Source organism: Zonotrichia leucophrys, chromosome 11, assembly GCF_028769735.1.
Source record: "Zonotrichia leucophrys gambelii isolate GWCS_2022_RI chromosome 11, RI_Zleu_2.0, whole genome shotgun sequence".
Lineage (NCBI taxonomy): Eukaryota > Metazoa > Chordata > Aves > Passeriformes > Passerellidae > Zonotrichia > Zonotrichia leucophrys.
The window spans coordinates 15,464,808-15,536,896 of NC_088181.1; the positions used below are offsets into that span (position 1 = coordinate 15,464,808).

The window sequence follows — 72,089 nt, forward strand, 5'->3', positions numbered from 1 at the left end:
ATACACGGCAACAAAAAATTAAGAATATCATCCTTTCTGTGATGTTGAGTTTTCTTTTTATTTGACACTCTGGCTGGCAGCAAATGCTGTAAGGATAGGGAAAAATGCACATTGACAAAACAACAAAACCTATATAACCATATATAGTTTACTATTTAATCAGCCTCAAAGAAAAAAAAAAAGAGCAAAGCCAGATACTTTTTTGAAGCAGCTGATTTCACTAAAATGGAGAAAAAATTATCATTAGGAGTACAATGATCATTAGAAGATAATGAATGTGTTCTTCTGCTGCATTCATAGAAAGACCCTAAGAACCTTTTCATTCCACATCCTATATTGCAGCTCCTCTTCAGACATAGCTGAGAATATCCCCAAGTCTAATGGGTTAAATGCTTATTATACCACTGTCTTATTTGTAACATAAGGCACCTACTACAAGCCTACTCTTCATGCAAAATTGCCAATTTATAGCAATATTCCTTGTTTAGAAAACAAGGCTATCCAAACACTATAATTACAATATGCACCAGCAGGCATAACCCTGCATTAATGCACAGACTCCAGATACATTCGTCAAATAGAGTTTTTTTTCTCTTTGCCTTCTTCTCAGGGTACTTTTAAGTTCAGGGACAGAGAACATGTCTTCATTAGAAACATTAACATTCACAGGCTGTAGTAAATTTTGACAGTGAAAAGGTCTCTGTAACCTTTAGTTGTGCAGAAATTTACTTCCCAAGAAAATTACAGCTGGCACTGTCTTAATTAATGCTAGCTTTCTTTTCTGAAAATTGTGGGCTTGTCAGTAAAAAAGGCAGAAAAACCTGAGTTTAAAAGACTGGACACAAAAGACGCCTAGAAATAAAGCCCTGCAAAATTTCATAATATTGCTCTGTTTTTGTTCTACAGTAAGGAGATGAAAAGATCTAATTTGATTTTGCCAAATGGAGCAACATATATGTAATATAGAAATGATTTGCATTTTCTCTTTTGTCTTTGAGTTTTATCATGTAAAGAGAGCTTTTTAAGCCGTTCTGTTTTAAAAGCAATAGGTCAAATAAAATCTATATCTGCAGGGGGAGGGGAATAAGGTATGACTTCATTATTTTTTTTTAGCATTGCTTTAAATGCTCCTACTAAATCATAGGCAATGGTAAGAATTGCAGCAGTGTTTTTCATATGATTTTAATCGTATGACATCTTTTTTTCTCATTTCTAGAATTATTTTAGTATTACTATACTAATTTTGTCCTTAACAGTCACCTTCTACATGTCTCAGAGTTCTGTTTTGATGGTGTAGATACTTTTTCTTTGATATATGTAAAGAACATTTATATGCTGACTGAATTTTGATCATCATGCAGGGTTTTTTAATTGCTTGACATGGAGTAAAATATATACCCTACCTCTGAACAGCATTTTCTACACACACAGGTTGTATTATTGCTAAAAGCAAATAGATTTTTTTTCCTTCCCTTTTTCCTTAAACATAGAACGAGCAATAACATGCTTCTCCATTATTTGTCACCAGAATCTCCTGGATATTGCTTATGCACTTCCTCGTACACTCTTTCAGAAGAGATTTACAACATTTTGTGTTTGGAATTACTGTGCAGTTCCCAGCTCCATCACTGGAAGTAATAAAGCTCCAGTTCCACATAAGATTCTTGCAAACTAGGACATGACACCACTTTGGCACTACGTGAAGCACCAATACTGCGTGTCAGCTGTTCAAAACATTTTATGCAAGTTCCTACAAGCACTTTAAATTAAGGTGCCCTGTATAAATGGTTTATTCATGTTTATGAAATGATTAGTTGGTGCCACTACATCCTTTAATAACTTATTGTAAGGCATGTTATAAAATGCATCATCAATAAATGCTTAAAATGCTGCCACAGCAAGGTGATAAGCTGTTACAACAATATTTTAAGATGTAAGTATTGTTCAAATAGTTTGTCTGCTGTTTCATTGCATACTCCCAAGTTTTTTTACAAGCACGTTATTGAATGCTGTATAAATAATAAAATATTTATACAGATCACCTTAATTTAAAGTGTTACTCTGTTTCCATAACTTCAAGGGAGACACCACATAGCCTGAACATGCTTGAAGGTACAGAAAGGCATCACAAGTGAAACTTCCCTATCTTAGATGCAAATCTCTGTATTATCACCCTGAGATGGAGAAAAATCACAGCATTCCCCAGACACAGGATTTGTATTTTCAAAGCTTGAACCATTAACCATTTAAAGAATTGTCATGAATAATGGGAAAGAAACCAAAAGCAGGCACCTAAAGTCTGATGTCCTGAAAAAAGGTCACACCCAAAATGTTTAGGCTGTTTATAACACTTGGCAATGTTATAATAAATAATAAATATTTATTATTTCAATTGCTGTAAACAGCCAAAACATTCTGGGTGTGGCATTGAAATAATAAAATCATGGTGTGGCTTATGCAGCCCATATGGGCAAACGTAGGATAAAGGCATCTCTCTGCCACTTTCCATAGTGGAAAACAAACAGAATAACATTATGGGTAAATGTAATAAAAGCATTATGGTCATAAAGTAGACAATGCTTGGGACATGAGTTTATGCATTTATCTGCTGCTCAGCTTAGCCACAATGAGCAGGAAGATTTAAATGAATCTCCAAAAGGTGGTGTAATCTCTGAAAGAGAAAGAAATTCCTTGCTTAAAAACAGTGCACTAACTTCAAGAACATAATGAGGGGGTCTAAGGACACACATAAGAGATTAGTCAAATTCTCAAATGCTCATTCTCAAATTCACTGAACTACTTACAGAAGGGAGGAGACTGAAGAAAAGCACTTCTCAATACTGGCTCAAACTCTGGGATTTCCATTCCTTTTTGTGAGATTCCCTGTGACCTTGGATCACTCCTTTATGGACAGACTGAGGCAGGCCTTTGTTCCAGCTTGAGCAAAGGCAGCCACACATACCCAGCAGGGCTAAGGAGACATGGCCAAAGGAAGGGTCTGCCCTTGAAGGAAGAGAGGCAGACAAGTCTGTCCTTGAAGGAAGAGCAACAAAGGAGAAGTTGGTCCTTGAAGGAAGAGCAACAAAGGAGAAGTTGGTCCTTGAAGGAAGAACAAAAAGGTGCAGTCTGTCCTTGAGGGAAGAGAGGCAAAGGAGCAGTCTGTCCTTGAAGGAAGAGAGGCAAAGGAGCAGCCTGTCCTTGAGGGAAGATAGGCAAAGGAGCAGTCTGTCCTTGAAGGCAGAGAGGCAAAGGAGAAGCCTGTCCTTGAAGGAAGAGAGGCAAAGGAGCAGTCTGTCCTTGAAGGAAGAGAAGCAAAGGAGAAGCCTGTCCTTGAAGGAAGAGAGACAAAGAAGTCTGTCCTTGAAGGAGGAGAGGGAAAGAAGTCTGTCCCTGAAGGAAGAATGGCCAAAGGGGAACCTTTGAGACACGGAGCTACTCCCAGTGTGAGGACACAGCCTGGGTTGTTGGGTCACACCTGCCCACCCTCAGCAGGTGCTAAAAGACCCTGAGGGGGCAGTGGTCTGAGCCTGGCACACACACACCCCATTCCATGAGAGCTGGTGGCCAGCACTGTTACAATGGGGCTTGCAAGTGGTTCTGAGCTCAGGAGCTCCTTTGAGAGAGGACATTCCAACACTGCTCTGCCCTTCCCACTGCACCAGCTGCCCCTGAGAATGCTCCAGCCCAAACCTGCCTCCTACAGCCATAAACATAGGGTGTGGAGCCCTGCCCCTCCCAGAACGTGCCTTGTTTTGGGCTCTGTGGATGGCTTCAAGGACAGGCTTAGCTCCTAAAGGAGGCAAGATAAAGGGCTCAGTGTTGATGTCCTCTCTTCCTTTCCACAATAGTTTCTCTTTGGACATGGCTGATCATAAACTTAATAAACCACAGAATATTCATCTTTTAACACATTGGAGTACATAAGGGAACTCTTAGTAATTAGCATTCCTGAACTTGTATTCTGCAAATTTATTTCCTCAAATATTTTTTTTTCACATGATTTATTAAAAAATAAAGCCAAACACTTGGTTCTTAGATCCTGACCCTCTAACCACTCACATATGTGGTGTGCATGCAAAAACCCATCTCTTGCATGGGTTCTTTGAGAATTTGTAGTCTCAAATTGTGGTTTATATTATATAAATGTTTCTAGATTTTTCATTGCTGTCAGTATGATTTTTCAGTTTCTTTCTTGTCAATTTCCAAGTACCACAAAGACATCTCTTCTATATTTTTTCATTTTATGAGTTATAACAAAAATTTTTTCAGATAGTTCCCAAAATTCTTCTGCAATTAGATCTTATTTAATTTGTAATAAATGCATAAAATTACTTACAGGACATTTATATGTGAAAATTTGTATATAGATTTATATATAAATTTACTCATTAGTTTAAGCTTTGTTACTTTGCAAATTTGTTGTCTTTTAAAATTTAGTGACCTACCAAGTTACTCCCAGACTATTTCTGCCTTACACAGGTTTGGTTTTCCTCCACACATTTCTACAACCTGGCAGTGTGGACCCCTCCGCTCCACTCCCTGTGGGCAGGGCATGTGCAGCAAGTTTGGGTTTGCTTGGCAGGCAGGATCCTGACACGGGGAACACCCTCTGATCTGCATCCTGTAAAATGAGAAAACCAATCCCCATCTTTAGGCTCACATTTAGGCCACTTTCTGAGGCATGCCAGTGGCTTACTTTCCTTAAATTAAAAAGAAATTACTTATTGGCTTGTACTGTTCTTCTGTTAGAAGCTCAAGACTGAGATACGACATAGTAAAGTGGTTTTGCTACCAGCACTTTCTGGCAGTTTGGAAGATGTTTCTAGCCATTTTCTAGCCATTCTGATGCAAACTTAGGAGGTTTTTAAATTTTTCCAGTGGCCTCCAGGTGAATACATTAATCTGAGTGCCTGTCAAGTGTCTTCCTCACCCTCTGACTTAATTTCAAAATAATACCAAAATAGATATAGGATATTTACTTATTCCTTTGTTTATAAAGCATGGAATCTTAGTGCATTACATATTCATCTGTTGTTATATATCTACTTGAAAAAAACTGTGAGTGGACTTTCCGGCACAGCCATCTACCAACATTCATCACTAATACTTCATTTTATTCTTTTGTGTGTGAGAGACTTGAAAATACTTATCTCTGCCTTTCAAGGAAATCATAAATTTCTGGAGTGCATGCACACTCCTTAACATCATCTTGTTAAGCAGAGAGGGCCCTCAGGGCACAACAGCATGGTGTGGTACTTTTGCCTTTTGTTAACATGTGACACTTGTATTTGCCCCAAGACAATGTACAGATATGGTTTAGAGGTTTTCCTAATGATAATCATGATGTTTCATCTTGCTCTTCTAATACTAAATTTAGTCTCCTGGCCTCCCCTCCATGCACAGCCCTCTCTCCCCCCTCACTCTTGGTGAGTCTGACATTCAATTTGGGGACTAATGTCAGCAAGAAATCCATATGTACTCCTCATAGTAGTAGGCATATCCCTTCAAATTTATTTTTAGGCTTCAATGGAATGAAGTGATATTTCCTTCCTTCAGTCATTACCTTCATAGCATTTTCTGCCTTTCAAATGTTTACAAAGGAGAAATGTATGCTTCATCTTACTGAAAATTTTTTCATTTTCAAATTGAATGTACACTGGTATATGCAATGACATTTGTAAGACTTGTTTTACAGCTTTACAAAGGGGAATTTTTTGCAACAGAAGAGTAAAAATAAGTTTACATTTGGAGCACGGCAAAGCTCAAACCACAGATACTCTGAGGGTATTTAGAAATTCCAGAGCAATCTGTTCTTGGCCTGTTTCTAAATAAATATTCAATTCCTTCAAAACCAGTTTACCATTTTGGTGTTTGAGCCTAAGATAACCCATAACCTAACTAAAAATAATTCCACTTTAGGACACTTGTTCAGCACATTTCTTTTAACATTTCTGAGCTAATACCAGTCCAAGATGGAAAGAAGTCATGCTCAGCCTATGTGGCCATCATTTTGGTACCTTCAATCCAACATTTAAACACCAGTTGCTCACCACAGCCCTGAAAAGATGAAGGATGACACAGGCCCACCCCTGTTCAGGAAATCTCAGCACAAAATTCCAACAATGACTGTTTCCCAACCTGGCTCATGTGTGCAGTCTGCAGCCTCCAAGCACAATCCACCTGCTCTGTCACCTGCTTAGGCAGAGTTTGACCCTGGTGTTCTGCTGTGGGGTGCCAGTCATGGTGAGCTGCTGGCCAACACTTCCAAAAGCACCTAAAGAATAAATAAACAGTGCAATACCATAAGTACTTGTTTGGGATACAAATTGATTGCCTCGCTGCACCCCAATTAAAGCAAACACAGAATTAATTAGGAACTTGTGTCTGAGCTCTATATTCCTTCCAGAACATGCTGGATAAAGATCAAAAAATCTCCATTCATCCAACTTACAGTGTCATGCAGCTCACAGAAAGGTTGCATAATGGACAAGAAAACCATGGAAAGCAGACATCCATGCTCTGGGGGTCTTTTCTAGGCTGCTGCCTGCAGCTTGTCCTACTGAGGTTCCCTTGAGCCTCAAGGCTCCTTTGAAACAACATTTCTGCTTGGTCTTTGTCATGTCCAAAATTACCTTCTGAAGGAGACACAGAGAATCAGAATGTGAATTCTATTAAATCTCACCTGTGCATTCACTGTGCAGAGCAGGAGAAAGCTGTGGGTGGTGACAATTCCTTCAGTCCCATCTCTGATCTGCTCCACTCATCTTCTGGGGAAGATCTCTGTGGGCTTCTGTCCCCTGAATCTGTTCCTACAGCTCCCAATCTCCTTCCCCATCTCCAGCAGAGAGGAGCTGGTAGGCCCTACCAAGAAGGAATAAACCAACAATTATTATTTTCTGTATTAGAAGCAAGAGCTTTAAAAAATATTATCTCACACACATATTATTTTTAAAGCACAATATGATTTTTAGACACTCTCATTATTTGTTTATTTTTAGCACATATCAAACCACAGCAGTTCTCCCTCCAGGCTATATTTGACAAAGTTACAGAGACTTTCCAGGCCACCTCAAAGCAGAGATTAATCCAAACAATTTAAACCTCTCACTGTTCCACAGGAGGATGGCATTCGATTGGATTATTTAGGGAGGACAAAATGTTTTTGTTGATGAGAGAGATAAAATCTTCAGAGAGGGAAATCAATCTTATGTAGAGACCCCAGAGCATTGATCTTGGTGTACATTGACAATTTCTGGTTGTTTAGCTATTTGGAATGACCGCACAAAATGAGCAAGTTGTTATAGTTTTAAGGTTTTGGTATTTATTGGCAACCCCAGTGCTCATATGATTAATCACACATTCAGAGTGTGAGCTCAGTAGAAATTGACTGCAACGCAGCAGAAACAAAGTTTTCAGTTATCATTGTGTAATAAATTGAAGCTCTATCCCTAAGCTGATTTGTCTTCACGTTTCCAATTTGCCTTGTTAAAAGGGTTGTTTATACAGTAGTTAGCAAAAATGCAAGTAATTACACACAGAATTCATTCTAAGCAATTCTGTATAATTTTTTTTACTCTTTATTGGTTTTCTATCTTCATTATCCAATATTTTGTTATACCTAAGCAGAAACCTCATTCAAGAAAAATCAAAAAAGAGCCAGGCCCATGGAATGAGCACTTCCTTATATTGAGAACAGCATTTCCTGGATATAATGCTACAAGACAAGGCTTTCAGAACAAACTAATCTAAATGCAAGCATCCTTTAATAAACCAGTTTTCTCTTTGTACTTGAACTCTCTGGTGCTTCCCAGTGAGAAGCAGAACAGAAAGACAAACAGTTTGGTTTATATGTTATATTTCATTTCCTGAGACATTATTTATTCAGAAGGAACATTCTTTCAAACACAGCTAGAGTTCTGGATACGCATTTCACATTGTAGGAAAATCTTTTTCTCTTACCAAAAAAAAAAAGAAAAAAAAAAAAAAAAAAAAAAGAAAATTTGCAAAAATAGTATCATAACTATAATTGGAAATTGGAGAGCAATTTGGGGAATAAAAAAAATACGTAAGAGAATATATTTAAAATGAGGAGTGCCAGGTAGAGAAAAGTAGAGAGTCTGTGAAGGAAGGAGGTGCTCTGGCCTTGGTGCAGTGCTAGAGACTCGTGCTGGCAAAGACTGATAATGCTTTATAGCCCTTCCCTGGGATCTCAGTGTAACCTCCAAGCAAGCAGTTGCTAGGATGTACTTGCTAAAGATAAGAGCAAAATTGTGGCACAGAAAGGGGAAACCCTGTAAGGCTGGCCTTGTGCTTCCCTGGAGAGGCTTACATACTCATAATGTACAGAAACTATAACCAGATCAGGAGAGACCTAATTACAGAGCTCAGAGATGTTAATGACACACAGAAATTTACATGCAGCTGAAAATATGAATATCTCTAAGCCAGCAGTCGCATCTCCACAGGGCTGGCTTCAGAACCTATGTTTTATAATCTGGGAGCTTTTTTTTTCTTTAAGGTGGAGCCTTTTAAGTGAACTATTTTTTAAGTGAACAACACTAATAATAAACCACCGTAAAATTGTATTGACTGAGATATTTTTTTTCTGTTTGTAATTCTTTCTCTTAATAACGCTTGCAACAATAATTCCTCACATTTACCTTTCCATCTTTCAGTCCCAAAATCCTATATCTGATTTGGACACAGCAATCTTCATAGCAACGATTACACTTTTAATTTACTAACACCTTTAAAGGACAAAATTACTGAATTATTTTTCTTAGATTTCTTGTTAGGTACAAAGAAGGATTTTTTAAAATGCTTATATTTATTTATTCTACCAATTTGTGTGACGCTGTGCTTCTGTAGTTGACTGACTTCCATGTTCCTTATTTCTCCTTAGCTTCAGGGAAACATCCCCTATATCTTTACCTGCAGTGGAGATAAGGAGTTGTCACAGCTGCTGTCCATGCAGTCCTCAAACCAGAGAGTACTGCAATAAATCCTATTTTATTTTATGGACAAATAAATGCTGAGGTAAAATATTCGAGGACCGTTGCTTGAATACTTGCCATAGCAGCGCTACTGTAATAACCAGTGTGACATTAATTTACTGCAATGTGCCGTAGGAAGAAGGAAGAAGGAGGGAGAAGGGCATTAAAAGAGAAAAATTACTATCCTTTGGATTTATTGGGATTGGCCTTCCTCATTTTCAGCCATCATTAGTTGATTAGGTGCTGATGACAGTATGGACAAGCGTGCTAGAATAGTTGGCTAAGAAAAGCCCTGAAGGTACTCTGTTAATTGAGATGATGTTCATATTGTACTTACTGAACATAACTGCAGACAGTGAAATAAGAGCTTAGTGTTGTGCAACAGACCACATGAACATTCACTCATTATCAGTCTGTAAAGGGGTGAAAACACTGCATATAGGCTACTGGTACTACAGGAAAAAGAGTTCATATTAAAACACAGAGAAGACTATGATGAGAAACTGCATTTTATCCACCCTTCTGGGAGGTGTTGGGAAATCTGTCTAATGTTGTTCCATGGTTCCATTAGGGAAACATTATGGTATCAAAGGAACTGACAATTTACTTACGCCTTCATCTCATAACAGCTATGCACCTGAACATTATGAAACAGCCAGATTTGCTTACCCACTAGAAACTTAAATGCTACTGATACTCTTTTGGTAATTATATTTCAAATACCTAAGATTTTAAGGCAATTTGGAGAAAATGGCAAAGAAATGCTCCTCTATTGATCTTTTAATCTTTTTTTGTGAAAAATTAGCATTATGCGTGAAGAGAGAAATGTGAAGCATCTGCACAGAGCCAGAGATGCAATAGATACATGGAATCAATGAACATTTTGGTAAAAATTGTAATGCTATTTACAATGACACCATAATGCCAAATATTTCAATATGGACATTAGCCTACCCATTGCTATGGCCAGGATGAATTTCAAATTTGGTGCATAGTCAGTCACACAAAAAAACCACTAAAAGCTTCAGAATGCAAACGATAACAATTTAAAGGATCCTTTGAACTTTTAGACAAATCCACAACTTTTTTCAAACCAATATTCCTCTGAACATATTATCCTCAGACTAGAATTATCTCTGTACTTGAAGCATTGTGCTCTTAATGTTCAAACTTTAAGAAGATCTTTCAGAAATATGAGAAAATTAAATACGGCCATTAGGGTGCCCATATTGAACACATCCAGTTCAAGGTAACAAGTCCTCAACAACATCAGAAACAGTTCACAGAGCTGTGAAAATTCAGAAAACCTTGCTTAATCATAATGACATATTGTTCCTACTCATGAAGCTTTAGTATCAGCTCTGTTAAAGATAAATATTAGTATTTACTAACCTACAATGGTAGATCACTAAGGCCCAGTTGGTAAACACTCAGCTCATGAGATGGTGGGTGGCAAAACAGTTCTTTCTGACCCAAAGAGAAACTTATTTCCTTTGGTCATTCATGAGTCAGAAATTTTATTTTGTAACATATGTTAACAATATCTACACAACAGAAATATTCAGGAGCATGGGTTGAAAAACAGCACAGAAGTTTAGACTGTACCTACTAGGAGAAGTGTACAATGGACCTGAGAGCTTAAAACCCCATATTTTTTGACTTAGCTAATGCTTCAAGTGCATTTCTACACAGTCAAATCAGAAATTCCACATACCATTGGTCATCCCTGGTCACAGATATTGTTGGCATATCCAGCCCAGTTTTGTTATGGGATGTTATTAGCACTCGAGGGCTTCTTCTGCCACCAGATTCTTCTTACAGAAAATATGGTTCTATCTGTAATGTCCAATGAGATAATAAATGCCTCCTTCTTTCAAACAACATCTGCTGTGACTTTGGCATTCAGCTCAGTGGGAGTAGCAATTCACCACATTATTGGATATCTAGATACAACATGGCAACATCTCCAGTAAAAAGGCTTTGAAAATATCTAGCAAATAGATTGAGGTAGCCACAAGAAAAATGAATATTTAAGGAGTCAAGATAAGGGATCAAGATATCAAAAAGAAACAAGAGATTCAGGATCAGAGACATGCAATACTCTCAAAAATGTTAGCACAAAAATATTGCCTTTAAAATACTCATCCAAGAAAGCTCTAACAGGATCAGGCTTTTATAGTTCATGTTGTCTGTCTGTTTCTAAAATCATTGTGATTGTGGATTCATGTATTACTGTCATGGCAGTGACAGAGAACAGATCTGTTTAAAGAGTGCTTTACCAAGGCCTGTCAACATTTGAACTAGAAGAGTGATAGATTTGACAGGTTTGGGAGATACTGTTTCCTGCACTACCCGGGAGGGCTGACACGAGCAGCAGAAATACGCCAGGCCCGAGCACTGAAGTTTTCACCACATCTTGCTGCTGGCCAGGCACAGAGATGTTGCATAACTAAGGAGAGGAAAATAATTAATGTTTAATATGTAAATCAATCCCAGTGGAGACCAGTTGTTATCTGCAGAGTGGGAAAGCACAGAATGAGGTGGAGTGACACACAGGATAGTAGTGCCTATGACAGCGCCATGAAATGGTGGAGACAAGACAAGGAGTATGAAGGCTGTGCAAGTTTTATCTTTGTTATCAAATGCACTACTGTTAAATAAGGATGAATAGGGTAGCAGCAGAAAATTCTGCACAAATTGTGATGTCTTAACTTTGTAGATTTTAAATTTAAATTTTAGTTTACAGCACTGCTTGCAAACAAAGTCTAAAATATTTTCTCTCACCTTAAATATAGAAAACCAGAAAAAAAATCTCCCAGTCCAAGTTAGATTAATTACACAAGAATTACAGCATGAAGACTTGCATCTTAAGAACATCCACAAAGGTAATGTTGTTACAAGGTTCTGGTTGCTTGCAGTTTTGGGTCCTTTGTAAGGACAAATTTGAGCTCTGAGTTGTGAGGCTCAGAGCTGAAACTCAGTCTTCCTCTCCTCTCTGGTACCTGGAAGACACATCTCAGCGCCATGCCTATTTGGGCAATGTGCAAAGCCTTTCACTCCCCAAAATGCGGAAAGGCCCAACTAAAGCCTATGCCACATGTTTGTATTGCTTCTCTCCCTTTCCTCAGCATTATAAAACCACTGCGCTCATTCTTTGCACCCAGAGGGTGGATGGCCAACCCCACGTGCCAGGGATGCTTTTCACCTGCTTGCTGGGGGGAAAAGGATTTCCTCCTCATCCCTCTATCCCAAAGCTGTCTTTGTTCTTCCAGACTCAGCACAGCTGACACACTCCATCTCCCTCCTTCACACCTTGCACTCTCCAAGGTTTTCCTCATTTTCCCATGGAACCTTGCTGTGTCTTCCCTGTCTCTGACAAGTTATTCTCTCTCCAGGTCCCATATCAGTCAGCTTTGATCCCTTTAATGTTGTCTCATCTTACTAAATTGTTTTACTCAAATTTCTCTAAAGTGATAGGCCTTGCATTGCTGTATTCCATATATGCACGTGTCTTGCCAAACTCTCTTTATACTCAGGTAATACCAGACCTTATCCCATATAACTCCCTCTTATCCCACCTCACCTCCACACAAACTTAGTCTGATTGCTGCCTGGTACAGTGAGAAGCAGCCCCTGCTTCCCTCCACACCTGCTCAGAGGGGCTGCTGCTACTCCAGTCTGCCAACCAGAACACCACAGAGAGGGCTCTGCCTCACATTCCTTTCATTGCCATGTCTCTTGCTCCTCCCACACACCATTGCAGAGCCTTCTCTCCACACCAGTAGACGCAGTGGAGTGTGGCTCAGGCTTGCAGCCTCTCGCTGATAAGCAGATGGAGCTTCAGTCTAAACAGTTCTTCCATTACAGCATCATGCTGAGTAACTGAAACAAGCATCAGCCAGTGCCACGGGAACAGAACAGGATCCATTTTTCAGAACAGTGGGTGAGAACTGATTTTTTTTCTCCACCTCTTTAAGGAGCTCTGCATTTAAAGCAAAGAAAATATAGGAAGTGTTTATAAGGGAAATGAAAATGAGCAATATCCTTGTAGTTAATTATATACACCCAAACTTACTTAGTCTTGTTTTGTTGTTGTTTTTTTAATCTATATAATAGATGTACACCAGCCTGGTTTTGCAAATGACCAGGTGCCTTGGGAGTGATGAAATTTAAGCTGAATTTCTTGTAAAGCAATTTAAGATGTGCTAGAGCCATTGGGAAGGGTATTAAGAACATTTCTCAGGACTCTAGCACCTATGAAGCGGTTCAGTTACACAGCAGAGTGCTTTATCTTCCTTCCCCAAGCCTGAGAGATAAGATTAAAACATGGGTACCATTATTGCAGAAACCACCTTTGCATCAAGAAATCTAATGAACAGTACGTGTCAGTGTGTGATGTTATTCAACTCATCTGCAGCCCACACTCAATTAATTCTCAGCACTTTCCTCACAGTTAATATTGGACAGTAAAATGGCACCTGAGTTTCTTGTCTTCAGGTAGGTAAGAGAAAGAGCCAGGGGCCAGAAATCCTATTCTTTTATTCTCTTCATTGAGGAGATGAAGAAAGATGAGTCTCTTGGGGGAAGGGGGGAAGTTAATTAAGAAAATAATCAAAGTGTTTAATTTTGCTACAGTCTGTCTGTACAGTTCTTAGACAAGGTTTGATCACTAGCAAAACAAACCATGATGGATTCTTATGCAACCTCATCAAAACAGGCAGAAGGATATTGGGAATTTTATCCCTCCTTCCCCATGCTATGCTTGGTGTCAAGAGGAAGATGAGCTTGCTTTCTCCTCAGAGAGAATGACCACAGTCTTCAATAGTTTCAAAATCTTGATACATGCTATTCTTATCCAGGTGACCACCATGTCACAATGCTCCTGAAAAATGGAAATGAAGCTGTCCTGTCCCATTAGTTCTTTTGGAGGAAATGAGGCCAAGTTAGTCACTGAACATGGGCTCAGTAAAGATTGTTTTAGGACAGCTGAAGAGACAGTCAAGTATAAAAGAGGAGATGAGATTATGTGGATTTATGGGCAGCATTGACAAAAACTGCAGCAGGAAGGGATTGGTGAAGAGATTTTTGATAGGGCCTAAGGAGACCTGCTGTAGTCAGGTATCAGACTACAGAGGAGAAACTGAAAAAACATCTAAACCCAAAGATGTAAGAAAAATATATCATTGTTTCTCTAAAACTGTATCTTGCTGAGTAACTTACCTCAGGTAGCATTCCCGAACAGTTTAGGGGGACAGGCTGAGTTTGACAGTTTTTGATTTCATAGCAGTGTTCATATTTTGTGAAAGAATGATTTTTTTTCTGTACATCTTTGCTACAGCTGCCTTTGCTGGTTTTTCTAAGAACTCAACAGACCACGTGTCAATCAGATCTTCTAGTATTAAGCACTATATAGCAGAACATATTTTGACTCTTTTTTCTTTTGTTTCAGCTTGGTTTATATTTTGGTTCTCTTCTAATTTTCCATGAAGTATTTCCAGACTCTAGACTGACACTCTAAATCTTTAGGAAATATCCTGAGCAGGAGCTGTGAAAGCAACTGATAGTGTACCACAATGGTCATTTCTGTAGTACTTGCCCAGCAAATACTTTAATACTACAACAGATTGGGATTTTTAGCTTTGTTTTTCAGCAAGCAGGATAGACAGTGAAATTGGAAAAGGAATATCAAATATTTTTTATTTCCTTTGTGATGGCTATGTATTATAGCCACACAGAGAATCAAATAGTTGCAAGTAACAACTGCTGATTCAGCTCATGTGTTTTTATTTTCATAGATAGGGTTTTATTTTCATAGGTATTTTATGAACATATTCTGAAGCCTATTATACATTCCCAGTTTTTAAGCATTTGCAGGGTTTTTTTGGGGAAAAGAGGAGACCGGGGCAAAATTGTAGCAGGAAGGAAATAGTGAAGGGAAGATTGGTATAGAGACAAGCTGGGGAGGGAAAAGGAGGGCAAGCATTTCAGCTGAGCAAATGCTGTGATCCAGTGACCACGTGGGTGCACAAGAGCCAGTGCTGGCAAATATCAGGAGAAATGAAGGGCTGGGGACACAATGGGATGAGATGGAGCTGCCTGGAACTGTCACTGCTCCCAAGGGAGCTGCCAAGGCTGGGAGGGTTTGTGTTCTGCTTTCTTCTTGAACCCCTGAAACACCTTACTGCTCCAGAGTAACATCTGCTTAATAGAAATTCCTCTGCCCAGCTTCTTGGACAGCACTACCCCATGCTAAAATGTGAAAAGCTTCCAAGCAGATTTTTTTTCCAGACAAGGATTAATCAACCACATAATTGCAATAATTATAATAGCAAATTGAACTTGGAGACTGTTTATAAAAGTTGCTGGAAAAATACACATTGGTTTTGGTTGATCTTTAGAATTTGGACAATAATACACAGATTCAACATTTTTTACAGAATAGGTTTCTGATATAGCTAAATGTAAGGGAGAAAGTTCTGCTGTGGCTAACACTTATACAAGAAAAAAAAGACAAAGTTAACTATTTCAGTAAAAAAATTTCAACAGATAAGTGTCTATTAGAGGACAGTGTACAAATAAAGTGAAGAAAGGTATGATACTTTCCTTTCAGAGAGTTCCATCATATTTTTGAGACAAAATTATGACTGTATAGAAAGGAATTGTCTTTGTAAAGATTAATTATCTTGAATATTCTTGGGAACTTATTTCCTCATACAGCTATGGACTAGAGGAAAAAGAACTCGGCACTGAACAAAAAAGCCCCAAAACCTGTATGAAGTGGATGCCTGATTAAATTCAGTAAAATTTAGATGTTTTACAATGAGTATTGACTTTAAGGAAATAGCAAAATGGGTGTGGCCCATGAAACTTTCCTATGTTCCTCTTCTGCAACACAGAAAAGTATCAGTTTTTGTATGTCCCTACTCATACTGCTAGAGGGAATCCTGTGAGCTGTAGGAGCAGAGAAAGGAAACAGAATGACCACAGGTTCCTGTTACAAATCACATCTCCCTCTGCTCTGGACACTGTAAGGAGCTCTTCTATTCCCTGTATAGCTTGTGAGATGCATGTCCTGCAGAACCTGATATGGAATAGGACAGAGCTCACTTCTAGATGTCTCTGGCACATCTCAGCAGTCTCCCTCCTTGTGTGAAATGTCCTGCCTAGCCTGTCACAAGGGCAGCCAGGGCATGGCACTGCTTACCTGGGACAAGCTGTCAGATACCCATTCCATTCAGGTGGGTCAGGACAGCTTTCTGAGGAGCAGCCCAGGCTGCAGCAGTGCAGCTGAGCCTCAGGGCATGCGCAGGTAGCCAGGTGCAGCCAGCTGCATGCCAGCTGTGCCTCCTGTGCAGCCACCTAGCTGGAACCCAGCCAGCAGCAGCTTGGAAGCTGCATCTCCACAGCAGCACAAGACTGAGCATGGCAGAGCTGCCCATGGGCATGTGGTTAGTCCAGCTGGCTGGATGTGCCTGCAAACAGCCAAATGGCTGCTTGCCCCACTGAATCAGGGCTAAAATTTGGGCTCTTTTATTCAAAAAAACACTTGGATTTTTTTTAGAGCAAGTGTACCAATGGCACCCAGACATAAAGTAATAAGCACCTATGACAGGAATAATTATAATGTTATGAACAAAACCCAGAAAAAAGGAGTAAAAAAAAATTTATTATAATCTTAGGGAAATACACATTTAGCAAGTAAATAATAGAGGTTTCTGAAAGTCTCAAATAATTAACACAAACTCAAACCCTCTGGTGCTCATTCTCAGGAGAGACATTTGAGACAGATGCACCCAAGAGAATGCAACTGATGAAAAAGAAAATATTCCAATCTCCTGGCTAAACAATGTGCTTTGTGTAGATTTCAAAAAAATTCAAGATTTATGTAAAGTATTTTAAACAGAAAATTAAAATGAATTGATAGTTGTTGCACGATGCTCATATACCAAGGTGATAAGAACATTTTAAACATCACACCAAACTCCAGAAAATTCAAAGTTAATGCTGGTGGACCTCATTTAACAGACCTATTATCCCCATTAGTATTAACAGCAACGTCTAAGAGCCATTCTGCAGTTCTGGAAATACTTTCAGAAGTAGCATCATGAACCTGAACTCAAAGGGAATGTTCATCTCAGCCAGATAATTTTATGACTTTAAAGATGAAGTGCTATACACTGCTGTGCTTTTGCTCTAAAGATCCCAAGGAATTAAAATCAAAGAAGGTTTTCTAGGTTTTTAACCTTTTCTACCCTTTTCCTTGTTCTGTTAATGTTTTCTACCAAGAACTGAACTCATCTTTCACAGCACCACATTAATGCATGATCTTGAGTCACAAACCTACAATGAACTCCAGCCACCTCCAAAGTGAAGGGTGACAAGAAGGGACTGCAGTTCAGACTAGGAAGTGAAGCATATCTCATTTCATGGAGGCTACATGGGAATGCTACAACATGACCACATTTTTATCCAGCAGCCTGAATGAATGTGGTGTCAGCAGTAACTACAACAAACCCTCTCCTGTAGGCTTTTCTCACATCTTGCTCCACTACACACAGGACAAACAAACTGAAGCTTGCATTATTGATTATGCAGAAAATAACTTAAAGGCAACCACACCTTAAGATCTTAAATGACTTTTCCAAACTAAAGGATTCACTTGGCTCCAACTGGTGCAGTTTTTCCTTCTGGAAAGGCTGTGACAGAAGACTCTTCCCTTACCAGCAGGCACAGGTGACTGGGCTGCTTGGTGCTTTTGAGGTCACCCTCAGCACACAGCTGCTTTCAGCAGCCCCTCTCTCAAGTTACAGCTGCCAGGTGCAGCCCAGAATCTGGATTACAGATCTTCAGTGCAATTTGAAATTATTTTTAAACCTAACCATTTGTTATACTCACTGCACTAGGTCACATCTCACTGGCTGCCTTGAAATTTGCTCCCCCAGTTTCCAGACAGCCTCGTGCCAGGCTGGTGAAGAGCTGGAGGAGCCCCAAGCCTTGGCTTCACCTCCTTCAGGGCTGCTACACAACAGACTGGAAAATGCATTTTGGAGCATGACACCCACATTTCATCAGACCTTCACTCCCTAAGAATATGTAGGTGATACACATAATTATATTAAAAAACAATTACAGATACTTATTTATTTCCTGGAAGCCAGAACACAACTGCACTTTGAAATAATAAAATCTTCCAGGAAACAACCATCCACCCAAATTTAACCTCAAATGCAGACTCTGCTCTAACAGAAGTCTGTGGGAAATTTTGGCACTTGTTTCTCCAACAATAAGACCAGACTGCCTGCTTGGATCTCCCAAGTCCCAGAGCTCTACATTATGTCATTACTTTATTTTTCAGAAGCCTGAGAAATATGCCAGGTACCTCCCCATATAGATAAAAGGCCATAATCTTGAAAAAACATGGAAGGCTTATTCTGCTTCCACTCTGCCTTTTAGATAGTTTAGGAACTAAGCAGGTGTCTCATATCAAACTCATGCAAGAAGTCAAAATACCCTCCCCTCCCTAGTTCTTATATTTGCATTTTCTTGCAGACATGTTGTCAGTTCCATTTTGAAGCATATTCCCTTGCAGTACAACAAGATTTGTTTATATATTTACACATGCAAGTAAGACCCTGCAGGCTGTGATAGGGTATCTCTAATTTTAGGGATTTTTCTTGAATTGTTTGCCAAGTTATAGGTAAAACAGGTGATGTGGCAGGTACTAATGGACTGGAACTATATTATTGCTGTGAATGGCAGAGTAAAAAGGTATATAAAACATGAATAAACGTTGGGGCCTTTGTCAGTACTTCCCTAACACTACAGAAAAATTCAATATTTTCTTCTACAATTTTCTAACATAATTTTCAGTCTGCTATGAATATGTGGGAATAAACTGTGTACATACACAATTTAATACATTACACCTACAGCAGCTAAACAGTCTGTGCAAAGTACTGCCACATCCTGAAACAAAAACCAGATTGGTTTGCATCTGAAAAATACTGAATGTAGGCTTTAAAATTGCAGACGTATTTTAAACAAAGGCAATAAATAACTACACAGACAGTAACCATGTATAAAAGTACTGCTGGCATGACAGCTTAACATGCCAGAACATTAAATATCCAATATCCCTGTTAGATAAATATCATCTTCCTACCAGAAATGAGTAGAGGAACATTTTGTTCCTCTCGAGGAACTGTGGAGCCTTATCATAGCCCAGCCTCAGCTCTGGAGTGAAAACCTCTGCCACTACTTTGGGTGTAAGGATTGGGTTTTGGAGCTCCTGGAAAAGCCAGGAGAACCCTCACCAGGAGCCAGCCTTACACCAGGACCACTTCACCTCTTCCACATACAAAAAATGGCATTCAAATGTCAGACTGCACAAACCCAACTAATTTTGAATGTTTAAAGCTGACTGATGTTCTTGGATTGCACTGATTCATCCTAACTATGAGATGTTCACCATGGGGTGATTTATTCTGATAACAACTGATCCCTGCTAAAAATGTCTGAAGTCTGGGAGATGTGAGGCTTTGTCATTCTGCTTACCTGCTTTATCAATAGCTGAAGTTCTTCCAAATAAATTTTTACTTTGGTTTTTTTTTCTCTATTTCACCCCATGCTGTGCTGGGAATTTGTTGAATTATATGCTTAAAAAATTAGATTGGTTATACAAAAATATCTAGAGGCAAAATGGAAACTTTTCAGTCTCATCATTAAAATACTCCTTTTTTTCTTTCTTTTAAATATTGGCAGTCTAACACATGGTCCCTGTCAAGCAATACAAGAGGAAGAAAATTCAGAAAATTCCTAGTTTTCAATCTTTGAAATACATTTGCATACAAAGTGTATCTTTAAGGGAAAATAACTTGGCAATGTCAGTGGCTGACACAATAGAAGCTTTATCACACTTTTTCTGCACATCTAAAAACATTGCCAAACTCTTTAGAATGTAACAGTATTTTACATTTGTGAAATAAAGGCAAAAGTTTAAAATGCTTGGGATACCTGGTTCCCTTGTCTTGTGATACTGCATATGTTTTCCCTTCATTTCATGATTTTTTTTACCTGAGAAAAATGCAAGTATGTCATGTGGACTGAGACTCCTGCAAGTACTGGAACATTAGGAACATATTTCCCTCAGAAGTTACTGTCATTGTTTGTTAAGCACTTCTTTCTGGAAGCACAAACACTCATTTAGTTTTCCTTTTCCAGTGAAAACAGTGATTTTGTGACCAGCAAGATTGCATTGAGAACTCCAAAACACTGATAGGCTTTTGAACTCATATTTAAAAAAAAAAAAAAGAAAAAAAAGAAAAAAAAACCCTAAATCAATGGCTAAACCTTTAATTTCTGTACAAAGAGGAGCTGTCCCAAGGAAGACACAGCATCTTTTACAGTCAACAATGATCATACGTATACAATCATATGTGTAAAACTAAAAAAAGCAGAATTTTTTTTAACTTTCAAATACCATACTTAATTATTAATGTTATACTTATTTTTCTATAAGGAAAACAATTAAATCCTCTCAGTTATTTTTCACTCTTTTACAGATAAATCAGAAATCAACATCTGGTACTTCATTTTTGCTTTGAGAACACTACTAAAGAATTAATTATTTCTTCATTCTTACTTATAATTTTGAAATAATGGCTTGGATGATACCTATACTAATAAACAGAATAAATAATTTAAAAAGAGATTTTTTTACAATTTACATTTGACCTGTCATGTCTGTTTAAAATTATCATACCAAACAATGTAGGAACTAGAATTCATGAGGAGTTTCAGCTTTTGTTAAAGGACAAAAATCCCAAAAAACTCAAACAAAGAAATACTATTTTAAGTTTCCCTAATGAATACATTTGCAAAACTATGAATTCTCCTCTAACTTAAACTGGATCTTTTTTTTTTTTATCTTGAGGTAAAAACAATTTTCCAAATCCTACTTGTTCATAGTGGTTTTCTGATTTTAGGTGAGTATTCTTACTGGAGTTTTATGTACTACACAGGCAGATCAATAAACTTTATGGGCCAAATTTGGATTAACAAAACCAGGTACAACTCTGCTAAAGTTAAATGGATTGTCCCTGCTTACATCAATGATCAAATTGGCTTTTTATGTTGCATTTAAGAAAAGAGAAAATGGAGAGGCTGACAAAGGTTTAAATTTTCCATGTTTCATACCTTCTTTATCTTAAAACATCTACTTTTGGTCTTTAATTGTAGTGGTGTTCTGTAAAGAAACACAACCTTACAGGGCATTTTCAGGAATGGAACAGTCTATATATTAAAAGGCAGCAAATGATTCATAACTGCTTAGCGGTCAGGCCTGTGGGGCCATGCTTCCCATGTGAAATTTTTTTCTGCATTGCAAACTCTTACATTAAATTGTGATAAATGAAGAGCGGAGGCTATTCATACAAATCAATGACTTTAGTGTATGTGTCATTAGCCTGAGAGATGCAGGCAGCGGTCACTACTATAAATCATGTGATGATCTGCTGTCTGCGACTCGATGCAAGCAAGCAGATGCATTAGGAAGGTTAAAGAATGAAATTAATCTGTGCATTTCCCTTTCTTTCTTTTTTTTTTTCTTTTTCCCTTTAGTCACCTGGTCAGAGAGAAAGAATTAAAATCACATGACCCAAAGTTAAACTAGCTACAGAACAGTAAGTTGGCTAAGTTAGATGTCACCTTTCAACTTAAAGTTAATTAAATATTAATGGGATTAATTTATTCATCATCACATGGAAAGTAAAATATATAGAATAGGTAAAATCCAGCAGTGCTTCTCACATAGGAGTTGATATTATTAATTGCTTTTAATGCAGACTGTGGCATGAGACCACGTGTAAGAGATCAAGCACACTGCAAAATGTGCTCTGATACTTTTAAGTGCAGCATATTTCTTTCTTCACATTTTATAAATCCGGTGTTTAGTAACCCATGGCCATGCTCTTCATACCAGTAACTTGGAGTGGGTTATGAATATGAGTCAGGTTGAATGTATTACTGATGATGGAATACATTCCCAGATATCTGTGGCTGGGAGTGTTAATGGTGAGAGTGTGCAAAAGGGGTCAGGGACAGTAAAAAGAGATATGGACAATATAATTTTAAAACTGAAATTAATGAATTTGGGAAGGCCATATTTGATATAAATGTTAGGCCAAAGCCTTCAGTCTTTACTCAATACTTATTCAGGCAAAACACCCACTGACTTCAGTGACAGATTTCCTGGGATGAGGACTAAATATGCCCCAGGAGTCAGATTGCCCCTCTCTTTTTTACAGAAGCAGAAATTGGGAAGATCATGCAGGAATCTTAGCCCCTCCTGCATCTGTGTGGGATTGTACAGGTCTCCTTCTCCTGGCTCCACCAGTGCCCCTGTGCAGTCTAACACCACCTGGCAAGGAACAAGTCAGAGCAGAGGCTCTGAGCCACACCAGGTCTAAACACTCAACATGCTTCTGTGCAGGGCTGCAGGGCTCCCCAGGTCCAGCAATGCTTGGGAAAGACTCCAGAATTTGGCCTCTTATAACCTGTGATGCCTTAAGATTTTAGCTTTTATATTTTTCAAATCCTGTACTGCTTTAGGGTATAACTCTAAACTCCATGTAGAGTGTTAGTTACTGTCTTCACATTTTGGTCAGACAAAATAATCCCTGTAGGCCTGAAGCTCAAAGACACCCTACAGCCTCAGACTCCAAAAATATGAACAAAAATGAATTGTGGGAAGAGCAAACTGGGGGAATATGACTTCATTACTGGAAGCTGTAATTGGAGGATTAACCCCTGATACGTAAATAGACCACATTTATAATTGTCTGAAAAACTTGTGACCATCATCCGTTTTGGATGTAGCCCCTTGGGGAGGCTTCATCTGCCTTTAATGTACCCAAAGCCTTTCATTAAGTATATCCTATTTTATTCTTTTTATTCTGTCTTGCCTCTGGTTTTAGGTAAGCCCAAAAATGCCATCACCTGTCCAGTCTGTAACAGGGAATCCTGAAAAGGGTTTGAAGACACTGCTTTGAGCCAGCAGTTGACTCTGGGCACAATTAGCCATGAAAGCCAATTAATGACAGAAGGGGCTGCATTTCAAAGATGCTTGGAGCAATCCATGGGCATAAAATAGAGCAGGACACCTTTGTGCTTATGAAGGGCACTATAAATCAATAAAGTATAAGTTAGCCTGGACAGTGATAAGATAAGTATTGCATGTGCTTAATTCACTTAGCTATCCTTCCAAAAAAGATAATACATTCAATGTAGACATATTTCAATTGAATTGATAGTAGATCTGGATTGAGCAAGCCTAGAGACTGAATTACCTTTATCCATCCCAGCAAGAATAAGGATGAACTTGCAAGCAGAATCAATGTCAGAAAGGTCTTACTGGCTCTTACAACAGCAAACCTACTATCACTTATATTGAAATATGCAAAAATTATTAATAACTATTACAAATGGACATCCATCCTACTAGCATGAAAACTTACAGCAGGTTAAGAACCAATGTCATCAATTTAGATCACTAAATCCTTCAAACATAAGGAATAAAAGCACAAAATCTGTTTTATATAATTGCTCAAAACCTTCAAAAATTATTATTTACCTAAAGTTGCCAAATAAAGGTGGAAAGAATTGCAGGCAGTGTATTTCAAATGCCTTTGAGCTGATTCCCCCAGTAAAGCCAGTCTCTTGTGCATTGTTCCACTGTCACTTATTTACCACATTGACTTCATATGTGTTTTTTTCTATTTGATAGCATTAAATTTAGGGCATGTTCACACACATATTTTCTTTTTTTTTTCCCACCAGCGCTTGATTCTCCAGTTGATCCCATCTAATCATCAGAACTGTTATTTTATATCTAGAGCAGTTTGATTGAAGTCTAATACAAATAACACTGGTCTGGGATCATTTAAATATGAAATTTTGGTCTGGGATAATTTAAATATCCTAAACTCTGTAATGTTGCTGCTCAGCTTCTACCAGGTGCCTAAGCTGGGGCCAATCATACTTTCTTTGGAGAGGCTGGCCTACAATGCAGGCTGCACAACTTCATTAGAAATATTTCTTTCTTTCTGTGATTTTAGGAATTCACATCATATTTGCTGCTGAATTTCTTCTGTAAAGTTCTGCTTCTGCCCATTCCTGAAGAAAGGAAGAGCTGTATTTTAAACCCAAATGAAGGGAGCCATAATGTAAATGTAAGACATGGCTGCCAATTTTAAAACACAAGCGAATTTTTCAATTTTTTTAACTATAATTGCTTTTTAGAAAGCAGAAGAGAGTCCTGAAAAAGTTTGGTAACAACTTGTAAAATTGCTCCTCATGACCATCTGAATATCAGATAAAAAAATTAAAATATTATGTGGATGAAAATGCTCCTTCCTTTTGGAGCAAATCCATGCTTCCTTTTCAGTGACTAATTCCTGATTTTTATATCACACGTCACTTTTGAGTAAATGCCAAAAAAAAAAGGTGAAGGCTCTTTATAGTCAGTTGGTAGTTCCATACCCTAGCTTTAAATTGCAAGTCAACAGGAAACCTGGGTTTAATTTTTTAAGTGTTACATTAAGAAAATAAAATATTTCTTAAAAAATCAGCTACTTTACTGGAATGCCTCATGCCATACCCAGTTTATTTGCCTGTTTTAGGGACAGCTGGGGACTGTACATCACATTACAGGACTGAGTCAGGCTCCTTTCACAAGCATAGCATGAATCACCTGGTGCCTCGGTATTTCCCCAACACGGCTCTTTCTTTGCAGCTCCTGCCTCTCACTGGACTCCATCAGGGTGGATGCTGATTGCTCTCCTTTCCAATTAGTGCCTTGCCAGTGAAGGCACTCACAGAATGAGCTCAGCTCCCTGCGTGGCCCAAGGCTCCTCAGCCCTCCATGAGTATCAGGGCTGCTTATGCAAGGGTAGGAGTCAGAGCCAAGCCCTTAACCAGCAATTATGGCTCCCTTAAGTTACAAGGACCCTTCTCAGGGCCAAAAGGGCAAGAACTTGTTGATGTCCCTTTGCCCTGGCTGGCTCTGAAGCTGATGTGCAGGTGCTGCCATTGCTAAACAAAGGTTTTAGTGGCAGGTCACCTCCAGGACCTGCACGGCTGCAGGAGGAGGGCAAGGCAGACCCCTGGGCTCCCTGAATCTCCCAATTACTACACAAAGGACTAAAACACAGGGTCGTGGATAAAAGTGAATAAATGTTTCTAAATTCTTATCTTAAACACACTTAAGCTTAAAGCTATTTAATTGAGGATTTAAGAGCATGTATGCTTTATGAAGCTGGGGCTACCTGCTTCATTCTCTTGCTCTTATTTTTGCTTTTATCCTTTTAGTCTTGAAGAAGCCTAATTAGAAGCTTGAACAGGGCTCTCTCTCCCTGCCCTTAAATCAGTAATTGGCTTCAGTGCAGAGACTGTCAGGAAATTAACACATCACAACATGACAGCTGTTAATTTTTTCTCCTTATTTGTCATATGAATCACTGCTGATTTGCCAGAGTGCATAACAAATTAGTGGTCTGTAATCAGCGGCCTCTCTCCTGTGTGCAGCACCTACTTGTTTTTCCCCTTTTCTCCTGAAGTCCATTACTTCACTGCTTCAGCAGGAATGACTGTTGCTAGGTGTGTCATTGTCAATAAATCAGAATAAGCAGATGCTAAAAGCGCAAGAAGCTCTTTAAACTTTGATGAAGGCTTTTAGTTACATTTTTAAACTTACACTTGGAACTGGATTTTTTTTTTTTTTAAATTGTCACTCCCTGGCATAATATACTGTCAAGTCTTCGGGTATCATCTAAAGCTTTGCATCCTTCACAATGTAGGGCTGAAAATGTGATTTGCAAAAATTAAAAGAAGATATTTTCCTGAAGACAATTTTTAAAATGGTAAAGGCCTGCTGTGGCCCCCACAGCAATAAATAACAATTAGACACAAAGCACAGTGAGCTTTTCCTGTTGCCTTGAGATATATTTACTGTATTTTTGTATAATAAACTCTATTTTATATGAGTCAGCAAGCTCCACGCACCAACAGAACTATATGCAGAAAAAAAGCCTCGAGTGCAAATATAAACCACAAAATTTGGGAAAAAAATTAGTTAAATTCTATCCTCTCAGTGGTGCAATTAAATCTGAGTAATTTTGGCCACCTTTTTTCTTTTCTACTTTTACAAACGATGACATATACAAAGAAGGTCATGGGAATAATATGCAATTCTTTGCAAAAGCTGGAACACTTCTTCCTGCATCTCTGAGCTGTGCTGAGAACTGTTGTTCAGTTTAAGAGGTCTGCAGCTGGCTGATGTTCTCCTAGGATTGAAAATGTTTTGGAAATATGAACTGGAAAGATTAAAACCTAAATTACCTGATGCATATAACTAAACTGAAAGGACTGATTATATATTCAGCATCTTGTGTCTCAGACAAATTAAAATAAAAAACAAGAATGTGATATATTTCTTTAGCAAAAGGACCAACTACAGACTCAGTTCTATGTTTCTTAATTTGAATTGAAACATGCTTAGAGCACAAGGCCCCTATAAATGTTTTTAGCATTCATAAAATATTTTTTTTAATTTCACGTAACCTGAATAAACCACCAAAACTCCAGAACAATGGAAAACAGTGAAACCTATACTCTGAAGCAAAATGCTGCACAATCCTTTGTATACATCACACCTTTTCCTCAAGACCCAAGCACTCTACCTTCTCCTCCAGAAAGACAGAGGGGAAAAAATAAAAGTATTCTAAGCTTGCCATGGTACCTGAAGGCTGGGCATTGCTGAGGAAGCGCTGCTTCATGGGACCCTGCTGGGTGCAAGGGCATCTTCACACCAGAGGCAGGAGGGGATCCCAGCCCTCTGAGGTCAGTCCTGGAGGAGCTGGCCCCGAGCCAGCAGAGCACTTACTCACCTGCCTTGCTTTTGAGGTGAGCAGGGATTTAAGTGTCTCAGACACAAAGTGCTCTGTGTCTTACAGGGCTCCATGCATGTGCTTATGGGTGAGATTTATTTTGTGATTCACAGACATCACACAATGCGCTCCTGCTCTGCCTCCGTGGCTGCTAGTGAAATTTTCAATGAGCCTACTTGACAATGATAATTTAAACATTTCAAAACCTGTTCAGGAGAATTCTCCCTGCAGTTAATTGGTGTTTTATATTTACACTTATGTACAAATATGAAATGGATGGTAAAATTTTTTTTTTGTATACAATGTATAAATCCATCCAAAATTTCATATAAAGTGTATTAAATTGTTATTTATATATAATATATACGTATTTATCAGTATTACATGTATTTTCTGCTATGATTTCTGTTATATAAAGAAATGAAGGTTTAACTATTTGTAAAGTTTAAAAAATCCCCTTGATATTTACATTCTTAAATACGACTTAAGGGTTTGGGTTTTTTTTAAATATAATTTTTCATTTTTTCAAGAAGAAAAATCAACCCATTTCAGAAATTCTGTTTTGTTGTTCAGTCTTAATAAATATCTTCTGTGAGTACAATGTAAATTTTCCATTTGCTCCGCTATGCCTCGGTTTAAAAACACAACCCTAATTTTTTATTTACATTACAGAATCAGTTACCCTGAAAAGACCTGAAATTAGCAATTACCAAGTGTGTGCAGTACAGGGCAACTCTCCCAGCCTTTTTGAAATGCCACTACAAAGTGAATCTCCATACTGACTAAAAGGAGTTCCTTGACCTGCTGTAGTACCAAGGCACACAGGGACTGTCTCAGGCATCCCGAAGTCTTTAATAGGGTGTCTGGAGCAGACAGCCTTTGAGCAGAAAGGTCACCACTGAACACTGTTTACTGAGACTATAAATTACTATTTTTTTTTAGCCTAAACAGATTCTACATGTCAAAAGCAGCACTAAGAAAATTGTGGTGAACCACTATGTGTTTCAGATTCCAGATTTCAAATAAACCCTTTTCAATAACCACTGAGAAAAAAGCCAGAAAAATCAACCAAGAACAGAAACATAAAACCAAAACAAATCCAAGTCACAGAGAAATGCTGAACAACACTGAATTACCTGCAGGTTTTCAGACTCCCTGTCATGAGGAAAATAATTGTATGACACCCACCAAATGTTAGGTCACTGTGTAGATGTGCAGCACTCATTTGCTCATCTCTCTGCTTTATCAGCACTTCTGGATGTATCATCTCCAAAATACACCATCACTAATTAAAATTCAGAGCAGAGCAAGTATCAGTGGAGTTTGGTCAGAAAAGGAAAGGGTTGGCAGGTTACAGACAATGTTGCATATATGTTTTGCTATGCCTTTCTGGTATGGGGTTCTCTGTATTTAGGGCAAGATCCTAACATTTCCATTATGTCACTTGTGTTAGCAACACTTGCTTTATTGGTGAAGAATTGAATGGCCAATGTTTATTTGTAATTCATACTGGCTGACCACTGTGTTGCTATTTAATAAATATTATTAAATTTATTGTATGTATTGTATTGTGTTTATTATTAAACTTCCTTCCTGTCCCCAAGATTTTGGGAGCCTGTTATTAGTGGTCTCAAGATTATAAAACAGTGGATTTGCCAGCAACTATAAATACACCAAAAACCAGCATGTACATTTAAATAAAGTGATGAGATGTTCTTAAGGGCAATTGACAACAATAGGAAATTTTACTGGGAAGTCTCCAGTCACCACTGTTTCCATTGTTATGAATCCTGAGAGAGATTCCTTCAAAAGTTCTGAAAATCTGCACAAGTAAAAAAAAACAAAACCCCACAAATTTAGCAAAATATGCCCATGCAAAAGGCTTAAAAGTAGGCATCTTTCCCTAAAGGATCTAGAAAGGGAATAGACAGGAATTATTTTCTATTAATACCCAAAAATTCTGAGAGTCACACCAAAACACTAAAAAGAATCATTATGCTGATTTACTAAGACAGAGAAACTTATATTCTAGCTCCCTGGGTATCCAGCATGAGGCCTTAAAGAAGCCTTAAGGAATACATGTAATTAGTTCTATGTTCCTTAGCCTTAATTTTTTCTCCTTTCTCACTCATAATTTCTAAAATTTCCACAATAAATATTTTCAATAACTTTTATGAAATAATATTTTAATGCTGTTTTCCAGGTAATGTTTTTTTTTAAAAGATGAGTGGAGAGGACTTGAGGTATGATTTTAGGAATCTTTATTACATAGAAAAAGGAAAAATCTTCCTAGACTGAGGAACTGGGTTTATATCAAGACTTCATGTGCTAATGCCTAAAATATCAGTGTTTCACCCTTCTGGAAAAAGTGAGGGTCAGCAGTAAAGGAGGGAAAAAAAAAGTATTTAGCCATTTGTTTGATGTTGCTCTTTAATAATATTCACCTTTTTTATTAAAGTATTTTGATGGCCATGAGAAATACACCTGCAAAGATAACTCTCTGTTGCCTAATACAATGAATTACCATCAGTCTAATCTTATCTAGTGACTACTGGCAATTAGCACCAGGAGAACAAATTAGAAGCTGTTTTGTATATCAGATCATCACAGCATTTCAAAACACCTTTTCTGTTTAACAAACATTTCTTCATATCTTGTGATATGCTGGGATATCTTTAATTACCATATAATTTGTAAAAGTCATATTGTCCATCTGGGGTCCCCCAGCTATGGAAGAGCATTTACAAAATGGTAGAACAGTATTAACACCTGTCAGAATGCAAAAGGCTGGCTCAGCCTTCAATTAAAGCAATGATGAACCAATTTCCTTCCCTTTCCCTTTCCCTCATTTTTTAAGACACAATGCAAAATCTCAGCCCTGAGGCCATCAGTGAGCAAAGCCCATTGAAGGAAGCCAAACAGTGGAGAGAAGACTGCAAGAAGGAGGTGTTAAAATGAAATCAGTCCAAGGTGGAAGCAGTTTCTAGGGGTGTGGTACCACTACAGCCGCTTGCTGACATCAGCCACTTCCTCATGGATATCCCTGATATCTGATATCCCTGGCATGGAGCAGGTGGGGAAAGGCCATCAGAGCTGAACAAGTCCTGAGAACTGACATTCTGCCTTGTGCTTAGCTTGTCTCACTGGGCAGAATTAAGAGTGAACTGACTGGGAAAAGGAAAATGGCAAGTAGCAAAAGGAGATGGTGCAAATTCTACTGCTCATTGGGGTTTAAAAATATCTTGGGAGATTTTTGTTTTAGGACAGAGCGGAGTTTGGAGATGTAACACCACTTACGTTCCTAAAAATCTTTTCTGTTGAATGTTCCTGGAAGGGATTTACATTATTAGATACTCAAAAGATCCCATGCAGCTCCAAAATTGATGTCTAGATTATTTTCTAGAAGAAAGAGAGCTGTGATGTTTACATCCAAACCCAAAATTTCCTGGAAATATATTAGCATGTATATCATAAGACATGAAGCTGAAATCAATATCCAGTAAGTACCTGCATCCCTTCTATCCCAGAAGGTAACTCTGAAACTGAGCAACAAGGGGGCAAAAAAGAAAACGAGGTACTGCTAAAGTTCTTAGGCAGCTTTAAGACCAAAATAATCCAATATACTTTGGGGAAAACAATGATTGCTACATTATTCAGAGAAAATTACAGAGCTTTTTGCTCCACTGCAAAAACTATATTTCTTGTTATGTACAGAAGGAAAAAAAAGGAAATTGTGCAAGCCCTAAAATCTGGAATCCAATGCTAAAGGATTTACTTTAAGCCACAGAATGCTTAGCTATTAGATGACCTATAAACATTTTTGTTTCATGAGTGAATGTTGAATCTAGCACAATACTGTTCCAAAGGAAACCATTAATAGCAACATTTTGTAGCAGTTGTGTGCATGTCCCCACTGGACCTCTAAATGAAGTCTGCATAAGGACTGTAAAGGTAGTAACCCTGCAGCTACAGCTATAATTATCAGGATTTAATGGTGTTTATGAATGACTTGCTATGAGTCAAAGGATAATAATACGTCTTATTAAAAATTTATTCCAAGTTATTTTTATAAAACTTTACTCATTTACATGTCACCAATGATTGTTCTTTTAAATGAAACAATAGAACAATAAGGAACATTTAGTCTTCAAGAGAAATCCTAGCACAGGGTCATTATATAATGACTCAGTATAAACAAACAAACAACATGGAATCTTTGTAACCTAGCAATTAAAAATATTAGCCTAAAAGTGAATTTAAAAATACAATAAGCAAACTTAAAAAATATATCTCTGAATAAAAGACTTTTTGTGTCATATGAAAATAATGCTAAACTCCAGTTCTGATTCACTAAGACAAATGACCAGAGATCTTTTTAGCAGCTAATGACTAAACATGATCCAAATGGAACTGCAGCCAGATGGCACATGGGATTCATGGAACATAGCTATCAGATCAACCACAAACCTGAATGAGCTAATGTAGCTCAAGATGCATTAACTAATGATTCCCAGGAAGTAAACATTGCAAATGAAAGAAACCCAAAGAAGTTTTCAATTTTTTGATAAACTTAATAACAATATACTAATGAGGAAAGGGAATTTCCTCATTCTAGGTCACAGAAAAAGGAGATGGAGAATCAAGATCCTTTTCCAATTTTTTTTGACTAGTTACTGGTTTAGATCCAACAGAGCCCATTAAGTCTGTACTTAATTTCTGTACTCTTTTCACTCCAAATTTTAGTCTCCAGCAGAATATTTAGACATTACCTAACTTTTAACAACCATGAGTAAGGATTTCTTTCTTCTAAAAAAGTCTACATATTACATTATTTTAGCCCATGGGTAAGAGAGACAGCCCCATTTGAAGACCAGAAAACAACTATCAGGACTTTTTCACTCTGTACATATCTACCATTCATATAACATCCAAGGAATTTGAAACTCACAGGAAAATGAAATATATTGATTATGCAAAAATATTCACAAATGTCTTTGAGTTGTCATCTCTTTCAGACCAACTTCCTAAAGAGCTGCTAATGACACTCTGAGCCTTCCTCAGTACAGTGAGTTGGGAGGTCTGGTGTGTTTTCCTCTAATTGTCTATCTTAGCCCACCAGCTCAATACAGCACATAAAGGATTCTGCCTGTCTTAATATTTTGGATTTCACACTGGAACAAAGAGGTTTAAGAATCAGCATTGCTTTAATAGGGACTGGTGAGGACACACCAGAAAATGATTAAGGGATATGGGGAAAGAGGCAGCAGGTGCAGTGAAAGGAGAGGCAGTAAAAGGCAGAAGCAGTGAACTGTTACCCAATAGATGCCAGTAGAAGTACGAACACTCGTTTTTTCTTGACGAATATTTAAGTGCTTATGATTAAAACATGCTTTTAAAAACAGTGTTATGAGAAAGAAAATCTGAAAAAAGACAAAAATATACTCCAATCAAAAATAGTCTCAGCATAAATGAATAACTGGAGACTTTTTAAACTTGTCACTCAGTTCTGATCCTTAGCTAACCCTCAAAGACATGTTGTTGTAAAGGTTAATTAATTAAAGTGCACAGAAATGATTATTTGAGAGCTGCTAGGTAAGTGCAAAGTACTGTTACTATAGGTTAATATTTGCTCTTAGGGCATAGCCATGCTTGACACCAATGTACATGACATCCTGAGACAAACAGTTTCAAAGCTCAGGGCCTTAGCCCTCTTCTGCTGAAATAAATGGGAATCATTCTGTGGGTGTTCAAGACCTTTGGATTAGCTCTGAGGATACAGCTGTGTGGTATAAAGCCATCTCCTAGCTCCATTAGCATGTGCCTCTGGCTCAAGACAGCTAATCTGTTTTGCTTCTCAGGCAAGCTAATTAGATCAGCAGATAGAGCATAAAGCCTTTGAATCTTCAGAGAAATGCCACTGCTCTGGATGGGAGTAAGCACGGGAAACACAGGGAATTTGTATAAATAACTGAGTTCAGAAGAGGCTCCCATGGGCATCATGGAAATACACAATGCTCAACACCCCTGGCCACAGGTCACCACTAGCAGGTATTTTGTCTGCACATAGGAGATTTGAGCCACTTCTCCCAGGTGACACCTTGATATCAGTAGGTCCATCATGTTGCAATCAGACATTTGTTCATAGAACTTCAACAGTTTGCTAAGAGCAATGAAAGAAGGTCTCATCTCCCTCTCACTGACCCCCTGCCCACTCACCTGGGGTGAGATATGATACATAACCAAGAAGATGTCTAAGAAGACTGAGACCAGCCATCATTTCTTTCTCTCTGCCACCCAATAACAGCTGCAATTAGCAGAAACAATTAGACCAATTTCCTCATTACATGGAACAGGACAGTCTATGGCTTTCTCTTTTAAGCTTATTCGACTCTAGAACTTCCCCCTTATAATTCAAAATATTCCACACTAAGGGCCTCATCTGTTTGATGAGGGACTCTGAGATGTGAAGGGATGAAAAGCAATGGAAAGTTCCTTTGGAACTGAGTTCAGTTCTGTTAAGGTTAAAGCTAATTTAATTGACCATATAATTAAAAAAGTTATGATTTAAGAGCCTTGGACAGGCACCTTTATCATTTTATACTTGAGCAAATAAATAAGTTCAGAGCTGAATTTGAAGTCAGATCTCAAAATTTAGGATTGCTTGGACTTAACTATTTCACACATCACAAAAATTTATTTCTAGAGCTTAACCGGTACAACAAAATTTTTCTCATAACTGCTGTGATAATAACGATGAACAAAGTAAAACCTCAAGTGGAATGTGTGAACAGTAAAAATGCTGGTCCCTTTCACTGTAACAGGGATTGTTTTACCTGGTGCAGCTCACAGCAAGTTCATGTACTGAATAAGATCCTGGGCCAGAATTTCCTAAAGATTGGGGACTTGATGTTCTCCATTCATTTCCTCTTTAAATCCTGCAGATGGGCAGCACTGACATTCTGTTAAAAAAGAACAGTAGGGAATTATCTATAAAAATGTTTATTTAAGGAATGTTTGAAAAGAATTATAAATATTTTATCTGTTCTTTTCCATCAACTAAGAAAAAAACATGAGGAGCTGCCTGATTCCTCAGGTTCTATTGTCTAAGAAAAGTCAATCTGGTCCAGATGACAATGTAGAAGAAAAGCCAACACTTTTCCCAGGTATTGTGTAAAACTACCTTATCAATTAATAAGAATTAAAAGGAATTGTAAGAATTAAAAGACTTGTTTGGAAATGCAGACATAAATCCATTATTTTCCAACAAACAAGGATACAGGTGATACACTGGTAAAAAAAGAAAATGCAAACAACTTCCTTCAACATGACATAACATAGTATTTTAAAATAAATTTGAATACAAAATATTCTTCCAGGCATTAAAAGAGAAATTTGCTGATATTAATGCAATTATTGAAAGACTTATATGCATTGAAATTATCTTTAATAAGGGTAGTTTTTTTAATTTCAATTTAGGCCAATAGTTGTTTAAAATAAAACAATTTCCCTGTAACAGTTATGGGCAAATATTTATTTTTATTCTTTGCATTTAAGTTCATCCTACCAATTATTCTTTTTTCCCACCTCCTCTCCTTCACTAAATGACATTAAAAGTAAAAGAAAGGATGTTTGCCTACATATTCTTCCTATCCAGAACAGAGCTCCCACCTGCCCTCCATCACATCTTTGTAGGAGGATGGAAATTCACCAGAAACAAAGACCAGGAGTGAAGGCATTCATCCAGACAGATTTACATGCTAACTGTGGAAACATTTTATGGTTTTAATTTAGACACCACAATATTTTTTTCTCTCTTCCTTTCTATGCTATCATCTCTGCTTCCCTTTACATCTATATGCTTATTGCTATTTGAAGCTTCCATGACTTGTAACAGCAAATAGAAAACATTTTTTTCTACAAGATTTTCATCTTCTAAAATAAGCAGCTTGGCACAACTGTATGGGCAATGTGTGCAAATTTGCATACACTCTATATGTTGTTTTTCCCCCAGTATTTTCTATCTTTGTTAATCACAGATGTACCACAGAAAAAAGAAAATACAAAATATTGCAATATATTATAAACTTATATTTAATTATTGATTCATTACTTAATAATACTTGAAGTATACATTAAATTTAAATTATATCTTATATCTGTCAGAAAAGAAAGACTACCTAGATGTTTTATGGGCAAAAGTCTCCAGGGAGTGTCACAAATTCACTTGATGTCTGTAAGTAATTAATTTTCCATTTGGATCTCTGATTTAGCTGAAGGATGTATAAAAGCACATGCAGACAAGCAGTCAGGAATGGAGACTTCTCTACTGACTGTGCATCTGAGCACCTTCTCATTCACTGTGTATTCTAAAAAATGTAGTGAACTGTGCTGTGCTGAAGGAATAGGTACATGGTGCTGGTGTTTCCTACAGTCATGTTCAGAAACTAGACACAGAAAGTCTTTCTTTTACACAAATCTTTCTTATTTTCTTCATCTAGGAGCACTGGCAGTTCAGCCACACAGATCTGATTTCTTTTTAAGAAAGAGAATCCCCAAGTATTTTTGTAAAGGTCTGTGTTCCTGGGAAACAGACAATTGGATTGTATTCCAACCATTTTTGTTTTTACAGTGTCAATACTTATAACCATGGTACCAGGGCCAGTTGGTTAATTTCTTCTATCAATTATTCTTGTGATCTTATTTTCAACATATTTTTGTGAATTTTCATAAAATTTCCCTTGCACTCCTCACCCTAGAATTTTTCCAAAACATCTTCACTGCAGTTTCAATGCACACAATTATTAGGCAATTTATCACTTTCAAATTATGAATAAAAATTATATTTGAAACCAAAATATTTTCTATCTTTAAAATAATGTTTCTTCTATTTTAGCATTTCACAAATAAGCATTTTACAACAAACTTTTAATCTTGTTTTAGATTGAGTCCCTTTTCAAATTTTTCATTTCAGCTGTTCATTTGTTCTGCACTTCCCTTTGTATTCAATTGCTATGTAATTCCATTTCTATCACACAATTCCCATGTATTCTTTCCTAGATGGGTACATATTGTTTCTGATGGTCCAATGGACTCACTTGAAGTCACACTTGAATCCAGCCTCTTCTCACACTGTGGGTTTGTCTGTTGAAAGCTCTGCCTAAAGCGACACCCAGAAGCCCAAATGTTTGGTGAAAGGCAGAAAACAGCAGTGGTTACTTGAGAAGATTTCCCCAGCCTTACAGAGTCAAGCACTCCTTTTTCTTTATCATTTGCACCTGTGTTAGCTGATGGCTTTACTGCTTTGCCAGCAATTATCTATTTTATTCTCAGGAAGCCTTCCCTCTCCTCCTCCACTCCTGATGGAAAGAAAAGACAGCACATGGAAGAGGTTGGTTCAGGCAGAGATGAAAATCTGTCCCTGATGTTGAGTGTTGCTCCCTGTGCTGGCAGACAGGTTGCAGGGCAAGCAGTGCTCTGGGAAGGGAGAGCTGAGTTTGCCTTCTCCAGAGCTTGTGAAGCAGAGAAGACCTCACACAAGTTTTTCAATACAGCCCCCAGCAGAGGTTACACAAGGACACACAGATCTGGGTTAGACCCTGGGTACAAAGCACAAGGCTTGGAGGGCTGGAGTTGATAAAACCATGAAAAGGAGAGGTTTATGCTGTTCATCCATCTCCTCTTGCTCATCTTGAGCCTTAACATAAGCAGGTGAAGACTAGAAACCTTGAGCCTTCTCAAGCTATCCTTGGCTATTTCAGCCCTGGAAAGTGTTCATTTGTTAAATGCTGCTTATCAGTGCTAGACAGCACTACAAAGCCCATATCCAAGCAAGATGAAGGCAGAGAAATTCTCCTGAGCTCCAGGTGCTCCAATGGTGTCAGTAACTTTTTTCTCCTAGGGGGAACAAAGCAATTTGCTGGGTTTAGATCCACTACACACCCATAGACAGACAGGTGCCATGAACCTCTTACCTATTTGCCTGAGCCATCCCTCTGTGGAAAGAGAGCAATCTCTGCCTCTCTCTTATCTATGTATTATTTCTATTCTGTGTAGTGCTGGATCATGAAAAAGTGTTCTGTCCTACACTGTAAGGTTTTGCTTTAAGGTCATCCCTCTCTCTCTGATTCAGAGCTTGCTTGAAGGAGGTTTGATTTGCAGATGTTCACCTTGTGTTTGATTCCACTTAATTTTCTCCTATTTTAGCAGCCCTGTGTTGAAAGAAAAAAAAAATTACCCATGCATTAATTTGAGACAAATCAAAACGGAAAAGGCAACAGAATTTTGATTTTGTCAGTCTTCCTTTTAAAAGAGCTCTGTTTGCTCTATGACTGTTCACTGTGGCATTAACTTGTCTCTAAAATAGGGATAATTACATTTTCTTCCTTGATAAGGTGATCTAGAATATATGGATTGCTAGGGTACATAAGTTATGCATTTTTAATAATGAGGGGATAGACCTGTACACATTTCAAGCTTCTTAAGAATTAATGTATCTGTAATAATATAAACTGTTAGGGCCTAAAGCTGAAAGCAGTTATGGATGTTTTTAATGTATTTTTTTTGAAGTTCAATACAAAGCGTCACAAAGCATTACATGTTTCCTGTTTGCAATCAAGGAAAATATTAGAAAATTTAAGAAAAAAATAAAAAACAAACTCACAACCCATTCTGAAGAAAAAATCTTATTATATGATTTTCCTCCAATGCAGATTATGGGTCAATTCATAGTTAATATTATTTATATGAAGGTAAATGTCCTCTGCTCTACAGAAAGAATAAAGGCTCTATTCATGAAAATGTTAGAGCGAGATTGTATCTGAACAACAAAGATATTTTTAAAGCAATAAAATATTAAACAGATGCCAGTGTTTTCTTAGATACATAAATGGCCTGATATGGAAGACGGTCAGGTAATAGCTTTGAGCTGTGAATGTTTGCAACAAAATGTGTAGTCATATAAATCTCACTTGGATTGCATTGCACTAGAAAATCAAAATGCAGAACAGGCCTGTTGAAAGAGCTGTTAAAGTTCACAAATCTTTTCAGAAACGCAAGGTTGAGTTGATGTAGACTGATTTATTAATTTGATTTCAAATTCTGGGAAATTCTGATTTTAAGATATTTATGATTTAAAGAAGCACATAAATTAATGTCATGAATTTTCAAAAATTGTTTTAAAAACCAATTTAGATCCCAAACTCATGTCAAACTGTTGCAGGTTCTTTTTAAGGAAACTTGATAATATAAAACTGACACATTTTGCCTATTTCTGGAGTAATTTCTGTGGCCAAATTGTTTCTAGTCATTAAATATATCAAACACATACAGAAAGAGAGAGCTGCAGAAACATATGGGCCAAAACTCAAGATGTCTATAACCTGAATTTGTGTAGGTATAAACACATCTCAGTTCCTTTGCCTCTGATGGTAGGAAGGAATTTTTCCCTGTGAGGGTGGTGGGACACTGGACAGGTTGCCCAGGAGCCTCTGGGTGCTCCAAACCTGGCAGTACCCAAGGCCAGGTTGGATAAGGCCTCCAGCAACCTGGTCTGGTGGGATGTGGCCCACGGCAGGAGGGTTGGGTTTAGATGATTTTTAAGGTCTGTTCCAAGCCCTTTCCCTTCTATGATTATGTGATTTTTTTACCTCGTGTTAAGTCAGATGTGGTCAGCAGGCACAAGTTCAGAACCAGGTGTAGGACATAACAATCACAGCTCCCCTGCCAGCTACCAAATGACTCCAGGATCCAGCAAATTCACTCAGGTTCTCACAGCAGGCTGGTCTTCTTACTTCTTGCCTCTGGGGGCTAGGACAGCCACCAGGAAAAACGAAGTGGGATCTGAGAAAAAAAAAAAGACAAAAGGCTGCTCAGTGCAGGCCACTCACCTGCAAAATGCCAAGTGTCCCCCAACACTCGGGTTCCATCAGCTGCAGCACTTCAGACTGCACACTTATGGATCTGCTTTGGGATAGCATAGAATCACAGAACATTCTGGGTGGGAAGAGCCCCACAAAGGTCGAGTCCAGCCCCTATCCTTGCAGATCTCCCAGCAATCCCCCTGTGCATCCCTGGCAGTGCTGCCCAAATGCTCCTGGAGCTCGGGGCCATGCCCATTTCCTTGGGCTGTGCCCATTCCCTGGGAGCCTGGGCAGTGCCCACCCTGTGGGGGAAGAACCTTTTTCTAATATCCAACCTAACCCTGCCCTGACAAAACTTCAGGCCATTCCCTCAGGTCCTATCACCGGTCACCAATTTTTTCTGTGTCATGACCTTTTTTCCCCTGAGTGGGCCCTAAAATAGGTTTCCCCAGAATGTTTCTTTTCTGTTTCAAAGTGGTTTGGTTCCTCTCTTCTTGAAAGCTTCACTAATAACCCCCTGAAGATTTCCTCATCTCTCTAATTTGTGAATGAAGTAATATGGGATCTCTGTGGATAGAGATTTCTGCAAAAGGGTCTGCTTAGGATGCTATGACTCCTTATCAAGTATGTAGCAGAAATTATTTTAGAGGACCATTTAATTTCGCACTTAGGTGTTTCTCATTATCAGGCTCTCTAGCACATGGATTAGTAGCAATTCCACTGTTCCAGAGCTTTTGTCATTAACAGCATCCCACCTCCAGCAACCTCTGCTAGTCAATAATAACAGCTTGTTTAAAAATAGCAGCATCAACTTGTTTGCACTGTTATTATCTGTGCATGGCTTATTTCCCCACAAGACTCTGGGATGGTGCATAACCTGCTCTCTGGGTCTTCTTTCACTCCCTTTTTCAAAGCATGCTTTAAGATCAGGAGAGAAGACAGACATATTTTTAGCAAATACTAGTAATGTAATTGCAACGTTGTTACAGTCCCCAAAAGTAAAATACTGCACTTAGAAGGAGCTGTATATTCATTAGTCAATACAGTTTTACCACACAATTTATTGAATTGTAACCCTATTTTTCCTTGATGAAGATGTTGTGCAGCTTTCATCTTCATATAAATCTCAGTGATTAATTTAGCATTCAGAGCTGGAATAAGAATAAGAAACCCAGGCCAAATTCCAATCCAGCCTTCCAGCATCATGTCCTCTCCTCTCACATCAGACTCACACTCCGACACTCAATTTTACTATAACACAGTTTAAAAATTAAATATTGATATGAATGGTGGATTTTGTAGGGCTGCATCTTCCCTACATACCACTAATTCATTGTCCTTATCCTACAATCTGACAACTACTCCATTCAGGTAGATGCTCTTGTTTGTGAGTACAGAAGGTGATTCAAAAGGCATTGCTACACAGCATAAAGACAATTTATTATGCCAATATACTGTATCTTCCTCTGTAGATTAACATAAATAATTATTGTAATACTGCACTGCACTAGAATATGCTTAAAGCTAATTGAATACAAATTGAATATACTTTTTACATTTCCTCATGAATTACAGTTAAGCCTTCTATTTTGTGACAGAAACCTAGAATTAAAGTAGAAGAAACAATTAATGTTATAATTATGTGTTTCTAAACTTATATTCAAAAGCATTGGCAAATTATTGTCAGAATATTTGCATACAAGCTGAACAATTAAGTTGTCAGCTGATTCTATTTCTTTTTATTTTTCTTGTTTAACTGGTTAATTTTTTAAATCTATTTTGTTATCAGAGCCAGTCAGAACTTTCAACAATACTTCACTGCTTATTTTAAAATAGCATAGGTGGAGATACATTAGCAAAAAGAAGAAGAGAAATACATTGATATTTTTAGTATATTTCTCTTACTTTCCGAGTACCTGACAGTTCTGGAAAGTGAATTAATAGCATACATGGCAAAAGAATGGTAGACCTTCTGTCAACTGAGAGCTGCAGTAAAACCTTGATTCAGTTGTGCTGGAGGTGGGATTTTCATCACAGTGTTATGCTGTATTTTTTCCCTAGCACAGCAAACTAATAACTCATAGTTTATTAGAAATATCATTAAAAGTTTTCCTTTTTTAAATATGAGGAAACACTTGACCCAAAAGGGTAAATAGTTTGATTCTCATAAATAGAGGGTGAATTGCTCTATGTTAGAAAAAAAATTAATAGTACAGCTCCTTTCACAAGAAGAATCCTCTGAAAACAATATCCCAATTTCCTGCAGACACTATCAAATTGAGATATGTCACACATGAAAATTCAAGCCCATTTCTTATATAGTTTTACTTCTGCTTTGGCCATGACAACAGCAAATTTGATGTCTGCAAGAGGAAAAAAATAATCATAATTTAAATTGTGAAGTCCATTGACAAACACATTTTTATTTATTTTTTTCTTTCTTTTTATTTTTTAACCTTGAGTTAAGCAATCAGATCTCTGAAAAAGCTATATTTAGATTTTTTTTTAATTGACCCATTATTTTGCTTGCTTTCACTGCCAGAACCCCCTACTGCAAACAAGGATAAGGATGCTACCTGGACTTCATTTGATGAATAGTTTTAATTAAAATATTCTGTACCATAAGTATTTTAATGTTACAGACAAACCAAAGGTATGCAGTAATAAATTAAATTATACATTTAAATTAATCTATAAATATGCTATAAAATTGACAGGATATTTTTAAGATAGAGAATGAGACATGGATTGCTAATTATGACAATTAAATATCATGAGTAAAAATAAATGACAATCAATATCCTAGAACCATTTTGTAAAAAGAAAAAAGGGAGGAAATATAATATCATTTAGATGTCTATAAAGGTGAAAAATTATTAACAAGTTAGAGTCCTGATTTTTCTATTGTAATAAAATGATAAGCAGTAGAACATTATACTTTTCATCACTGCTAGCCATAAATACTGTGCATATACTGTACTGGCACAATCCATTATGAGATTCTTCTATTTGGATCTATTATGTCCAGGATAATAACATGTTTAATTTTTACTAATAAAATTTCCAGGGTTTCTGCTCTCTCCGTGTCTGATCTAGAAGCCTGTGCACTTATTGGAAGCTTTTCCTTTGCATTTAATGAATTTTGGATCAGTCCCTACTTAAAGAAAAAAAAAGGTAAAAAAGAAAACAAAACAAAAAAAAACAACAACAACTGAACCAAAGAAAAATTAACGAAACAGCAACAAATAAATGCAAGTTGCAGCAGTGTAGTGGTTATGCACACACAATCAAGGCCTCAGCACCATTGATTCTTTTTCTGTATGAGGAGCCACCCAGGGTTCCTTCCTATTAGCAGATATCTGGACCAAGCATTAGCTCACATGCCTCAGGACACCCACCTGAAATTCCTTCCTTAATTACTTCCTCACACCAGAAGAACATTAAGGCCAGCCAAAAGACACAGCTCTGCTTTGTCTGCAGTGCTGTGTTAGGGGTAGTAAATGTGTAAATTGGGTGGAAACGCATTAAATTACTGTCTCAAAATTGTCTGTTTTAATAGTATTAATGTACCAGCCATGATATGAATTTACAGTCCATCTTCTTCACAACCATTTATCAAAATGGTAAAGGCAAAAAAAGTGAAGATTGGACTTTTTTTTTTTCGTCCTGGATATTTGGGCTAATAGTCATTATTGTATTCATATTAAAATCCTACTCCATGTCTTTCAATCATACATTTTTCCTCTAATTAAGGCATATTCACTTTTTTGCTAATTAGGTATTCTTTGTTGCACAATGTTTGCTCTAATCTTTTGGAATCTCTCTCAATATCCAGTCATTGCCTTCATTACTGGCTCCCCTAGAATCCAACCAAAGCATGTTATTTTTTCTGCTAATTATATCCTCATTTACAGATTGTTGCCTTCTCTGATTGGCTCTTTAAACCAGTTGCTATGACTTCATTAGCAATGTCTTCTGACCCTGTTATTTCTTGTGACAGGATTTGCTCCACTTGTCCTGTAGCACTGTATCCCAGGGTCACTCCTCTCCCGGGCTGGAATAGTGTCAAACACGAAAGGTTTAGGGCAGAGAAAATCACTGCTGAAGTTGCTAATTACCACATGCAGCAACGGTACAAATTAATGCTTCTAGCAGTTTAGGGAAAAAAAAAAAAAAGAGTGTTTTAAAGGTGTCATTAACAGGTTAGTTTCATTTATATATGTGCTTGACAAAAAAAAAAGTCATCGTAGTGTGTTTTTGCTTTTACAATTTCTCCATCAAATAAGTGTTTTTAAATCATGTGGGATTTCTTTCAATACAATATGGCAATAAAATTACTGAATAAAGCATTCTTGAGCTCGATGATTTTAGTAGGCAAGTGTTTCTAAACAGATTTCCCTATTGTAACTTGAATTTCAGAATCTTGTAGTGTATTAGGATTTGATTTCTAACCTGTCCTATTGAAATACTGGTCTCCCTTAAAACAAGGATTACATTTCCAAGCATTTGGAAAAAATAAGTAATTATACAAGGACAACATATTAAGAGAAAATTAAAATATATGGAACTGCAGTGAAGTACTAATACAATGCTTATATTAAGCTGCAGAATGGCATGAGATTACAATTTTCATGGGGTACAAACTGCATATTGTGCTAATTGTGTTCCCCACTTTTAGTCTCTTGCAAATCTGAATAATCCATTACCAGAACCAGAGATTCAAGCACATAGCAGAGTTTAATACAAGTTAGTTAATATGAAAAACGCTGTATCTAGTTGTTTGCAAAATTACTTTTGTTGATTAAAAGGCTCTTCAGAACTTCCGGCTTGTGAAAGGGTTTTAAATTGTCTAATGCTGATTGTGATTGCTATGCAGAAAAAAGGCAATGCGAAGCAAACCATTATATCACTGAATCTTTGTTAAGCAGGCCTTGAAAGTGCTTGACAGCATAATTAATCTTGTGATATGAACAAAGAAACCAACTCAATAGTATTGAAGATGCTTATTAAAAATACTAAATACCTTTTTCCACTTAAAAACCTTTTGAAATACTGTGGAAAGTGCCATTACCTTTTTTTTGTTTTTGCACTATTTTAGTCTAGAATTGATACAAGGGACACATAGCATGAGAAAAAGAATAAACTGGATGACAATAAAAATTAGTTTAAAAAACAATGCTCCCTGATTTGGGGTGTCAGCTAAGCAACCTTCAAGCATTACAAAAGACCCCTGCATACACACACACATAGTGTCCACTGCTGTTAGCTTCAAAAGTTATTGAAAATAATCACTGCCTGTCAATCATATTACACTTTCAAAGTAAATCTTATTAAAATAATTTATATTTAAATGGATAACATCAATTTTAATTGTTGCTTCTGCCTTATGTGGTGACTGTATTGTGTGATGCCATACCAGAACAGATCATACATGTAAAATTCCCTGATACAGTGGGATGTGTTTGTGGTGTAAGTTATTCCCAAATATACTGAGGGGAGCAATACAAAGATATGGAGAGCGTGCTGTGACACGGGCTGGAAGAAAATTTATCCACAGCTTGTAATGTGCATGTTTGCAGCATGCAGAGACGAGGGAACCAGCCTTTGCAGAGGGAAGCTGCTGACTTTCAGCTGAATGTACAGTCTGTTTTGAAAATTCATTAAAAAATTACAATTATGGAAATTAATGTTTAGAAAATCACCACTTTTGATGCCCCTCAATTTATTAAGAACCTGATGCTGCTCCCAATGTTAACATTATCTCTTTAAGGCCAATTTATCTGTTTAATTCTGGAAAGCGTAATTATGCAACTAGGACTCGATCCTGCAAGACAAACAGAACTAGGGAAAGAAAAAAAAGCAGGCACTCTGGCAGATATAGCCCAGCAATCCTGATCCTTTTTAAGGCAGAAGGTTGGTCAGAGTGAGCTAATGACTGGTCCCACAGGCTGGCTGGCTGGAGGCTGCTCCTTGCACACATCAGGAGCCATCCCGGGAGGATCACCGTTTTCTGGGAGATGGCATCTCTGGTTTTGGTCTCTGTGGCCTCTTGATGCCATAAAAAATGCTGTTCTTGTTTTCTAATAAGGTCAACTGTTCTGTATACCCAGATAAAGAACTGCAGCGTGGAGCAGGAAGAATACAATGAAATAAGCAAAGCAGCAGTTATGAATTTCCTCTCAAGTATCTTTTTAAGCACTGTATGTTGACTATGCCCGCTCGTTACCCTGCCAATCTAAATTTTCTTTCCTGAATCCTGAGCACTGAAGGTACTTTCTCAGAGCAGCAAAGTTCACTGTGTTATGAAAAGAACCATACTGCACAGTTCTGTCTCATGGAAAAGCCTCCACACACACACACACACACACACACACACAAACACTCAGGACTGACACTATTTTAGACTGTGTGTGTGATCTTTGGAGAGAACACTGCCTAATTTCCATTGAACTACATGTAGCAGAGTGCAGCCCTGCCTCTGATCCAGGGCTGAAGACATTAGTTTAAATACATTTACCTGCCTTGACAGCGAGAAATCAGCAAAGCTTGATGCATCAAGCCCAGATGATGAGGAGCAGGAGCCTTCTTTCAAACTTTCCTGATGCTGGCTGTTGCAGTCCTCCACGGAGATGCCAAATCTATTGATTAAAATACAGGTTGAATTTGGAGGTAAATACACCTTACTTTGTCCTACCTTCAAGTTTTTCAATACTCTCCATAGACATCAGAAGCTGTGTTTCATTTTAATAACAGTGAATCATCTCTGAGGTTGATTGTCCTTGCTCAGGCAAGGCTTCCTGTGACATATGGCAATCTTGCCTGAGCACAGACAGTGTGGGAGGCTCTGATGGCAATCGTTACTGCAATTAGCAAACCACACAACCATATTCATGTTTTACTTTATAGTTCTGATTCTAAACACTGGACCTTTTCTTGAATCCTCTATGTACAGAACTCCCATTAATTAAAATCAAACAGCAAGAAATATATAAAAAAATCAATGGCAGAATATGACTCATGTTATTTAATTAATGGGTAATTCCTCGCGTCAATATGCTGAGAAAGCTTGAACTTAACCTTTAGGATTAAAAAATTCACCATGTGAGAAAATTTGCTTTTTCCTAATCACATTTCTGCTTAACAGATTTTAAAAACACACGTAAAATCTGTTGGTCAAAGTGTTTAAGTACATACAATCCCTAAGATTGTAAGTAAACTCCTATTGCTATCCATATCAACTTAGATAATGGCAGGAACAAAAAACATCTACAGGTGCACACATACAAGAATACACAGAAAGCTGCAGTGCCTTCAAATGATCACAACTTCAACCCACCAGCTGTACCTTTCTCCGCTTTCTGTCTTTGCTCAGCCTTTCTCTTCAAAATTACCACACAGGTGTCATTTGTTGAGCTAAGTCAAGGAGCACATGGAGACAAAGTCAGTATTTCATAATAACTCAGCAATATGGATTTTGGCCTTAAGGGTACATTCATTCAAACAAGAGAATAGCAGTAAGAAAGCCCATGAGCAAAATCTTAGAACCTCGCAAAAGGAGGTGTTCATTCAGGGGTGAACGTTTTATTTCAAGTTTAATAAATTTCATTTTCAAAGAATTGCCAACTCACACAAATTTGTCACTAATCATCAAATCGGAGATCCTTTCTTTCCTGCTCACAATCCTAGGAGTAGGCACTCCATTCCTCACTATCTGTTAAAATGGATTCCTTTCAGGTACTGCAGTTTTTCCTCAGTTTAGATAGTTCCTTCCTCCCCATTCTTCCTGGAAGCTCTAACAGTCTTGCATCTACATTGTCTTAACTTACTAAAGGAAAAAAATCCCTCAACAGTTCATATTTCTTATTCACAGGGGTCTGAAGCATCACCAGTGGTGGAAGGATGATTAGGAAGACTCAAGACAGCCTAGGAATCCTTACATGCCCTCTGAAGTACTCTGAACATCCAAAATAACCCTGGGCTCACAAAACAACAGGGTGTGATCCATAATATTTCCTGGTGATACCCCCCCAGTGTCATTCTCTTTTACTTTTAGAAATATTTATAAGGCAGGATGTGGATCTGTTTTTTTGGACTTTTTGTAGTGACCTAAGACACCAAAACAGGCCTTTAGAAACTTACTCCGAGAAAACAAGGGGGATCTTTTGAAGCTCAGAGAGTTGTGTTTTCTTCCTGTGGTACCCAGACATGCAGATTCATTGGGAGGGAGTACTCAGATAGCTAAAACCACATACAGCAACCTGACACCACACTGGACTCCACTAGACCCTTTCTAACCTGTTTTAACCTCCTTTTTCACTATTGCCAGAACTGGAGGGTCATGGCAGAAAAACTGCCCTGTTGTGAATAGCAAGTGTCCTTGGCTAAGAAGAGGAGCTGCTGTATGCTGGAAAAGGGGCCACAGATAACTGATGAGGGCCAAAAGACTTTATATTTTCATTTTCAGTTCATTTTTCCTTGACTCTCATAGGGAAAGACACCGTCCATATTCTTTTGTAGCTTTTAGCACTCCATTTACCAGCCCAGAGGTAGGATTCTTTATCCAGGTATGAACAAGGGCCCCAAATTTTGTGTGCATATTTTTTCCACAGTTACAGGCTGATGCTATGGGAGCAGCCTCTATTTCTCAGGTACTTTGAAGCAGAACATGACCAGATCAGTCTGTGTTTACATTCCTTGTCTTGAAGTATTTTGCACCAAATGATAGTTGTAAGAGGGTCAATGGACGTATTAAATCTGGACAAACCTGAAGCATTCCAGATGCCCCACCCCAGTCAGGAGGGCTGTAGCACAAGCCTCGTGCCCAGCCTGAGCTGGCTGCTGTAACAAAGGGTGAAAACAGTACCCAGGAGTGAATTTTCACAGCGGTATGCTGACTCCAGTAAACTGGGATTTCTAATGTATTCTGAACACGTCTTGACTAATATGTGCTGGCTTGTATGTAAATGTTTCCTGTTGTTTGTTGTGCTTTTTTTTTAAATTCTCCTAATGGACCAGGCTGCCCTAAGAATGTCATTATATGCAGGACTACATGATCATCAGCACGCTCTCACTGCAAGGCAATGCAGCTTGTTTATACTTGACAGTAAGAAGTTTGTACATTTAGGCCAAGCATTTCTGTGGTTTAGAGCACCTTTCTCAAAGTCCTGAATTCCGACATTCCCTTCCTCTCTGAAGAGCAAGGCCACCCAACCATTCCCTGCTCCTGGCAAGAGGGACACCAGAACATGTCAGTGCAAGGCAAGAGTATTTCATAAAAAAACCAGTTTTCAGTTCCAGCCCTCTCACACAGCAGAAATGAGGACAGGCAGTGTGAGAGGACTCACAAGATGAGAGAAGGATGAAGAGCATCAGTAAATCTTACTCTGGTCAAGCCCTGACATTTGCAAAGTATGCAGAGAAATAGTGTACCTCATCTTCTTCTTCAGAGCCACCCTTCTTGGACCAAGAGCTGCAGCTGTAGCACAGTAAACACAGGAAATTTGGATCAGATCAGCCAGGGAGAAGATAAATTCCTGTTCTATGACTGCATCTCACAATGGGAGCCCTTTTTCACTAATGGCATATTCCAACCTCTATGACCAGAGCAGTGCCCATCAGAGCACTGCTGGCAGGAAACTTTTCTTGGTAAGAATGGCAGTAAAGATGGGGAGAAATTATTTTTAAAAAAATTAAGTGCAGAGGAATAAAAAGCTAAGAAAAAAGCAATTTAGTGTTTCATGGTTTGTTAAAACAACAAAGAGGTTTTAGTGTCATAGAGCTGGAGGATTAGGAGGATCAGAAATCCAGATCTGGGATGGGACCTTCCAAACACAAAAAGTGTTGAAAATGGTACATGGGAAAAAAAGACTATTAAGAACAGAAACATAAACATAGCTGGAAATTGATAGAGCATTGTAAGAGAAACAGAGGTAAAATGAGAAGCAAGAAAGTAGTAATTCTGAAGATGAAAACTGAATGAAATTATAGCCTATGTTAACTGCCCAACCTTTCCTTTCTCCCTAATCACTTTTGGATTCATTGCCCTATGTGACACAGCATAATTAGAGGTAATTATAGCAATACAGATTTCATGAAAATTAGCTGTATGAAGAAAGACCTCTATAGCATCTCTACTATGTGCAGAAAAGGCAGACACAATACTTTCCTCCACTTAGCAGAAGTCAGCTGGCCAGTCAGCTCCCATCTACTCCCAGCGCTGCCAGACCCTGCCCAGCCATGGTGGGGTGAACAGAGAAGGTAAAGAGTTTATGCCTGAGAGGTCAGGCTTCATTTGTTCTCTTGTTCAAGAAAACATCATGATATTCTGTTTAAATCTGAAGAATTTTAAGTGAATTATGAGTTGAGAGTTTTACTTCACATGCAACAGTAATGAGAGCTTGTTTGTTTGCCACTAGAATTCTAATTATTCTAATGATCTGCTATTTAGTTTACTATTGTAGACTAGAGATTATGAAAGGGAATTTACTCTTGATTAAGAGAATGAGAGAACAGAGTCTCAATGATTTATGTGCTTGCAAAGTTTGACAGAGTACCAATTTACTGGTTTCCACGAAATTTCAAATTAATAGTTCTAGAATTCAAGATGATAATGTGAATTCTGACTTAGAAATTAACTGATTCTTCAATTAATTACAAAACCTGAAAAAAGTAAAATTCTCCTACATTCTTAGTTTTCTCCCCATGCAATAAAAAAAAGTATCAGTAGTGTCTAAAAATTACTCATAAACGCAAATCAAACAAATCCTGAAGGAGCAGTCTTACATAAGAAAAAGCTGAGCTTTTAAAAAGGCCATGATTAACAGCACAAAAACATGTGCAAAGATAGGAGACAAATTTTTTTCTATTCAAAATATAGCATATGCCATTTCTAGTGACAATGTTTGCATGTTATCAGAAGTCAAAGCAATTAAGAAATTTTTCAAGATCACTGCTATGTACAGAATTAAATTTACATTGGAATGTATTTAAGACACCATTCTAACAATAGCTTGAATTTTTCACTGAAAGATCAGCTGGTACATTTTGTCCACACCCAGAAAATCATAGGTCAAGTAGGATCTGAACTCAAGTTGGGAAATTTTCAAGTTCTGTCTTTGGATATTTGATAACAAGTCAGTAAAGAAGACAGACAACCTTCCAGGGCAGTAAGAGACAAAGATTTAACCATTACATGATATCTCATGAATGGACATAATGTGTTCTGAGTTACCATAAGTAAAATTAACAGCATGGAATATGCATTGCAGTTAGATTGATTGCTGAGCAAGGATCTTGCCATTCACATGCATAGGTAGGAGCTGTTCATTGTGGTTCAGATATAAAAGAAGAAATTAGGGACAAAAATATTTGATACATCCACAATGCAAACTCAGACATCATATAGTTTTGCTGGACAGCTCAGGTTTTTAGTCATTTAAATTAGTGAGATGGATTATACACAGATTATAAATTTAGAAATTAGCTATCCAAATTTATAGATATTTTAAAAGGAAGGGCTCATCAAAAATCAGCATTCCAACACAGAGGCCCCCTGCTTGTAGCTCTGGCTGGTGAGTGAGCAGTTCAAGAGTAAATGAGGAGTTTACACCAGAGCTACACATAGATCTCAGTTGTTTACAGAAGAGATGATCTTCCCAGGTAACTGCCTGCACTCTCTATTTGAAATACATCTCCACTGGTAGAGCAACAGCTTGAGTTTGATGGATATTCTTGTTGCATTCTGAGGTGTGAAGAAAAGGCCTGAACTGTGCATATGCTATAGAAGACAGTTTTCGCTATTACTTCTGGTGGCTCATTGTAGCTGTTACTGCTTTGTTCACAACCTTTGCACTCTGTGATGTCTCTTGAAAATACAGCATTTATTTCACTGGTTGCCTTCAATTAAAGTGGCAATTCTGCTCTGAAGAAAAATCTGCAAAATGCCATTTGACTCAGGGGTTTTTTTTGTGACTCCCAAAAGAATGTGTTCATTTCGTGTATGTAAATGTGAATGCCAGCTAGACAGGCACAACCTGAGGGTTGAGCTGGTTCTTCTCTTTATCTTGTCTCTGTAATGTGCCCTTTACTAATTCCTGGGCTGCCTCAATCTAATTGTTTGCACACAGATGTGCAGAAGGTGCAAAGAATGGACCTAATCCATCTTGCCCTACCTTAGTGGTTTTGTATCTGTACTTAAACAGGAATATAAACAAGTTAAAAATAAAAGGTTTGTCAGTTTGGGGTTTTTTAATAAAACAAGCAGTTAGTTATGCAGGAACACACACGCCTAGATGAAGGCTGTGCTAATACACTATTTGCATGATGGGTTTTAAAAAGTTGAATTTCGTTTTAAAGTCAGGAAAAATCACATAATTTGTGAGAAGGTTGTCCATTAGTGTGAAACAGGGATTATTTTAACCTCAACTTTTATAAATAGGTAAAAAACAGCAATACTCCCTTGTACTGCAGATAGAAATGACTGCAAGCACTACTTGGTATAACGAATCTGAAAGCAACTTAGGGCAGAGAGGATGGATAAAGTTGAAAAACTGGATACAGTTACATCTGTAGCAGAGACAGATTTGATCTTAAGTCCTCCAGAAAATCCTCCTTTACTATCTCTTTCCAGGTATTCCCTGAGCAAAAAGCATTTCTGAAGAAAATCCCATCTAACCAGGACTTATTCTTCATAATTATCAGTTGTGAAGAGATCATCCCACTTGGATGGCATGATAAATACATCTTAAAATGAAAAAAATCCAGTAGGAGTTGGAAAGGACAGCTTTTACATTTCTGATGCTTTCCCACACAAGCATAGAGAATCTTTATCCAGAACTGTATTCAGTATAGAATTTCTCAAAACCTAAACATGCTGACTTCATTTCTTAGAAAAAACAGGGGGATTTTTTAGAGCTGGTTTAAGGGTTTGATGATTGTGGGAGAATTGGAATGGTAAGTCTTTTTAACTTCCTATTTGTACCCTGATAAAAAGAATTTTGTAGAAATGAAGAATACTTATTCAGTTGAAAAGTTACTCATGGCAGAAACAATTAAAAACAGAAGTATGAAAAATATGGGTGGCATCATACATCCTATAGATACCTAGTGCTGTGTGATATTACTTGTTAATTTTTCTCAGACACACATAATTTAAATATTTAAGAATTCAGTCTTCTGGTTTCTTACAACATAGTTTTTAAGGAAATTGGTGAGGTACATGTTTTGTACGTCTAAATCTAGACTTGGTTATTTTGGCATCCAGGTATTCCATACCAACTGACACTAAATCTATTTAGCCTCATAGATCAGTAATTTTTCCCTGTTTCTCATACATGCATTTTTATGTCTCTCCTACAAATTCCTTTATGGGTGAGCAAGACAAAACTGGCTGCCTGGAATATTGCTCAATGTGTATTGAGATTACAATAATTCAGTTAAGCACAGGTCCATATATCTACCATAGGATGCTCCTCCGGATGTTCTTGTATTACTTTCCCACATGGCAATTAAAGCAGCTTTAGGAATAGCTTGTCATATATTTACCTTGAATGGACTGCATTCTAATAGAGGTCAGCTGCAGCCATGAATTTTATGCCCACTGTATGAAAGAGCAATATCAGTCCATCTCTGCTGGCTAAAACACTCCTTGCTGAGCAGATGGCTGATTCACTGTCTTGTAGATTCTTCATGGCCAACTTTTAAGCATAGTGACTTGCCACTACTAAGACACAGGTGCTGCTGTAGAAGAACATGGTGTTATTTCATATTTCAAAACAGTATTTCAACTCCAAAAAATTCCAGTAAACAGTTTCTGAGATGTGCAAAAACAGTATCAGCTGATCCAGAGGGCTCAGTAACAGCAGTATAGGAAAGTTTTTGCTGTAATTCCCATAAGGATTTTAATTATACTGTTTTGTCTTTTCAGTTGGAGACAGCATTTCCTATTGAACTGCTATTATGGTATTGACAACTCAGGTGTTCAGCTTTATTCTTTTGCACTGAGCAAGCAAATTACTTCATATTTATTTCCTGATCTAACGTTTCTAGAAGCTATGAATGGATTGATGCTGTTGTGGATATGTTACCAACCCCCAGCACTTCACTGTTGAATATAATACTAAGCAAAAGCAGCAGCTGCCATTCATTCTCTGAGCTGCTCTAAGAATGAAACACATTCCCAAGGATAGTTTTAAAATATCAATTACTATTATTTTGTCACATTAGAAAGCATTTTAGAGCAGGATTCATCTGCCCAAATATAGATGAAGCCATCTGCACCTGAGCTACTTGTGAGGGCTCCCTTTATAGTCAGTGGAGAGAAACAGACACTTTTAGAGTGCAATTGATCTTCTCTTAAGATTGACAGCTACACTGTAGACATCTAAAGTTGGATGAGATTAATAGTGTCCCCAACATTTGTTAAATTATGCAAGATTCTATATAAATAGAAGACAAAGTCTCTTCCCTAAAGAGCTTTCATCTTCAGTCAATACATTCCCAGAACTGAGCATCTAAATTGCTTGTCTTTGTCAAGTGCCTCCCTTTGATGTTATTCCATAAGGTGTTCTCTAGTTTTCCTGGACAACCACAGCACTCACTTGAGAAAGCAATACATTCTGGACAAGGAGAAGAATTACCAAGAGCAGCTCTGAGAGCTATTTTCTAGCACAGTGATAGGTAACTTTTTGAAAAGTTTTTATTTATCTTTTTAGAAGTGAGTTGTATTTTGTCAATTTTTACTGACAAGCTGGTAAGGCAAGCACTTCAAAGTAGAATGAAGAGCAGTGCTTGCCTTCAAGAGCCCACTCTTCCCACATATGCTGATTCCTCTGGGAAGACAGCAGAGTGTATTAGTGGCTTCCTCCTCTTCACTACTCTGTGACATGCATGCATGTACATCAGCACAGAGATATATGGGAATTAAAAACATTTTCCAGGTTTGGACAGAGCACTGAAGAGGTAGGAATCCACAGGCAACACAGACCTTAAGTAGACTTAAGGTGAGCATTATCACCACTCCTTTTGTTAACACGCCTGCAGCTCAAGGGGAGGACACAATTTGACTTTTCTGAGGTACCCAGCTGTTTTAGAAGAGAACAGGAACAGCATCTACACTTACATGAAACACCCAAATAGAATATTGGAAAATTAAGTTTTTTAATGCCTTGCTTTGTTATAACAAAGTAACAGGAAAGCTCTGGGTACTTGTAACCATCAAACTTGTACAATCCAGTTTCTAAGTTAAAATCATATTATATGTATTGCTATAATAGGAGATCAAGGTGCTTGAGTGAAGTGAAAGCTAAATTCTGAATTGCAGCTCCACACCACTAAAGTGCACATGAATATGGGAGATATTTAGATTTTTGTTAAAGAAATACTAAAATACAGGCATCTATGTCCATATTTCTATGGAGTACACGAATGACTACAGGAGCTGTTATAATTAACACTAACAAGTGAGATGAAGAGCTCAATATGCTCCTATGTAAGGATCAGAAAAGGAAATATTGCCAGGTCCAGTAAAAGAAACAACAACAACAACAAAAACCAAAAAACAACCAACTAAAACTTTGCCTGTCTGATCCTAAATAATCAATCTCATTAGTCTAGAAAATTTCACAAGAGTGTGCAACTACTTCAATAACATTTCTAATACACCATTCCCATTACAGTTGGACATAACTTTCAAAACAACAGCAGACTCAAGCTTTTTACAAAAGTTTCACAACAGTCACCATTTTTTCTCTTGTATTTTTCCCATGCTCACTTCAATAAAGCTAAGCACAACTTATTGCAGAAGCTTTTTTAAAAAAAATTGTGAATTCCAAGAAATAAAATGTTGCATTTTGTAACTTACCCTGCTGAACAGGTGTATTAAAAGTCTATTAATATTTTGTCTATAATAGTTGGGAAAGACTTTTTTTTTTTAGTTTGAAGAGCTTCCTTTCTGATAAAACATCAGAACCTGATTGGAGGTTTCCCAATGAGTTATCTACAGCAGACTGAAGCTTCACCTGTGGGAGGAATAAATAAACAAATCACTTGCTCAAAGAAAAGTAACTTCATCCAGAAGCACATCAGGTTTGTCAAGTCAGTGCAGGACAGATCTAATTTGCTGAGCTGGACTCTAGAAGAAGTGGAAAGCTGATTATTCTACTGAGTACAAGATATCATAACTAAAATAAACAACTCAATAATTATAGTATCTACAATAACAACAGGAGGATAACGTGTATTTATACTTGTCAGTAAACAAGCTAAACCAAAGCCCCAGAATTTTTAAAGAATTTTCCCTACTTATATTCTGTCACTGGGCAACTAGTCTAAAGAGAACATTCTTGTTCAATGCCTAAAATCTCTTGGATGCATATTTAACTATTCAAATTTAGCTAACATACTATTTTCACTAAAATATAAAGCAAAACAAGATCTCAGTCACAGCCACAAAATCTTTTTTAATGTATTCCTTGTGCTACTTCTGAATATTAATAAAAATTAATAATTAATTTTGCCTTTGGCATTGCAAGATATACTAGTTTTAATTAGTGTACTGTACTCCTATACAATTAAAAAATAATTGATGTCCACACTTATTGGCGGTCTCTGTGATCTCTTTTCCTGTTGTTGTCAACAAATGCCTCAAAAAACAAGTTCAAGAATGTTTTCCTGTCCACTTGATTTACACACCAAAAGTAACAGACAAATCTTTTATGATGAAACAGAACAGTTTTCTGTTTAAATTATACACAAGTATATTAACTAGAAAGAGAAAATTAAAAGCTGATGGCTCAAAGAAATAATGGAAAGACTATCAAAATGTTTAGTCTATCAACAAATTTGCCTGGAATGTATCAGCAGATGACAGTATTTTTACTTAAATGCAGTGGCAATCTTGTATTTGTTACATCAATCCTATTGAGCATTTAATGCTGATGTCCCTCTTGATCAGTTTCAGTTATTTAAATTCAGCATATCATGTTGCTGTTCTCCTACATCACATTAATTGTACCATGAATTATTTCATTATATAACACTAAGGTCTCTCTTTTCTCAAGAACAAGTCAAAGAATTAAAGTATAAATTCCCACTGGGAAAGAAATCTAACTTCCCTTCAATGTATTTGCATCAGGATCTTGAATAAATATAAGTGGGTTTTTTAAACACAGACACTGAAACAAAGACATGGAGTCCCAGATGTAAATTCTCCAGCACAGTTACGAAACAGAACAAAAAACTCATGTGGCAAAGAAAATCCCAAACTGACTATTCCTTATCTAAGCCAGAAGTCCATGCTTATAATTTGGGTCAGCAAATGTATCCAAAGGAGTCATTTTGGGGCATGACAAAGAGCTATGTAAAAATTGCTGAGCTTATTTTTTCAATATCACAGGCATACACCCCTCACAGTTTGACACAGGACAAGGGACAGATAAACAAATAAGCAGAAAAATGAAAAGGATTTAGACAACACAGAAGTATTTTTTTTCTTCTTCTAATCCACATGCTTGTAAAGTAGTGAATATGAAAAATCAGCAAATCAGATATTTATTTAATTAATGCTTTTATAATGATTAATGATCTCAGTAGTCATTTCAACTAAAAATGGATAGCAATTTAAATAACACATTTAAACAAATATCACTGAAGAACTGAGAGTACCACAAAGTACATTCTTGTTTCTGAGGATTTTTCAAAGTTATTTCTCAACAACTTTTCTGGCATGGCACACTGAAGTCAATGGCCTCAAATGAGAGGAACTGAAGTGGGTTTTTTATGTGATGGAAGGAATATAAAACCAGTAAAGTCTCTCTGAGGTGTGAATTCTGTGAGGGACCCCCAACTCTCACTGCAGCCTGGAAAGCTGCAGTGGGGCTGGAACTGGATGATCTTTAAGGTCCTTTCCAACTCCAGCCTTGCTATGAGTCTGTGAGGCCCAGACTGCTGGGCTTGCTGCACCTCCTGAAGGTGTGAACGGTGTGAATGCCTCTGTTACCACCAAAAAACTCCAGGAGCTGCTTATTTTGGAGCAGAAATCTGCCATAGATTTAGTGGCAAATCTCTTTACTGAAATAAAAAAACAAGAAAACTACACAAAGCAATAGATGAGAGAAACACAGACACCCTTCTTCAGGAAGAGGCTGAGAAGCCTGATGTCCCTCACCGCTGCTGTCACGCTCCCAAGACGTTGAGGTTTGCTGTGGGAAATGTGGGACACCTGGAGACCGGCCGGGCCTGACAGCACCAGGAGCCTCCTGCCCCTCTGCCCCTGGACCCTCAGCCCATGGATGTCCAGCGCTGCCCAGAGATGTCCAGCACTGCCCAGGAATGGCTAGCACTGCCCAGGGGCTCAGGCTGGCACTTGGCTCCATGGGCACCTCTTGCCTGCTGCCACCTGAGGGGGAGGCCCTGTTCCCCACAGTTCCCCAACATGTCTCTTCACAAACATCAACACTGCACGAGCCTTTTGCACAAGTTGAAGCTCCTGCCTGATTGGGATTTTTCTCCCTTGAATGCAGCTTACCAGGTAAAATTCCCCAGAATCACCAGAGAGGCCTCCTGGTTCTCTGAAATCCATTGCTCCCCATGACGCCTGATCGTCCTTATAGGCCCTCTGCATGCGCAGGAGAACTTGGCCACCTTTCACTCATCCATCTCACCAGGCCTCAGCTGAAGGCTTGTGATGCCTGGTAAGACAGGATGAAACTACAGAAAAGCTTCACACATTTTTATTAAAAGCAGTCAAGAGACCTCAAAACCTCCCATGGCCACAAAGACACCAGCATACCACGGGCCAGCTACCACCACCTCTGCAAGTACCTTGGCTGCAAACTTCAAAAGCTTTAATGTAGATTTGTGCCAAAACTGAATAAGTGGGGCATGCTGCTTCCAAAATTCCACTTTCTAGTCCAATGCCTAGGGTCTCAACATATAGCTTAGTAGTTGTGGCACTATTTCTGACCTGTTACAGCCACAGGTACTGCAGAGCAAGTGTATCAAGTAAGAATTAAATAGCATTAGTGGGAGGGAGATGTTTTTATCAAGTTTACTTGAACTTCCAAAATTCATCAGAAATTTCAACTGGCTAAAAAGATTAGAGAAACATAGATAAGAGTCATTAATTCACATCTAACTAAAGTCAATAGAGTGGTAAACTGTAGACACTTCAATTCTGCTTAACCTTAACACTAACTTTCCTTAGAAATTTTCATAATCTATGGATACTTTTAAAACTTTTTTCAACCACTTTAAATTTCAGATTTTGTAAGTTCTGTTTGTATCATAGTGTCACAGTTACAGGTAATGCAATTCTGAACAATGAGCCTGTAGGCACTAACAGTAACTTGCCTTTTAACCTTCCTCATTATCCTCAGTTGAGGGCAGACAAAGTGATAAATGTAATTCAAAGACAACTACTGCAGAAGGTCTCAGTATCCCAGCCAGGGCTCCAGAGGTCTATTCCTAGAAGTTTTGATTATAAAACTCTTCTCTCCCTCTCATCATATATTTCTTCTCAACCCTCCCATAGAGGCAGTCCTGAACTGGATGCTTTTTCCATTTTATTTATGTGAATTCTCATGATATGTCATGCACCACATTCACAGCAATCATTGGCAGATAGTTAAAGTTTCTAACTGGCTACAGGGGAAACCATTTTCCACCAACTGTTCTCCCACATGCCAGGATAAAATATATCTTGTGGACTAAATCTCTTCCCACTTGTGTCCTGCCAAAAAGTATGGGTTTTGTTTTTTAAACGAGGCTTGAATGAAATTCCATTAGCTATTCCTGAGCCATGGCAGAATAACTATTCCAGCATTAACAAAAAAATAAAAAATCTAACTACAGATAATTGAACTTGTCTCAAACATGAGTTGTTTTCTGGAAACATGACATGGGAATAGACTTTAGTATAATGGCAAAGTTATTTGTTTTTTACAATCTTCATTGAGTCAAAACCAGTTAAAGGCCACTTGAAACCATAAGGTATGTCAGTGTCTTAGAAAAATATTTTAGATCAGCTGAGATGCTTTAACCATAGAAGTCTTCTTCATGGATGGATGACTACATCCATTAGCTTGCATGCTTTACAATCCATCAGAACTCAGAAGTTATTCCAGAATTGCTATCATCACTTTTTAATTTGTGCTATGCTTTTTCAGTATAATATAAGAAACAAAAATATTTTAAAATAAAATCAAAAGCAACATTGTTTCATCCACATTCTGTTTTTGTGATATTTTATATTATTTTTTTTTGTTTGGAATGCTATATCAAGGTAAGCACTGGGTGTGAGATATTTTATATTTAATTTGCTGTAGATAATGAATGTAACTAGACTATATATGTTTTCACCCAGGCATGGTAAGAATTACAGCATATTTCTGCTAAGCACCGAACACACAAAAAATTTTGCCTTTTAATTGCTATTGAATTGAGTTTAAGCCTTGAAAAACTGAGAAAAAAAATGAGGAATTTTAACCTGGCCATAGTAAATCCAAATTTTGTTGATTTTTGTTCTTCATACATCCAAAGGTATATTCAGCATTCCAGCCTTCGTGAACCCTGGAAGTTCACAGCTCACGGTTTCCTACATGGCTCACCTTAATTCTTCACATATTTTTGCTACAGATACAATATTGGGAGTTGGGAAAGACAGGGGGTAGCAGCCTCAGCCTCCATATTTAACCATTGCAGATGATTCTGGGAAGAACAAAAACCACATGGATAACCATCCTACTACCCAAACTCTGCTCTGATCCCCCCTTCCCATCGCTTGGAAAGAAAACTGGATTTTCTCCAAGGCTAGACAGGTGGCAGGGAAATATTTTTTGGTTAATTACCTCAGAATGCTGGGAAAGGTGTGCTGCTACCTCATGTCTGCATTGCGCTGCCTCACACTGGTAATTAAGCCGATCAGTACTGGTACATCTACCCACCAATCAAAGCTGGATATAAGGGATATTTTGAGGAGACAAAGCATAAAACAGCATTGAATTAAGAGTTTGGGTAATCAAGATGGCACATGTTCTACTTGAAAAATAAGGCCAATCCTTCCAAAAGAGGGACAGCTGGCATGCTGAAAGTCAATCTTAACCACAAGAAATGTATTTCTTGCTTTAAGAGTCACAGTTGGGGCCTCTGTGCAGGCTTGTAGCTAATGAGTTGATAATGTCTCCTTCAGGAGAAGGGAAAAAGGCCACTACTCAAATTTCTCCTTGATTCCTCTTCATTTGGGATCCTGGCAAATCAAGTTTAGTTCTAATATTTTTTTAATGACCAGTCTTGCCAATAGTGGACTCAGTGACAAGCACATTCAACCCAGCCTTAAATTAAACACAGCTTTATAAATGAAAAATTGGAGACTACACACAAGTGGTTTAACTGAAATTAGGGAAGCTACGTGCTTTTACACAGCATGCATGTTTTCAGCATTGCACATGTCTCACTGTTTCAGAACACTGGACTCACCCCTTACATTGTAACACTCTTGAACACATACAAATTTAACCACCATTATTTTTAATGCACTGTTTTCTGCAGGGAATACCATAGCAAAGTCGATTTTGTATCATTAACAAAAAAAAAAGAAAGCAGAAAGATTTTCTGCTATCAGCGCTGCCAAAAAAATGCAGCCTCATGGATTTCTGTAAAGATAAGTATGAGAGATGTTCTCTGTATTTTGTAGAGGAAATGTGCTGCCATTTACACAAATGTAAAAACAAGCACAAAGATGCAAAGTTAGTGACTTTCTTATAATTTCCAGAAGCTGAATAATTTGGCCTAGGCAGATATTTGTGTGCAGCACCAAATACTTACTTTACCTGCAATTTGCTGCACATATCTGCAGAAGTATGTGCGTACGAGAGGAGCCAGTATAGTTTCCAGGCCTCACAGAGAACAAAGTTACATATTTTCAGTAATTTTTTTTTCTATAGTCTCTATACTTAAAATTAACTAATTTGATAACATTAGGCAGACAACTAGCATGCATGTTTTAATAAAACTGTCCTTTAACTTCATTTAACCTGAAAATGCCTTGACTCACACATAACTTACTATGTAAGATATTTCCACAAACATATTTCTAAGGGGCATAAAACACAACATGCAGCAGAACTTAAGACTAGTAAAGAGTATTAATTGAAGTATTCATGGGAGTTTTCAAAACATAAATCAAATGAATAAATTGCACAATTTCTAAATTATCACTCCCAACAAACTTTACTCTAGAAAAAAGTAACTGCTTACATTGCTTTTTAAAGACACATTCCTGCCAAGTCTGTTAGGAACCAGTCTGAATCCTTAAAAAAAAAAAAAAACTTCAGCATTTTTTGAAGTTAACTCTTAATATTAAAATGGTAAAAAAGCAATATAAGTTTTAAGATGGCAAGTTTAGATCAGAGTTCAATTCTGACATGCAAAGGTGATACAACTTGAAACTCTGCTAGGCTGATTTTCTAATAAAAATGAACAATACAATCAAATAAATTATATGAGGTCATTAAAACTATTAAAGTCATTCATCAAACAGAAAACAGATCTTTTGATTTTCAGGGAAATGCAAAGACTCTAAACATCTCTCTGCAAACTCTTTCATCATTTCAGTAATTTTCAACATGAGTCCATCCTCGTCTGATTCTGCTGTGTGCTGCCTCCTGCTCCTCCCCCACTTCTCTAATAGTGTTCAGAGAGAACTTCAAGATGTGGGCTAATGGAGCTGGCATGGGTTGGAGTTTAATATTGCATGTACTTAACTTTTTGTGCAACTGACCAACATGACATGTCTAACTGTATAAATGGAAGTTTTATGGTGATAAGATCAGTAGTTACTGAGATATTTATGTGACATGCTGACAGATATAAAACTACAAAGCTTGCTTTTATGCCTTACATCCTCTAGAAAAAAAATAAATACTAAGATGATGGGTCACTTTGAAGAGAATTTATTATCTAAATTACCTAATACCTGGCTAAGTTCTAATATGCAGGATGAGGTCTCAAAAATGCTATTAAAACTATGGACTTTAATTTCAGAAGATCTTAGTATTCTCTGCCAAATGGGGCAGAGTACAGCCAGTTTGCTTGTCTCACACTCTCTCTAGATCACAGCCCTGTCATCCAACCAAAAAGGAGAAGGATGACAAAAGCCAGAAAAAGGCACAAGATAATCTCTCTCCAGTTTTTACACTCCATAGCTTCAGGTCTCTCAGGGAGATTCCCATCACTGCTAAGGTGGAGGAGGAAGACTATCTGAGAAGAGAGAAGGTCAAGATTAAAGAAAATATATTATTTGTGTGTGTATATATATAAATCTATATACACACATATATATAAGTATAATCTCTGGATGAAGTGGAGTCTCTTTTACATTTTGATCTGGGAAAACCAGCCTCAGAAATTCTTACAGAACAAGAAGACAATGTTTCCTGCTGCTAGAAAGCAGCTCCCCCCAGCTGTGCCCACAGTTGAAGTTAAAAGCCTGCTCTACTCCCTTCTTTATTTGATGTGAATGGTACTTCACACACTGAGAAGGCAGCAGCCACAGCAGTAGGTGGCAGAAGGAGGAATAACCTGGTGGCAGCAAAGAAGGGAGAAAAATAAAAATATTTTTTAAAAGACTTAGAGACTTGTAGGGAAACACATGGCCAGAAGGAAAGCAAAACTTCAGAAGACACAAGTATCTGCCAGTATGCAAGGATTACTGACCCTGAGAACAAGATAACTCGGAGGACAAAAGAATCAGCAGACTGGGAGAAATGCAAAACATTCAGCTGGGCTGTTACTTTCCTGTGAGCTCAGACCCTTCCACAACCAAGAAGATTTTCAGTGCCCTTCATGCCCTCCTGGGATGTCCCGTACCCCAATTTGTTATTGTGCACACTTCCCAGATGGACAGTGAGAGAAAGCCAAATACCTCTTTAGAGCCTCAAGGATCCCCTACAATCACCCCCTGTAACCATCCACATCCCTGTGACACTCACTCCTGCTGTGCCTCCCTCATCCACACTTCAGAAGGAGGATTCACACACTCCCCCATACGTTTGTCACAAATATCCATGCTTTGTCTATCTCCAGAGCTGACAGAACAGCTAATCTCAGCTAGAGAAGATGTGTTTTATTTAGTTAATCCAGAACTTTTGTTTTCTAATTTCCCACTAATCTCTCTGTTTTCTTTCTGTCACAGCCATCTCAAGAGCAGTTATTTCAAATCTTTGGCTTGCTTCTGGTTTTGCCTGAAACATCTGGGGGAAAGGAAGAAAAGTTGCAGTGGGATTGAAAGTGGAGTTTGGAATAGAGACACAGAAGGGCACTGATTGTTACTGTGCCCATGACAAGTGCACAGGACCCCCACATCTGTGTGTAAAGCAGCAGGACATGTGAAGGGTCAGGACATGTTGGGAGAGGGATACTCAGCCCAAGCTTTGCCAGCTAGAGTTACTATGTTGGAAAAAAAGGCCTGGATCTTTTTTTGGCAGGGGAATACACTTATAAATCTTGTTAGACATATGGTATATATGGCATTTTTTCATCTCTTTCTCTTATCTGCAACATCTAAGAGGTCAGACTGAATTATCCCCTCAGCTTTAGAGCACCTAAGCTTGCTATTGGAAGAACAAAAGGGAATTCTTCTAAGAATATTTAGACTTTGTTTAAAATTTAACAGTGTATAATGGCAAATCTCCCTATTAATCACCCATCTCAAAATTCTTCTTCAGATAAATCAGTGGCATTGTAAAAGCTCTATAGTGATTTTTCTGACATCATAATTCCGAGTTTATCTTGGATTGTGTGAGAGGGACTTTGTTGGTTGTGCCACCTGACCATGATGATTAATATATAATTAAGATTCTTGACCATTCCCCTTGTGTCAGCAGGAACACATCAATTCCTTTGTCTTCAGCTGATGCACACAGCCAGGCTGATTGCTCAGATATTGTTGGTGGCTCACATATGAACTATCACCTAATGATTAGATAAGGCTGACAGAAATCAAATTGTAATAATTGCAAGAAAACCTCATATTCAAGCAAAAGTACTGAAAATATTGTTCAATAGTATTTGGGTTGTCATATCCCAAATCAAACCCCAAAACCTGATGGTGGCCCCTAAGAACAAGATATATCACATTAGCTACAATCTAATGTCATAACAGAGATGAAGTAACAAAAAACCAGTTCTGCTGCCATTGGAGAAATGTTGGTGTGAATAGCAGAGCAGAATCCAAGCACAAGCACCATCTATATGGTGTACATCAAATATAGCTCAGGTTAAACTGATTCATTGAATAGAAAAACAGCAAAACAAGCACCCAAAAATCCCCAACCAAACAGAAGTTATCTGGCCTTTTCCCCTCCTATCCAACATCTTTCCTGCTCATTGCACAGCAAAGCCTTCCTTCTTTAAAAGAGTTTTGCAGCTTTGCCAGACAACAAGATATGTAAATGTGATTTTGTTTAGGGGACATTAAGGGTGCATGTGACAAAAGACTAGCAGCATATCAGCCATGAATTAAAATCCGTTACTGTATTTTAGTTTATTGATCCACTGTAAGCTTCTCAGCATTGTCTAATTTAAATAAAACTTCAATTTGTAACAATACTATAAATAGAAGGCAATATTGATCAGAGTGCCACCAGCCTGCTGAACTTTTGTTATCACTGAAGCCTGACCAGTTAATGTTGAATGTTACAATTTATTACACTGCAAAGTACAATACAACACAATAGCACTTAGATTTATAAACAAAGATATGCAGAACTACTGAAAGCAAGTTAAGTCAGCTTGGAACAAGAAAAGTGTTCTGATTTACTGGTGCACTACAGCACTATTTCCTTACCTGAGGCAATATTTCATTACCTCTCTGATATGAACACCTGTTAACTTTTCTGAAGATTGAATAATTTGATTTTTTTTTTAGACTCTTTTAAAACCCAGAAAAACATCTGATGTCCATCAGCAAAGATTCATTACTGCTGTGGTAGTTTTTTTTGAGTTTTTGAGGAACATTAGCAGTTAAGATGGGCAAAAATGTCCTAGGAGACAGAACCTTCCTAACAAATAGTAGCACATATCAGACTCCTAACATTACTTCTTATCTTCCTCTCTCCCCTTTCAAAAGAGTAAAAACTGAATGGATGTAAAACAGCACACTTACAGGGAAGCTCCACATGAGGGGCTGCTGTTAGGCAGTGAGCAATAAAGCATTTTCCACACAAAGTATATTTCATTGAAGATCTTCCACTCCTGAAGGCATGTTGTTCCAGGGAAATTACTGAATTGCCTTAAAGCAAGCTCAATGTCTCTGCATCATCAGCCAGGAAATCAGTGGTCCTGCCAGTGAGAAGGCATGTTCTTGCTTTTCATTCTAGGTGCAGAAGAGAAGACTCCTTGCACTCTCCTCTTCTTCAAGAGGAAGGCCATTGGGATTGCCTGCAAGACAGAAAAACATCATAGAAAACAGTTTTCTTGGCTCTGCTTCAGAACAGAGGAAAATCAACTATCCCAGCCAGGGCTTCTTTACCCTAGAGCTGTAAGTGTACTTAAAAAAAACAACAAAAAAAAATGCAATAAAAACACAATCCAGTGAAAAACATTTACTAGCTGTGCCTGGATGTGGCATTGGTAAGTGACACACAGTGCTCACTGCACATGGGCAAGAGGAGCTCATAAGCCAGCAAGGTATGGCTCAATGCAGACTGCCCAGTCACTCCAGGAGGAAATTTTAGGAATCTGAAATTGCTGTGGCAGTGTTATAACAGAGGAGAACCTCTGTCTCAAGGGTGGGAACCAATACTAATGTGGAGGACTACTTCCCTGTGCAAATCCCAGAAATGTGCTCTACCTGTTATTCTACTCAAACTCCTCTACAATGCAGGTAGGTGAAACTCTGGTGTGAATCTGCCTGCATGTGTTAAAATGGGCACCAGGGCAGGGCTGTGAACTCCTAAGTGGTTACAGCCAAAAATGCCCCACAGGAGGGACCCTTAGACAAAGCTCCTCATCCATTTTGTCCTTCCAGGCAGGTCTCTTCCTTTGCCTCCCTCTGAAAAGCAGCTTTTAACAATCTCCTACAACTCATTCTCATTCTCTGCCACAGCTCTGCAGAGAGGAGGTTCTTTCCCTGCCAGCACATTGGTGTCTTCTCAGACGGTCTAAGCCTTTCCTGTACCCTTTACTCTGCACTCTCCCAGCAGCACAAAGGCAATATAACCCAAGGAAAAAGGTACAGAACAACACACAAACATCAAGCTAAGAGTTGGCCCAGCTTTCCCCAGGCAGAACTAAGGCAGGGTGTGCTGGGAAAGCAGCCCCAGCCCCTTCAGAGGGGACAGACAGAAGTGCCCCAACACCCACTGAGGCCAGAGCTGCTGGCAGGGGCTGCAAGAGTTTCAGCTACAAAGCCATGCAGGGAAATCGTGCACATAGCCCCAAAAGCAGCACTCTTATTTGAATTAGAAAACAATAATGTAAATAAAGTAATATCAGTATGCATATTTCCTGGGAGAATTTTCTCTCTAGAGCTCAATGTCTATCTCTATTAGCCTTCAGCCAAAATAAAGGTCACCAGCCAGAAGATTCTTTCTTTTTTCCTTTAACAAAGAATGTAATCCAGTCTGACGCCTTCAGACTGGGGAATTAATTTTTTAATTGGGAGCTGTAACTAAAATGCTGTTATCATAGAAACAATGTTAGGGTTTTAATTTTACTTATTTAAAACAAGATCAGGCATCTTGAAGTGGTTTCAGGTGCAGGGGATGCTCTTTAACCAGGGGTTTGTGGACAGAGTATACCATCATAAGATTGGCCTTTTAGTTTTTTATTCAAAATTCAGCCTGTCTCTGGGTATTTTTGATATTGCCAGGTTGGGAGAACACAGTCTTAATACATTTGCTATTTACAGGTGCATGTACTCCTAATGGGCTCTAACCCATGTAAATGTGCTGGCACTCCTGCAGACGCGGTGCTTCTCTCCTCAGTAAAGCAGCACAGCAAAGAAAACCCAAAACTCAGCCCAGTCAAATACTTAAAGTTTTATTTTTGGTTAGCACAGATGCGAGGTACCAAACTTAGAGAGAGCAGGCAGTCTGCAAATTAGGAAGATTAGTTGTTCAGGAATTTTACAGGGTTTTGGCAAAAATAAGTGACATTTGGTCCATTCCGACTTAAAATGTCATTTGATGTGATAATATTTGGCAGTTCTTTAAATCTTTCTAGAAAAAACAAATTCCAACTTCAAATCACATTTTAAATTAAATTTCAATTCCCTAACTATAATTATGAATTTTTAATTTTATACTGATGAAGTCTCCAATCTGCACAATTCCTAATTCTGTAATTCACCCAAGCCAGAAATTGAAATAATAACATTTTATATCCTTGCAAATGCCCAAGACAGTACAAAGCATGGTTCCTAGCATAAACTGTTACAAACATATCAGGAATATGTTCAAATAAAATTCATAAATAATATTAACTACATAAAATACAGAATGTCTCAATCTGTTGCAGGAAACTTTGAAAGCAGAAGAGGTTACATTCAATGAATGTTTTGTTCATTAAAAAGTATTCACACCAGTCTAATCAAAAGTTTGGCTTTTGCATCTCCTTTTTCCTTTTCCAGCTGTCAGGCTCTAGTCTGAACACCACATTTGTTGACTTCTTCTGCCAAAGTCTTGTTTAGTTTATGGATTCACAACTGGACAGAAGGAAAAAGGGAGGCCTGAGACAGGCCGAAAGATAGACAAGAGCAGAGTTGAATAAAGCCAGATCAGGTGAAAAGGAAATGAGATCTGGAAAAAATCAAAAGGCAGGAGGCCTAGGGAAGGACAAGAGCACATATGGGAGAGGATTTGCAGATTGAAGGATGTAATAATGGAGAACGGCAGCTAAGAGACAATGAAACCAGCAAACAGATGGAAAGAAAAAGGACAAGGAAAGAGAAATAAAGTTCATAAGTGCCAGAAATAGAGCAGGAGCTGTTTAACAGTGAATCAGGCAGACAGAAGGAAAGATAGACAAAGAAGGGAAAAGATCTGACTTTAAAAAAGCCCTTATATTAAAATCTTTATCACACTGGGTTCCACAGCAGGAAGATATATTTTTTCCAAGGAAGTCCAATGCTTGGAACAGTTTTAGTGCAAAGGTAGAACTAGTTAAAAAAATGAGTGTATAACTGAACTTTTAGGGCTAATAGTAACCATATATATTTTAAATACTCCTACAAGTACTAACTGGATCCCTCAGAGCTGTCCTCTCCGTTTCTCTGTATATAAACAGAAAGAATTCCATAAGGCAAATAAACACCTCTTGCCATCTGCTGAGAAGCAAGCACTAAGAGTCTTTACGAGTTCATTTTAATGAAAAACTTTTCAGATATGCCTGGTATGTAACATGATCCATCAATGTTTCAGTTTCACAGCCCTTATTAAGATAATCACATACAAAATGTGGCAGATTCTCTGCTTTCCAATAAAGATATATGAATTACAGAACACTTTACAAATGCATAATAATTCCTATAAACCTTACCTAAAATACCTTGGCAGTTAATATTGACCTATGTATATGCATATTAATATAAAACCTCACATATTGCAAAAACTTACAGATTGCAATAGCTATTTTAGGAGGGGTTTTTACATAAATATGGTACATGCTAAGATATTTTAAAAACACATAGATTAAACCGTGTGGGTTATTCCATTTTGTTTGTTCTTGTTATTACCAAGGAAGTACATATTTAGATGAAAAAAGCAACCAGTGGAAAATATTACTGGTTGTTTGCATAGAAAGACAACTTTAATCTCATATTTCTTACCATTGTCTCAAAGAATACTGGATAATCGCTAGAAACAAATGCAAATTAATAATAACTGCATTGATAATTCAATGAATATTCTGAATATGAATTCAATGAATTTCCTGAATATAAAGGTACAGCACAGGCCTTCATCCTGCAAGCAAGAATAGAGGAACATTTACGCATGCCAGACCTTAGCTTCTAAAAATCAGCAAAGGCTCTTACACATTACACCCAGGAATATCAGAACAGGACAGAAAGCTAAAGATTTGTCTCAGTGAAATCACTTTACCTGATCTGAAGGGATCTGAAAGTCCTTTTCCATATCCCAAGAAATGCTCATGCACAATTGTCGTATCCACTAAAAGAAAATGGGATTGTCCTTCCTTCATTCCTGAAAAGGAAAAATTTATTATTTTCATTTGAGAAGTACAATGCCCTCCAGAAGTGTAAGTTCCTCTGTGAGGGGGCTTGCACAGGTACAGTTCTTACAATCCTCACATCATTACCCTGGCGCTGGTACCCAATTTCTTAGTGGATTTGGTTTAAGGCACCTAAAATTTGTGTGACAAGCACCTCTTATACACAGCCAAGAATATTTCAGGTATAAAGAAATGGTTAAATATTTAAGCAGTGTTATACCTGCTTGATAAATCAAATCATTTTCTTAAATAAAAATGGCCATGGCATATGTGCTATACAAGTCATCTCCTCTCTTTATTTGGGTTCCTTGTTGGATTGTTTGTTTTAGGACTAGGGTATATTTTTATGGATATTTTCCTTTAAAAAAAAAGCCCCAGGACAGTCTTGGTGTAATTCTTTTAGCTAGTCAAGTTATGAACCCCTGAAAAAAGGTATTTTTAATGGAAAGGCTGACAACCCCTTAAGTGAAGTGCTGTGAATGATGGCACCTTGATCAGAGTTGGAGAAAACGTTCAATGTGATATAAGCTACTGAACTAAGTTGTAAAATGACAAGGACTGAGTGAAGAGTTTTTAATACAGATAATATTGTTCATGTAGTCTATAAATATAGAATTAAATGTTGACCTCTATCTCCCATGTCAAAAGTCAAAGTCAGTGTCAGCACATATTGTTTTTATTTGTTTCAAGAGAAAAATAGATCAACAACATTAACCTCACAATGAACAGAGAATTGAATGAATTAAAAAGCAGTACCCCATAAATCCCCTTCCTTTTATTGGCACAGTGATAAAAATGCCTAGGGCTTAGAGGAAAAGGGTAGTCTCAGACACTCATCTGAGCTGCTCTATGTACACAGAGCTGTACATCACATGCTAAAAGAGAGGAACAGAGATATTAAGATTCGTACAGTCTCATATAATACACAATATCCATCAAATTGCATCATAGCATCCTGCAAAACAGGACATGTCAGATATCCCTAAGACAAGTAGATTATCACTAGACTACTTTAAAGCAACTTTAGCCTTCCACCCACCTTTGAAAAACACATTTCACAAAAGATATTAAGTACACAAAAGGAAGACTTTATTCAATACCATCCATACTTGCAGCTTACCAGTATTTTAAGATACCACCTGGAAGAAACTCCATCGTGCTTAAAGAGTTACCATCTTCACTGGTCTTTAAATTCTTCTTTAAATTCTTGGCTTATTGGGATAGGATTAAAGGATATGACATTTTTCTCTTGTTTAAAAAGTAATTTTTTTCAAAACACCTCATAATAATAAAGGCTCCTATTTCACAACACCATAGTAAATTTGACAGTTAACTAAAATGAGCAGTTTCAATTGCAAATTCAGTTTAATTGCAATTTTTAGTGCTACATAATTAAACTGAAAATCTTCTAAAAAGATTCACACAGTAAAAACTAGGATAGAAACAAAAGCATTTTCACAACATTGGTTTAGGGTTTTCTAATCAATTTCTAGAGAAACTGACAAAAAGTAACATTTAAAAACAAATCAGTTTAACAAAAGAAAAGGAATGGTATCATCTGAAAAAATTCAGCTCTTGGTTTTTGTTTACATTTTCTTATCCTCCTGCAGCTTGTAGGATATACACAAATTCTTTTGGTTTACTGCTCCAGTGATTATCTGCTGGCAATGTTGCATCATGTGAAAAACATTTTACAGCATTTGCACTGTGTACTAAACACACAAAAGCAACTAATTACAACGTTTGTCAAATCTGGAGTGTGTTCTGTGGATGCTTACTGGAACCAAATGACATTTTTCTTCTTGAAATGGGCTGGCTGACTTTGAGTTTCACCAGTAAAGTGTAGGCTTGGAGTGAAATCTTGACTCATACACACTGCTGAAGGCTGGTATGCTGAGCTATTCTATATCTTGGTGAGAAAAGCCTTCTCAGGCTTGAACATTAACAGGGCTTGAAAGAATTTTACAGCTGGCTATAAAGAGCAACTTTTCTGCTCCACATGTATTCATGCAGCTTCTGGGCAGAACCAGTCATGGTGCTTTTCATAGCTGGGTGATCAGAAGACTTCTCTATAACTTCTAGTAAAGAAGGAAAGACATGTATTTTATTATACTAAAGGATTATTGGTGTGGAGGGCAATACCAAATAGCTGTACAAAGCAAATCACTTATGGCCTTGCTAAGCCTGTGAACGAACTCACAGCTTCACACAGGGAAACAATGTCCAAACAGGGAGGGTATTTTTCTAAGACACATGGCGAATAAAATTAACTTCAAACTTGTTTTTAAAAACTGCTTGTGATTTGAAGAATAGTATAGTGCATGAAAAGGATGATGAATGTGTTGCAAGGGCCTAAAAAATGAAATATAATAATTTGTTTCTCTTTTTATGATTTGAGTCCTTATCCCACTAAGCCAATTTTCATATCAGGAATGTTACAATTTTGTAAGTTTAAGGTTCACGTGCTACAACAGTCAAATAACAGAAGCATCACCTCTCCAGCAAGAATAATATGTGCATTTATGGTTGGTGATGGTTCTCCTCTGAGAAATAAAAATGATGTTTTTCATTCTGACCTGTGCCAAGGGGCCCAGCAGCAGTCGGGCAGCATGGACAGAGACCAGTCTGCACAAGAGACTACCAGGATGGACAGCAGAGATGAATCTTTGCAGAAAGAGAACAAAAAAGAGTCACAGAGCCACAGCAGCTGGATCTTCAGAGATGTCCCTGGAGACTGCACTGACTGGAGCTCTCAGGCAGGAGCTCAGCAGCACAAGAAATGTTTGAATGATGCTGCAGCTCCTCTCATTCCATAAGAGCCATCCTTTAACCCGAGCTTCTCAGTGCACTGAGAGAATATTCTGAGGTTTGTTCTTCAATGCCAAACAGAAATAAGTTCACTGATTAAAAAATATCCTGTTTTACTTATATTTATAAAAACAACTATCACATTTGTTAAAGAGGCAACCATATTGCTCAACATAATTCCAACACTAAAAAGACACAAAACACATATAAAACAATGTTAAAACATTAACAGATTCAAGCATATGGAACAGGAAATACAAAAA

The 72,089-nt window shown here is 37.7% G+C and overlaps 1 long non-coding RNA gene across 1 annotated transcript; it reads right to left on the minus strand.

The window, feature by feature from the left end:
• Positions 1-6,137: 6,137 nt before the first annotated feature.
• Positions 6,138-36,143, minus strand: LOC135452953 (uncharacterized). Its single transcript, XR_010441741.1, has 4 exons — positions 36,031-36,143; positions 33,769-33,894; positions 6,683-6,861; positions 6,138-6,274 (listed from the first exon to the last, which is right to left on the minus strand). It is a non-coding gene; the product is annotated as an uncharacterized LOC135452953 (long non-coding RNA).
• Positions 36,144-72,089: the final 35,946 nt, after the last annotated feature.